Source organism: Muscardinus avellanarius, assembly GCF_963383645.1.
Source record: "Muscardinus avellanarius genome assembly, chromosome: 22".
Lineage (NCBI taxonomy): Eukaryota > Metazoa > Chordata > Mammalia > Rodentia > Gliridae > Muscardinus > Muscardinus avellanarius.
The window spans coordinates 16,465,343-16,526,290 of record NC_137808.1 but is presented as its reverse complement, the minus strand read 5'-3'; the positions used below and the strand labels follow the sequence as shown (position 1 = coordinate 16,526,290).

At 54.9% G+C, this 60,948-nt stretch overlaps 4 protein-coding genes across 4 annotated transcripts in view; 2 read left to right on the top strand and 2 right to left on the bottom strand.

The window, feature by feature from the left end:
• Window positions 1–1,062: 1,062 nt before the first annotated feature.
• On the top strand, window positions 1,063–19,597 carry ACAD9 (acyl-CoA dehydrogenase family member 9; the record flags this gene model as incomplete). Its single annotated transcript, XM_080718214.1, has 18 exons — window positions 1,063–1,212; window positions 4,345–4,438; window positions 4,993–5,094; window positions 5,271–5,377; window positions 7,726–7,826; window positions 8,270–8,348; window positions 8,939–9,113; window positions 10,344–10,417; window positions 12,957–13,032; window positions 13,430–13,500; window positions 14,479–14,598; window positions 15,935–16,063; window positions 16,490–16,569; window positions 16,967–17,093; window positions 17,175–17,252; window positions 17,493–17,621; window positions 18,952–19,024; window positions 19,497–19,597. The coding sequence occupies 18 exons, from the start codon at window positions 1,063–1,065 to the stop codon at window positions 19,595–19,597; spliced, it is 1,866 nt and encodes a 621-aa protein (XP_080574340.1).
• A 104-nt stretch (window positions 19,598–19,701) lies between these two features.
• CFAP92 (cilia and flagella associated protein 92 (putative)) lies at window positions 19,702–42,980 on the bottom strand (the record flags this gene model as incomplete). The annotated part of the gene is made up of 14 exons (XM_080718243.1): window positions 19,702–19,874; window positions 22,284–22,445; window positions 22,512–22,731; window positions 24,284–24,448; window positions 25,826–26,123; window positions 28,371–28,565; window positions 29,127–30,025; window positions 32,451–32,635; window positions 34,282–34,428; window positions 35,783–35,907; window positions 37,103–37,190; window positions 39,549–39,753; window positions 41,056–41,246; window positions 42,722–42,980. 14 exons carry the CDS (start codon window positions 42,978–42,980, stop codon window positions 19,702–19,704), a joined length of 3,312 nt encoding a protein of 1,103 aa, XP_080574369.1.
• Window positions 42,981–50,279: 7,299 nt separating this feature from the next.
• GP9 (glycoprotein IX platelet) lies at window positions 50,280–50,816 on the top strand (the record flags this gene model as incomplete). Its single annotated transcript, XM_080718183.1, has 1 exon — window positions 50,280–50,816. The coding sequence occupies one exon, from the start codon at window positions 50,280–50,282 to the stop codon at window positions 50,814–50,816; it is 537 nt and encodes a 178-aa protein (XP_080574309.1).
• Window positions 50,817–55,619: 4,803 nt separating this feature from the next.
• RAB43 (RAB43, member RAS oncogene family) overlaps window positions 55,620–60,948 on the bottom strand; it is a gene marked incomplete at both ends in the record, with an annotated part of 9,057 nt that continues 3,728 nt past the window's right edge. The window contains 2 exons of the mRNA XM_080718115.1: window positions 55,620–55,870; window positions 56,543–56,726. Coding sequence (XP_080574241.1) covers window positions 55,620–55,870; window positions 56,543–56,726 — 435 coding nt within the window. The remainder of the gene's footprint in view (window positions 55,871–56,542; window positions 56,727–60,948) is intronic.

Here is a 60,948-nt window from a genome sequence, read left to right as displayed (position 1 = left end):
AAAAAGATGGCTAAGCCGAGTGTGGTGGCACACCCTTGTCATCCCCGCGCTTGGGAGGCGGAGACAGGAGGATGGCGCAGGTTCGAAGCCAGCCGCGCTGGCTTAAGAGACCCTGTTTCCAAGTAAAAAAAATAAAAATAAAAATAGGTCTGGGAGTGTAGCCCGGAGGTAGAAGGGTTTCCAGGAACCCCAGTACCACCAAAAAAAGAAGGAAGCCAATGGCCACTTCTGTCCGCCTGGGCCAAGGAATGCTGCCAACCCTGTTTTTGTTTCTTTTGTTTTCAAACAGTGTCTCCCTAGGTAGTGAGAGTCACCCTGCTGGCTGAGGCTGGCCTTGAACCCGCAGTCCTCCTGTGTCAGCCTCCCAAATACCACCACGCCCGGCTTTTTTCCTTCCTTTTACCCCAGCCTCGACCTGAGAGTAACAGAGGGAGGCAGGCGAGTCGCCCCTTGGTCCCTGGGCACACGGAAAGAATTCCTGGGCCGGCATTTAGGTCAACTTTACTAAAACGATGCCCTCATTGCCCCTCTCCAGGCCAGATCCCTGGCAGCCACAAGAGCAAAAGCGCTCCCCTTCGGCACCTGCAAAGAGTGGCCGCGCAAGCGCAGTGGCGCCCGGCCATACAGCCGGCGAGGCCCCGCCCCTTAGGCACCTGCAGAGCGCGCGGCCGCGCAAGCGCAGTGGCGCCCGATCGCTCAGCCGGTGAGGCCCCGCCCCTTAGGCACCAGCGCGGGGCGTGGCCGCGCAAGCGCAGTGGCGCCAGGTCATCCAGCCGGCGAGGCCCCGCCCCTTGGGCTCCCGCGCGGGGCGTGGCCGCGCAAGCGCAGTGGCGCCCGGCCGTCCAGCCGGCGAGGCCCCGCCCCTTAGGCACCCGCGCGGGGCGTGGCCGCGCAAGCGCAGTGGCGCCCGGCCGTCCAGCCGGCGAGGCCCCGCCCCTTAGGCACCTGCGGGGAGCGCGGCCGCGCAAGCGCAGTGGCGCCGTCACGCCGACGCAGGCCAGCGGCGTCATCAGTGTGCGCTAAGCAGCGGGTGACTTCGCTCTGGAGGAGAAGGCGGGCGGCATGAGCGGCTGCGCGCTCTTCCTGCGCCGGGTGGCGGCGGCGCGAGCCTGCCAGGCTCTGGTGTCTGTCGCGGCGAGCCGGCGAACCCTGCGCACGAGTCCTGCAAATCGAGCTTTCGCTAAAGAGGTGTTCTTGGGCAAGATCGACGCGGTAAGGCGAGCTCCGGCCACCTTCGATCTCTGACTCCCGCCTTTATGTCAAAAAAAAAAAAAAAAGGCAAAGAGTGTGGTCGGAGCCCGGCATGGTGGCACACGCCTGTAATCCCAGTACCTGGGAGAATGAGACAGGAGGATCGCGGGCCTGAGGCCAGCCTCCGCAATTTAGCGAGACTCTCTGCAACTTACGGAGACCCTATTTCTAAATAAAAAGTTCTGAGGGTGTGGCTCAGAGGCCGAACGACCCAGGCTTGAACACTCCTAGGTTCAATCCTTGGTAACACACACACACACACACAGCACACAGTGGGGTCTAGCTTTGACTGAGTACCCAAACCTGACCATCATACAGGCCCTAGAGGCGAGGCGTCCTAAAATGACAAATTCCCGAGTTCGGTTGGAGCCCAAGACGCTTCCCAAACGTGGCCTCCAAGCCACCTTGCCCCCGGCTGTTCTGGCCAGGAAATGAGTGGGCTTCCTCTCTGATTCCTAAACACTGTTCAGTGCACGCCGCTCTTCTGGCCCCTTCTAGGGACTCCAGGGCTTCTCTCTGAAGCTGAGCCCTAGCTACCACTTCACCCCGAATTTGAGATTTCTCGAAAACTTGGCCCGAAGATTCCTGTCCCAAACTACCTTTCAGAGATCCCAGAACACAGCCCATTGGAATCAGGGGCGTGGATTTCCCATTGGCTCTCAGACTATGAACTGTAGTTCTTTCGGTCTGAAAATGGAGCGAGTGCTGGCATGGTGGCGGCAGCCTGTAATGCTAGTGCTTGGGGGCTAAGTTGCTAAGGTCGACTTGCGATCCTCCTGTCTCAGCCCGTCAGCCTTCTAGCTAATGGAGATGTGGTTTCTTTTGCCCAGCCCTGTCTCCTGAAACACTCAATTCCTCTTATTCCCACTCATGTTTTCTGTACCTTCGGGTCCTCTTTAGAATCTGACCAGTTTTAGGTACCCTCTCTGGCCCAGCTTCCCCAGGGCGGGCTGGTATCATCTGTAAATCTTTTCTGGACCTCCAGCAAGAACAGGACAGTGAAACTTAAGATCTCAGCACAGCAAGAGGCCAATAATCACCAGCCTGCCCACGGGCTGTCCCTGAGGATACGACAGGGCTTAGTGGGAGTTGGGTGCATTTTTCCCTCATGAGCAGTCGAAGTTAGAACTCCTTGATTTTTACCTGTTTTGCATATTTGGTTTCTGCACTAGGTTTACTGGAACAACGGGTTCTACTACTATGTAAGTTTGAAAACTGTAAGGGGAGGAGGATGTAGTTCAGGAGATCTTGTCTTGGGTTTGATCCTTAGCACAGGAAGGAAGGAAGAGTTACCTCTTCCTAAATATAAAAAATGTTCATTGAGATTGAACTCCCATACCTGTAATCCCAGTACTTTGGAGGCCGAGACAGGAGGATTGCAGGTTCAAGGCCAGCCTCAGAAACCTCAGCAACTTACTGAGATCCTGTTTCTAAATAAAATATGACTGAGTGTAGCTCAAAGGTAAAATGCCCCGGGTTCAATCCTTATTGCCACAAAAATAAATAAAATAAAAAGGGCTGGGAGGCCAGGCATGGTGACACACCCTTATAATCCCAGTACTGAGACTGGAGGCTTCTGCATATAGAAAGCTTTACCTTGGGTGTGTCTCCACTCTGCTTTCAGGGAACATAGACCTTTGCCTTTACTGTCATTAAATACATACTTACTTGAGCCTTAAATTTTGTGTTAATGGGGATTGAGCATAGGTCTATTCTACCTCGGAGCTATGCCCCAGCCTCTATTTACTTATTTATTTATTTATTTATTTATTTTGGTACTGGGGATTGAACCTAGAGGCATTCTACCTCCAGGCTATGCGCTCAGCCCAATTTTTTATTTTTTTATTTGGAAACAGGGTCTCACTAAATTTCTGAGACTTTGCTGTGTTGTCCAGACTGGCTTTGAACCCTCAGCCTTTTTTTTTTTTAATATGGTCCTGGGGGTGCAACCCAGGGGCTTCTCTACCTCTGGGCTATACTCCCAGACCTATTTTATACTTTATTTGGAAACAGGGTCCAAGTTGCTGAGAGCCTCACTCAGTCGCTGAGGCTGGCTTCGAACCTGTGCGATCCTCCTGTCTCAGCCTCCAAGTACTGGGATTACAAGCGTGCGCCACCACGCCCAGCTTTTTATTTTTTATTTAGAAATAGAGTCTCGCTAAGTTGTTGAGAGTCTTAAGTTCCCGAAACTGGCCTCAAACCTACTGTCTCAGCCTCCCAAGTTCTGTTTCTGCCTTGCCTTGGTTTGTTTTGTGGTACTAGGGATTGAACCCAGGGGCATTCTACCTCTGAGCTATACCCCCAGCCCTTTTACATATTTTTGTGTTGAAATAGGATTTTACACTGGGCATGGTGGCACACACTGGTAATCCCAACACTTGGGAGGCTGAGACAGGAGGATCACAATTTAAGGACTGTCTAAGCTATTTAGTGATGCCCTTGCAACTCAGTAAAACCCTGTTTCAAAATAAAGAATATGGCCAGGCGTGGTGGTGCACGTTTGTAATCCCAGAGCTTGGGAGGCTGAGACAGGAAGATCACACAGGTTCAAAGCCAGCCTCAGCTACTTAGTGAGGCTCTCAGCAACTTAGTGAGACCCTGTTTCCAAAAAATATAGGCTATATTTCTACCTATATAGGTCTGGGAATATAGCCCAGAGGTAGAAAGCTCCTGGGTTCCACCCCCAATACCACCAAAAAAAAAAAGAAAGAAAGAAAGAATAAAAAATAGGGCTAGGGGTGTAACTCAGAAGTAGAATGCCCCTGGGTTCCATCCCCATTACTGCAAAATTAATTAATTAAATAAATAAATAAAATAGGGCTTTGCTAGGTTGCTGAGGCTGGTCTTGAACCTGCAGCCTTCCTGTCTCACCCTCCCAAGCATTGGCTTCCAGATGCGCCACCACGCCGGGTTTGTCCCCTGCCTTTGCTGCATCCTGGAATTGTGCCCAGGAGTGTGGATATCAGGAAGCCACCCAGGCTAAGTGAAAGTTTCCTGACTCCCTGGAAGGAAGCGCCTCAGCCCGGCTGATGACATTATCTAGATGAGAAACTGCTTAAGATTTCACTTTTAACAAATGTTTATTGTTTTTAGAAAGGCGTTTTCCCATTTCCAGAGGTCAGCCAAGATGAGCTTAATGAAATCAATCAGTTGTTGGGACCTGTTGAAAAATTCTTCACTGAAGAAGGTATGTAAGGTTTTCTTTATTATTACTCGTTTTTATTATAAGAGTGACTGCATGGGGGGGAGGTGCTCACACGCGCTGGGAATTAAACCCAGAAGTGTCTCCTCTCCAAGCTACACACAGCTCTATTAAACTTTTTTTTTTGGGGGGGGTGGGGGTCAGGGATGGAACCCAGGGGTATTCGACCTCCAAGCTACACCCCCTGACCTATTTTTTATTCTTTATTTTGAAACTGGGTCTCACTGAGTTGCAGAGGGCCTAAGTAGCTGAGGCTGTCCGCGAACTGTGAGCCTCCTGTCTCAGCCTCCCGAATGCTGGGATGAGAAGCGTGCACCGCCACGCCCGGCTCAGCCCTATTACTTTTGAAACAGCGTCTTGCTTAGTCACCAAGGGTCTTCCTAAGTTGCTGAGGCTGGCCTCGAACCTGTAACCCTCCTGTCTCGGGCTTCCAAGTTCTGGAATTACAGGCATGCACCATTGCACTCAGCTCTGTGGACCTGTTTCTGTAAACATAGCCTACTTATATTTTGTATAATCGAGCTCTTTTCTCTTGTCAGTGGACTCTCGAAAAATTGATCGGGAGGGGAAAATCCCAGAGGATACTTTGGAGAAATTGAAAAGCCTGGGCCTGTTTGGAATGCAGGTTCCAGAAGAGTATGGTAAGTCAAGGAAATAGCCCCCAGCTGGCCCCACTCCTGAGAGGGAAATGGAGGACTGCAGAAAAGAAGAGCTCACATAATGCTCTAGCCAAATACTGCGACCTTGTTCTGTGTTTCTAATGGGCGAAGGGCACAGTGAAGTCATTTACCTTCGTGCTGTTCTCCGTCTCACTTAGGGGGCCTCGGTCTCTCCAACACCATGTATGCTCGGTTAGGTGAGGTCATCAGCCTGGACGCGTCCATCTCCGTGACCCTGGCAGCTCACCAGGCTATCGGCCTCAAGGTCAGATGTGGGGGCTTTCTAGAGGAGGCAGGAGGCTGGGGCCTGCTCGGTTTTGATAAAAAGCAAACAGCCGTAGCTCGGCACCTTGGTGCCCACCTGGAATCCCAGTGCTCAGAAAGCTGAGACGGGAGGATCACAGGTTCGAGACCAGCCTCTATAATTTAGACTCTCAGCAACCTAGCTAGTTTCTGGGGTTTGTTTTTTTTTTTTAATTGTTGTTGTTTTGTTTTGTTTTGTTTTGTGGTGCTCAGGATTGAACCCAGGGGCATTCTGCCTCTGAGCTACACCCCAGCTGACTAGTGCAGCCACCGCCCTTGGGTGCATGACGGGTTCTGTCTGTGGCCACCTCTCTGCCTTCTTGTATTGCCTCTTGAAGGAAATGAATACTGTCCTCGGAAAAAGAGGCATACCGCCCAATTAATTCTCGTGTGTGTGTGTGTGTGTGTGTGTGTGTGTGTGTGTGTCCGTGTCCCTCCCTCCCTCTCTCCCTCTCCCTCTCCCTCTCTCTCTCTCACTTTCACTCTCACTCTCACTCTCTCTCTCTAGAGAGAGATTAAACCCAGGGGCATTGTACCTCTGAGCTGTACCCCAGCCATTTTTCTATTTTGGTCGTTTTTGTTTTGCTTTAGCTGAGGCTGACTGCAAACTACAATCCTCTTGTCTCGGCCTTCCAAATGCTGAGATGAACAGGCGTGCACCACAGTACTGGGGCGTTCTACCTCTGGGCTACACCCCCAGCCCTGTTTTTCATTCTTTATTTTGAAACAGAGCCGCACTGAGTTGTAAAAGGACCTCACTAAGTAGCTGAGGCTGGCTGCAAGCCCAGATTCTCCTGTCTCAGCCTCCCAAGTACTGTGATTACAAGCAAGTTCCACCACGCCAAACTCGAGATCCTTTATTCTTTATAAATAAAGAATAAAAAAGCCAGGCATAGTGGCAAATCCTTGAGACCTTTTTCAAAATAAAAAATGCCTCTGGGTTCCATCCCCAGTACTGCAAAAAAACAAAAAAGAAGAGGAAGAAGAAGAAGCCGGGCGTGGTGGCGCATGCTTGTAATCCCAGCATTCAAGAGGCTGAGACAGGAGGGTCGGGGTTCGAGGCCAGCCTCAGCTACTTAGTGAGGCCCTCCGCAACTCAGTGAGACCCTGTTTCAGAAATAAAGAATAAAAACTAGGGCCGTGGGTGTAGATCAAAGGTAGAACGCTCCTGGGTTCCATCCCCAGTACTGCAAAAAAAGAAAGAAAGAAAGAAAGAAAGAAAGAAAGAAAGAGAGAGAGAGAGAGAGAGAGAGAGAGAGAGAAAGAAAGAAAGAAAGAAAGAAAGAAAGAAAGAAAGAAAGAAAAAAGAAAAGAAACAGGATGTCACTAAATTGTAGAGGGCCTCACTACATAGCTGATACTGGGCGTGGACTGTGATCCTCCAGTCTCAGCCTCCCAAATGCTGGGATTACAAAAGTGGGCTACCATCCCCGGGTTTTGTTGTTTTCTGTTTTGGTTTTGCAGTACTGGGGATAGAACCCAGAAGTATTGTACCTCCAAGCTACACCCCCTGCCCTATTTTATATTGTAGTCTTTTTTTAAAAATAGGGTCTCTCTTGCCGGGCGTGGTGGCGCACGCTTGTCATCCCCGCGCTTGGGAGGCAGAGACAGGAGGGTCGTAGACTCGAGGCCAGCCTCAGCCTCTTAGGGAGACCCCGCTTCAAAGGGAAAATTAAAGCCGGCTATGATGGCGCTGGCTTGTAATCCCAGTACTTAGGAGATCACAGGTTTGCGGCCAGCCTCCGCATCGTGTGATCCTCTGCCGCTTAGTGAGACTGTTACAAATTAAAAATAAGCCAGGTAGCCGGGCGTGGTGGCGCACGCTTGTCATCCCCGCGCTTGGGAGGCGGAGACAGGAGGATCGCGCAGGTTCGAAGCCAGCCGCGCGCGCTGGCTTAGGAGACCCTGTTTCCAAATAAAAATGTAAAAATAGGTCTGGGAGTGTAGCCCGGAGATAGAAGGGCTTCCGGGAACCCCAGTGCCACCAAAAAAAAAAAAAAAAAAAAATAGGGTCTCTCTCACTTGCGAAGGGCCTCGCTAAGGAGCCGAGGCTGTCCGCGAACCGCAGTCCTCCGGCCTCAGCCTCCTGAGTGCTGGGATTACGAGCGTGCGCCACCGCGCCCGGCTTAGATTTTGCTTTGCAACAGACAGGTCTTAGCGGGTTCCTGAGCGTCTTGCTAAGTTGCTGAGGCCGGCCTCTACTGTCTGTCCTTCCTCAGCCTCCCAAGCACGGGGATGACAGGCGTGCGCCACCGCACCTGGCTGCCACGCTCTTCTCCCTGGAGCTGAAATCTGTGTGTGTTTCCTTAGGGGATCATCTTGGTGGGCAACGAGGAGCAGAAAGCCAGGTACCTGCCCAGACTGGCGTCAGGGGAACACATCGCGGCCTTCTGCCTCACAGAGCCAGCCAGGTGTGCACCTCCCCGATCTACCCGCCACTTGCCTGAACTCGTCTAAGGCGTCAAGCCAGTAAAAAGGGTTGGGCGTGCAGCTTGGAGATAGAATGCCCATGGGTCCGACCTCCAGCACTAAAAACAGCTTCCATTTACTAAAACCCATTTGTATTTTGGGGGAGGGGGTACTGGGGAGAGAAACCAGGGGCATTCTTACTCCGAGCTACATTCCCAGCCCTGTTTGTTTTTCGGTGGTGGTTGTTTGCTTTTGGTTTTGTTTTTGAAACAGGGTTGCGGAGGGCCTCACTAAGTAGCTGAGGCTGTCCGCGAACCACGATCCTCCAGTCTCAGCCTCCCAAATGCTGGGATTACAAGTGTGCGCTACCACGCCAGGCTTTCTAAAACCCATTCTTAATGTTCCTGACATTATACTTTCTTGACCACACCTCTCTCCTCCACAGTGGGAGTGACGCAGCCTCTATCCGGACCAGGGCCACGCTGAGCGAAGATAAGAAACACTACGTGCTCAACGGCTCCAAGGTGCGGCAGGCCCCGCGGCCCGCAGGCCTCGGCCCGCGCCATCCCCACCTCTGCACGACCGCTTTTTTTGGTTTTTTTTAATGTCATACTTTGGAATCCAGGGGCATTCTACCCCCAAGGTATACCCCCAGCCCTATCTTATTTCCTATTTTGAAACAAGGCCTCATTAAATTTCCAGGGCTGGCCTCAGCTTGCAGTCCTCCTGTCTCAGCCTTTCAAGCCTTGTCAGGGATATACATTACCATGCCAGCTTTGTGTGTACTGGGGATGGGAGCCAGGGGCATTCTACCACTGAGCTACATTCCCAGCTCTATTTGTATTTTTCGTTTGAAACAGGGTCTCACTAAGTTGCCGAGGCTGGCCTTGAACGTGCAATTTTCCTGTGTCAACCTTCACCTGAGAAGGGGCATGCCACCACCGGGGTGCCTTAGCGGGGTGTGCCACCACACCTAGCTCCCCACCCCCTCCTCGAGCAGTGCTGGCTTTTGCAAAGCCATTGCTTCGTCTTACCTGAGGCCGGAGAGGCGGCTGGAGCATCCCAGGCTCTGTCGGCTGGGCGGCGTCTCCAGAGCACTTCGGTTTCTCCGCAGGTCTGGATCACCAATGGAGGGCTGGCCAGTGTCTTTACTGTGTTTGCAAAGACGGAGGTGGTCGACGCCGAAGGGGCCATAAAAGACAAAATCACGGCATTCATTGTAGAGAGAGACTTTGGCGGCATCACTCACGGGAAAGCCGAAGACAAATTAGGCATCCGCGGCTCCAACAGTAAGTAGATGTGCGCGTGCACATCTCGTGACAGCAGACGGCGGGTCTGGCCCTCTGCTCTGTCCAAGCAGCAAGGCCAATGTTTTTTTTTTTAATGTGGTACTGGGGATTGAACATCCTACCTCTGACCTATATCTCCAGCCCTATATATTTATTTATTGTAAGTTATTGGGGCTGGCCTCACACCTGCAATCCTACTGTCTCGGCCTCCCGAGTACTGGAATTATAAGCCTGCTCCACCATGCCCAGCAAACTGTGCTTTAAATACCTTGCATTTCAGCTAAGCGTTGTAACAAAATAAAATTAAGAATGCCACACAAAATCAAATTAAGAAAGCCTAGCACAGTGCACACACCTGTCATTTCAGTGCTTGGGAGGCGGAGGCAGGTAGCTGGCCTTCGCCCTGCGATCCTCCTATCTCAGTCTCCAAAGTACTGGGATGATACGCTTGTGCACCACAATGGGCTGGCTGGCTTGCTTTCTTTCTTTCTTTCTTTCCTTTTTTTTTTTTTTTTCTGGTCTGAGGATGGAACCCAGGGGCATTGACTTCCGAGCTACACCCCTGCCCAATTTTTTATTCTTTATTTTGAAACAGGGTCTCACTGAGTTGCAGAGGGCCTCACTAAGTAGCCGAGGCTGGCCGCGAACCGCGATCCTCCGGTCTCAGCCTCCCGAATGCTGGGATGACAAGCGTGCGCCTCCACGCCCGGCTTCTTTTTTTTTTTTTAAACCTATGGTAAACAATATCTTCAGAAAGTCTGGCCTGTTCCTTAATAAAAATATTGCCAGCCCCTCCAGCCTCCACCCCTAGCACGGCGGCATATTCATTTCACCCACAGCACTAACCATATCGTGGCGCTGTCTAGCTCAATGATTGGCCACGCTGAGTTCCACTGAGAGAGGGCCTTCGGCTTGGCCCTCCAGTCCTGAGCAAATGAACGACCTACATGTCTGCAGGTCAGGCGTGGATTGGTTACATTGTCAGTCAGCTCAAGTCTCCAGCTACAGCCTGACATGGTGGCACATGCTTGTCACCCCAGTATCTGGGAGGCTGAGACAGGAGGATGATCACAGTGTGAAGGCCAGCCTCAGCAATTAAAAGTTTCGGTAACTTATTAGACTCGGTTTCAAATGAAAAGGCTAGGGTTGGAGCTCAGAGACAGAACAGCCCTGGGGTAAATCTCCAGCACCGCACATGAATGAATAAGTCCTGAATATGGTGTCTTTCAGCCTGTGAAGTCCATTTTGAAAACACCAGGGTGCCAGTGGAAAATGTGCTCGGAGAAGTCGGGGGTGGCTTTAAGGTGAGTTGCCAGCCACGCCACGCCCATGTGAGCGTGCTCCAGCCTCACGCCTGCCATGTTGGTCCGGCTGTCTGTCCATCTGTCTGTCCTGTGGCCAGGTTAGGTGTCTGGGAACAAGTCAGCAGCGTGCAGTCTGGAAAGTCAGCTACCCGAGGAGCAGGGCGCACGACCGCCATGCCCATACACGTGAGGCTGAGACAGGAGACTCGCGGGCTGGAGAGCAGCCTCGGCAACTTAGCCAGACTCTTTCAACCAATCAAAAGGGCCGGGGTGTAACTTGGAGGTAGAACGCCCCTGGGGGCAGTCCCCAATACCAAAAAGAAAAATCCTACATGAGGGAGGGCATTTGGGTTGGGATGGGAATCGTCCTTCATGAACTCTTTGGACCCCTTTGTGTCGGGTAAGGGATGGGGTTTCCCTCCCTGGGCGCCCCAAAAATCCAGGTTCTGAGAACACACAACGCTGGGTCTTGAGTTTGTGTGTGAGTGTTTTCTGGAGGGTTTTGTTTTGTGCTGGGGATTGAACCCAGGGCCATTGGACCTCTAAGCGACACCCTCAGCTCTTTAACAGCGCCTTACTAACGTGCTACGGTCTCATTAGGTAGCCACACCTACCCTCAAACCTGTGATCCCCCTGCCTCAGCCTCCCAAGTACCAGGATTACAGGTGTGTGCCACCATGCCTAGCCCCTGCAGGTTGTTTAACAAGTAATCATAATTCATATTCTTTGATCACTGAATTAGGTCAGAAAAGAGCAGAAAACTGACAAAGCCCTGCTCGGGCTGACCAGCAGGGCTCCTCAGGACACAGGCCTGCGCGCCTGCAGCCCTGCCGGGCCTTGCGAGCCTGGTGACGCCCTGAGCCTCCGCTTCTCTGCGTCACGGCTCCTGGAGCACTGCCGGGAGCACAGGCAGCCCTCGGCATGTCTCCAGGAACAAGGGAACAACGGGTGGGACAGGATCCCGAGGACCAGTGTCCAGGGGCCTTGATTGCACTTAGGGGCAACCCAGAGGGCCTGTGAGAGCCACGGCTGTGGCTGCACCTCTGTGCTGCAGGTGTGAGAACTGCTCTCCCCACCCAAAGGTGGAGGGATGACCGACTTGGCCTTGGCACTGGCACAGAGTGCCCTGGGCCCTGGGCTTGGCTTCTTTTGTGTGTGTGTGGGGGGGGGGGTTCTGGGGATTGAACCCAGGGCATTCTAACTCCGAGCTACACCCCCAGCCCAATATTGTATTCTTTATTTATTTTTTGTTTTGTTTTTTTGGTGGTACTGGGGGCGGAACCCAGGGGCTTTCTACCTCCAGGCTATACTCCCAGACCCATTTTATATTTTATTTGGAAACAGGGTCTCACTAGGTTGCTGAGAGCCTCACTAAGTAGCTGAGGCTGGCTTCGAACCTGCGCGATCCTCCTGTCTCAGCCTCCCAAGCGCGGGGATTACAAGCATGCACCACCACGCCTGGCCGTGACTGTTTTCAAGAAACTTTTAGCCCATTATGGTGGCACACATCTGGAATCCCAACACTAGTACATAGGAGGCTGAGACAGGAGGATGGGATGACAGGTTCAAGGACAGCCTCAGCAAGTAATGATTCTCAAATCAACCTAGTGAGACCCTGTTTCAAAATGACAAATAAAATTGGCCTGGGGGTTGGGAGGCTGAGACAGGAAGAGCGCAAACAGCCTCAGCTACTTGGTTCACAACTTAGGGAGTCCTTGTTTCAAAATAAAGAATATGAAAAAGAAATAGTGGAGCTGGGCGTGGTGATGCGCGCTTGTGTCCCAGCATTCGGGAGGCTGAGACAGGAGGATCCCGGCTTGTGGACAGCCTCAGCTACTTAGGCCCTTCGCAACTCAGTGAGACCCTGTGTCAGAGAATAAAAAAGAAGGGCTGGCCGTATAGCTTGGAGATCGAATACCCCTGGTTCCATCCCCAATACTGCAAAAAAAAAAAGGAAGCTGGGCATGGTGGTGCAGCTTGAAAACTTAGCATTTGGGAGGCTGAGACAGGAGAATCCGGGTTCGTAGACAGCCTCAGCTACTTAGGCCCTTTGCAACTCAGTGAGACCCTATTTCAAAATAAAGGAAAAAAAAAAAGCCGGGCGTGGTGGCGCACACTTGTAATCCCAGCATTCCGGAGGCTGAGACAGGAGGATCACGGTTCGCGGACAGCCTCAGCTACTTAGTGAGGCCCTCTGCAACTCAGTGAGACCCAGTTTCAAAATAAAAAATAGGGCAGGGGGTGTAGCTCGGAGGTCAAATGCCCCTGGGTTCCATCCCCAGACCCACAAAAAAAAAAAAAACAAAGAATAGGGCTAGGGGGTAGCTCGGAGGTAGAATGCCCCTGGATTCCATCCCGAGTAAAACACACACACACACACACACACACACACACACACTGGGCTGGGGGTGCAGTGCCTCTGGGCTCCATCCCCAGCACCACACACACAAGAGCCCCTTTGGGAACGTGGACTTCCATGTGTGGTCTGCCTGTCCCTCTGCCGGTGCCTCTGGGCCTTTCTACCACTGTCTCTTCACAGGTGGCCATGAGCATCCTCAACAGCGGGCGCTTCAGCATGGGCAGTGCCGTGGCCGGCATGCTCAAGAAAGTAATCGGTAGGTGAGTGAGGGCCGCGAGCCCTCTGTGCCCCAGAGGCAAAAACAAAACCAAAAAAAACCCCATAACCCCCACCCCCCCCCAAAAAAAAAAAGGATGGAACGCAGGGGTATTCAACCTCTGAGCCACACCCCAACCCTATTTCTTATTCTTTTGTTGTTGTTTTTTATATGTGGGGGGGTACTGGGGTGGAACCCAGGGGCTTTTCTAACTCTAGGCTATACTCCCAGACCTATTCTTTATACTTTATTTGGAAATAGAGAGGGTCTCACTAAGTAGCCGAGGCTGGCCTTGAACCCGTGCGATCCTCCTGTCTCAGCCTCCCAAGCGCGGGGATTGCAGCGTGCGCCCCCGTGCCCGGCTCCAGTTCTTTTTAACCACTCTGCTCTTCTTCAGAATGGACGGCCGAGTATGCCTGCACCCGGAAGCAGTTCAGCAAGAATCTCAGTGAATTCGGGTTAATTCAGGTACTGAGAGCTGCGAGTTCGCGGTGTAGACACGCACAGCGAGGTCAGTCGCGGTCTCTGTCCTGGCGCCTCCTGTGCATTGTTTTGGAAAGAAGATGAGGTTGTTCGACTTACATCCTGATAGATCTCGGCTCTGACCTTTGACCGGCAAGGCACCTGCTTAATTAGCTTCTTTCCTGGTCGGCAGCTTTGGATCTCAGCATGGACAGACTCTTTTTGCACTAGAAGTTGAACCTACGGGCAGCCTATGAGCTACACCCCAGCTCTTATGTCTTTTTTATATATTTTTTTAAGAACTGCTTTTATGCCAGGCTTGGTGGCGCACGCTTGCAATCCCAGCATTGGGGAGGCTGAGACCAGAGGATCGCAGTTCATGGACAGCTTCAGCTGCTACTTAAAGAGGCCCTCTGCAACTCAGTGAGACCCTGTTTCAAAATACAGACTAAAAAATAGGGCTGGTGGTGGAGCTGGAGGTCAAATGCCCCTGGGTTCCATCCCCAGACCCGCAAAAAAAAGGGGGGGGGCTTTCATTGGTGCATTGAACCCGCACATCGCTACTTGGTTCCGAGTGATGGCGCCGTACGTGTGCACAGCGCCGGGGGAGCTTAATATGGAGCGCTGCACAGATTGTCATCCCTGCGCAAGGGCCACGCGCTGCCTCTTCGTGTCATTCCAGTTTTAGTATTTGTACTGCTGGAGTGAGGGGTGTGTGTGTGTGTGTGTGTGTGTGTGTGTGTGTGTTGCTAGGGATGGAACCCAGGGGCCTTCGACCTCCGAGCTACAGCCCCAGCCTATTTTTTATTCTTTCTTTTGAAACAGGGTCTCGCTGACTTGCAGAGGGCCTCACTAAGCAGCTGAGGCTGGCCGCAAACCACGGTCCTCCCGTCTCAGCCTCCCCAGTGCTGGGATGACCAGCGTGCGCCACCGCGCCCGGCTCTCCAAATTGCTTCCTTACTGTGTGTGTTTTGCGCCTTTCAGGAAAAGTTTGCGCTGCTCGCTCAGAAGATTTACGTAATGGAAAGCATGGCCTATCTCACGGCGGGAATGCTCGACCACCCAGAGTTCTCTGACTGTTCCATGGAGGCGGCCATGGTGAAGGTAACCCCAGCCCAGCCACGTCGGCTGCCCCTCTGCACCTCTCAGACCACACCGTCGTCTGCTTGATCGTCCCCAGGGTTTATAGATCCTGACCAGTAACTATGGTGTCTCTGCGGTGCGCAGCTCCCTAGTTTAGATAAGCCCCAGATGCGGCTGAGGAGAAGCAAAAAGAGCCGTCCTGCCGGGCCAAGAGGTGCGTACACACCTATCCAGTATCTGGGAGGCTGAGGCAGGAGGATCGCAGGTTCTAGACCAGCCTCAGCAACTCATTGAGACCCTGTTGCAAAAGAAAGAATAAAAGCCGGGCGTGGTGGCGCACGCTTGTCATCCCCGCGCTTGGGAGACTGAGACAGGAGGATCGCACAGGTTCAGAGCCAGCCTCAGCTACTGAGTGAGGCTCTCGGCAACTTAGTGAGGCCCTGTTTCCAAATAAAGTATAAAATTGGTCTGGGAGTATAGCTCAGAGGTAGAAAATCCCCTGGGTTCCAACCCCCGTACCACAGAAAGAAAGGAAGGAAGGAAGGAAGGGAGGGAGGGAGGGAGGGAGGGAGGGAGGGAGGGAGGGAAAGGAAAGAAAATAAAAAATAGGGCCGGGGTTGCCAGGTGTGGTGCCTGTAATTCCAGTACTTGGGAGGCTGAGACGGGAGGGTCACAGGTTCTTGGCCAGGCTCAGCTGCTTAGTGAGGCCTCCACAACTTAGGTGAGACCCCATTTCAAAATAAAGAATAAAATTTAGGGCTGAGGGTTTAGCTTGGAGGTAGAATGCCTCTGGGTTCAACTACCAGTATCACACAATCAGTCAATCAGTCAATCAAGGAAGCAAGCCGAAAAAAAAACCCACTAAAGGGGATAGGGGTGGAACTCAGAGAAAGATCCTGAGTTCGATCCCCAGTATAAAAAGAAAGAAAGAAAGAAAGAAAGAAAGAAAGAAAGAAAGAAAGAAAGAAAGAAAGAAAGAAAACTAGACCTTCCTGGGAAAGGGTGTCTCTTTCCCGAGTTGCTGGGCTCTTTTTTTCTTTGGTGGTACTGGGGATGGAACCCTTCTACCGCGGGGCTACGCTCCCAGACCCATTTTTATATTTTTATTTGGACATAGGGTCTCTTAAGCCAGCGCGGCTGGCTTCAGACCTGCGCGATCCTCCTGTCTCCGCCTCCCAAGCGCGAGGACGACAAGCGTGCGCCACCACGCCTGGCTGGGCTCTTCTTTCTTGCCAGTCAGTGTGGCTGCTGGGCCGAGGCTTGCCTGTGTGGCCCGGCTCGCCCTTGGGGCCAGTGTCCTCTCATGCCAGGTCCTCACATGAAGTCTCCGTCCTTTGACCCGACCCTGTGTCCACAGGTGTTCAGCTCCGAAGGGGCCTGGCAGTGTGTCAGCGAGGCGCTGCAGATCCTGGGGGGCTCGGGCTACATGAAGGACTACCCCTACGAGCGCATGCTGAGGGACTCCCGCATCCTCCTCATCTTTGAGGTGAGTGCCCCGCCCCACCTCCCCGGCGCTGCTGCTGGGGCCCAGGGCAGGCCTGCCCTCTCTGTGGACCCTCCCTACCTGCATGGGGCTCACCTGATTTGCAAGGCCAAGCAGCCCCTGCAGGTGTTCCTGGGGGGCCACCGTGGGTCTTGACCCACGTGTTGATTCCAGCCCAACACCTGCGGGAAACCTGGGTTCCAATTCCAGTTCTATACCCGTTACCTGCCCCAAGACCTAGGAGACCAAGGCAGGAGGTACACACACAGAAAGCTGGTGTACCACGGAACAAGCAGTTTGGGGACTTAGAGAAAGGGGCGGTCACAGCCTCACTCCCTAGAACCTCCAGAATGGAGGCTCCTCCGAGCAGGTGACGGCTGTGGCTTAGCGAGGACAGACCACCATTGACCCTCTCCCTGTCGGCCACAGGGAACCAATGAGATTCTCCGGATGTTCATTGCTCTGACGGGCCTCCAGCACGCCGGGCGCATCCTGACAGCCAGGATCAAGTAGGTGCCGTTCCCGAGCAGAGGGCAAGCCCAGGGGGGCCCGGGGCCCAGCAGGCTGGCGGCCAGGCAGCAAGCAGGCGGTGCGCGTGTCCCACGGCCTGGAAAGCCGGGCCTCCCGCTCGTCCCTCCCGGGAGCTCCCATTCCCCCAGGGCGGCTGGTGCCTCAGAAGCAGAGGCACGAGAGGGGGTCCTCGAGCGGGCACGAGGCCCTAGGCCCACGAGTCCAGTGTCTCTTCTCTGTCCCTGGGCCACTCCTGTTCCCCTCATCCTGGTGGTACAGCCATTAAATCCCTGCAGAGCCCACCGCAGTTCACCAACAGCCTTTCACAGACGCCCTGGGGGCTGGCTGGCGGGAGGGGCGGGCCGGGGGCTGTGTGTCACGCCGCGGGGTTTGCAGGGAGTTTAAACGGGGCAATGTGGTCACTATCATGGAGACCGTCGGCCGGAGGCTTCGGGACTCTCTGGGTCGGACCGTGGACATGGGGCTGACTGGCGACCTGGGACTGGTGCACCCCAGTCTAAAGGTGAGCAGGCTCCGCTGCCCGGGGAAGCTGGGGGCTGTCTTACGGGGCGGGGGCTGAGCCAGGCCCCATCTGGCCCCACAGGAGAGCGCCAATAAGCTTGAGGAGAACGTGTACTACTTTGGCCGGACTGTCGAGACACTGATGCTCCGCTTCGGGAAGGTAGGCAGCTGGCGAGCGGCCGTGAGGCGCCGCGACCCCGGGCACTGGCTCTGCTCGCCTGGGGTTTCTTGTAATCCATACTTCTCGGGATGAGGGGAGGGGTCTGAATCCCGGGGCACCTGCAGCCCTCTGGCACCCAGGCCCACCTCAGCGCCTGCCCGAGAAGGGCGGGGAGGGGGACCGGGGAGATGGCACAGCTGTGGGGCGGTGCAGCCTCCACTCGGGCTTCCTGTCCCCCAGACCATCGTGGAGGAGCAGCTGGTGATGAAGCGGGTGGCCGACATCCTCATCAACCTGTACGGCATGGCGGCCGTGCTGTCGCGGGCCAGCCGCTCCATCCGCATCGGGCTCCGGAACCATGACCACGAGGTGAGGCCACGGGGAGGCTCCTCACGGGAGGCTCCGGGCACCGTGACCGGGGCAGAAGGCTCGGTCGGGGCTGGGCCCAGGGCACCCAAGAGTGAGGCACGTTATGACTTTAATGGGGTCAGTTGCTGGAAAAGTGCAGGGTCGCGTGGTGCGAGCTGGACAGGCTCTCGCGGGCCGGGGGCACCTGGGGCTGGGCGCCGGGAGGCAGGGAGTCTGGCTGGCGCTCAAGGGTGCTGCCCAGGAGGCTGGGCGTGATGGTCACTGAGCGGCTATGTCCGGATCCTTCCTGCTTGGCAGACGGGGCTGGTGGCGGTGGTCTGTGACCTGAGAGAAGAGAGGGGTTACTGACACCCATGAACCCAGACGTGGTCCCTGAGTGCCTGGTGTGTGCCCAGGTCTGTACACAGTCGATTGTACACAGCCCGCACACCCCCGCAGAGGCTCTCGGGACAGCACATGTGCGTTAGGGCTGGAATCAGAACTCAGGACTAACAGGCAGGCATGGTGGCATGTGTCTATAATCCCACTACTTGGGAGGCTGAGACGGGAGGATTGCAGGTTCAAAGTAAGCTTCAGCAACTTAGCAAGACCCTGTTTGAAAATAAAAATGGAGCCGGGCGTGGTGGTACACACTTGTAATCCCAGCATTCGGGAGGCTGAGACAAGAGGATGGCGGTTCGCAGGCACCTCAGCTCCTACTTAGCGAGGCCCGCTGCGACTCAGTGAGACCCTGTTTCAAAAATAAAGAGTAAAAAAAAGGGCAGGGGGAGTAGCTCAGAGGTAGAATGCCCCTGGGTTCCATCCCCAGTACCACAAAAAAATCAATTAGTAAGTAAATAAAAAAGGTGGGGGTATGGCCTGGAGGTGGAACATCCCTGGGTTTAATGCCCAACATCCCCAAAAGAAAAAAATAGAACCAAAGACTGGGTGCTTCTGAGCAGGCCCTTGACCCCAGCCCACCGCCGAGTTTGGGCCTGTTTTAGACTGCCTTTCCTGTGGTTTTGACCAAAATACCGTACAAGAACAGATGCAAACTCCATTAAGATGTGTGACTGCAGTGCAATAAAATAATGACCAGCTGAGAAGGGGCAAGGTGTATTTGCTGCCAGTTGTGGGCGTCTCCGTCCATGTTAGGCCAGCTCCCCCTGGCCCTGGGGCACAGGGCCTCGGGACAGTGGGGGGTAGCGGGGATAGGGCTGTGGCCCGGTCCCCATGCTGAACGGGGGACTTGCTCCCAACACGCGAGCCTTCTGGCCACACTCCAGATGGCGCGGCACAGGGCTGGGCTCCTGGGGTTCGGCAGCACCCTTTCTGACCCCGGTCCTCACAGGTTATGTTGGCCCACATGTTCTGCACGGAAGCTTACATCCAGAACATCCTCAGCCTGACACAGCTGGACAAATGTAAGTGGACCGCCTCGCCGGGGAAGAGGGAGCCCCCGGCACACACAGTGTCCACACTTACAATCCCAGCGCTTGGGAGGCTGAGACAGGAGGATCGCGGTTCACAGGCAGCCTCGGCTATCTAGGCCCTTGGCAACTCAGTGAGACCCTGTTTCCAAATAAAATATAAAACAGGTCTGGTAGCGTAGCCCAGAGGTAGAAAAGCCCCTGGATTCCATCCCCAGTACCACAAAAAATAAAACATAAATGAAATGTGGATGGGAACATAGCTCAGAGTTAGAACACCGCTGGGTTCAACCCCAGCACCCAAAGAGAAAGCTTTTCTCTTATCCCACCCCTGCGACCCAGAATCACACGTGGGCTCTGGAGGAAGGCTGGCTCGGGGAGGGGCTGACCACCCACAGCCCCCTTCAGCCCTGCCTCGTTATCACAGTGCAGAAAGGTCACCCGCTTCTCATCTCTTCTCTCCCAGATTCTCCAGAAAACCTAGACGAGCACGTAAAGAAAGTGTCCAAGCAGATCCTGGAGAAGCGAACCTACATCTGTGCCCACCCTCTGGACAGGACATCCTGAGAAGGGACCATGTCGCGGCCGCCCGCTGCCCAGCCCAGTGCCGGGCTGACACGAGATACGCCTCTCTGGAGAAGGTGGAGGCCTCCAGGCCACCACGGGGCAGATCATTTGTGCCCAGTTCCTAGGCCTTTCTCCTGCCCAGCTCTGGTGAACCTCGGCTTTGACGAGCAGGCCTTGTGTCTGGCCAGACCACAGCTCTGAACGGAGACTCGCCACCTGGCGTTGCAGCTGTGCAAAGACTCCTGGAAGATGGGTGGTGGCCCGAGGCGTAGGGAACCTGTTTGGGGCAGAGACGGCAGCTTCTGCTAGAGCCCACGCTCGGGACACAGCTCGGAGGCTGTGTCTGTCACAGCTAGGAGCAGAAGGTACTCACATTGCCTGTCTGGGGCGTTTAGCTAAAAAAATATGGAATCTCACAACTCGTGTGCTTGCGTGTCTCCTAGCCTCACGACCCTCGTTCCACCGCTGAGGTTGGCCTTTACTGGACGTGAGCGCGACCCTGCGAGAACCACCCCTTAGCGATGGCCTCTGGGCCCTCCATCTTCAGCCTGAGAAGAGAGAGGGCCTGACACTGAGGTCAGTGCAGCCTCCGCCACGGGGCTCTGAAGGCTCAAGGCAGACACTGCTTTTTTTTTTTTTTTTTTTTTTTTTTTGGTGGTACTGCAGGTGGAACCCAGAAGCTTTCTACCTTCGGCCTATCCTCCCAGACCAGACCTATTTTATTTGGAAACAGAGTCTCACTAAGCTGCTGAGAGCCTCACTAAGTAGCTGAAGCTGGCTTTGAGCCTGTGCGATCCTCCTGTCTTGGCCTTCCAAGTGCTGGGATTACAAGCGTGCACCATCACGCCTGGCTTATTTATTTTATATGTGTGGTACTGGGGATGGAACCCAGGGGCTTTCTACCTCTGGGCTATCCTCCTATTTTATATTTTATTTGGAACAGGGTCTCACTAAGTTGCTGAGAGCCTCACTCAGTAGCTGAGGCTGGCTTTGAACCTGTACGATCCTCCTGTCTCAGCCTCCCAAGTGCAGGGATTACAAGCGTGCGCCACCACGCCTGGCCTTTTTTTTTTTTTTTTAAATAAGGTTTCACTGGGGATGATATGGTTCAACGGTAGAGCACAAAGGTCCTGGGTTCAAACCCCAATTACTGCCCAAAACTAAAATCGGGTGTTGGTAAACAGGTCTCATTAAGTTACTGCACGTGAGGAACCTGCCGTCCTGTCTCACCAACCCAGGTCCTGGGATGACAGGTACCTGCCCCGCACCTGGCTGGCCTCTTGAACAAAGGGTGTGAGTCGTCTGGAGGGGCACGCAGCCTTTTCAAAAAAGCTCCCCGGGAAGGACCTACTGGTCCTGTTGTGTGGGAACCTGTTTCCAAGCAGAAAATAAAAGGGGCTGGGATTTGTAGCAAGGAGGTAGAATGCCTCTGGATTTGGTCCCCAGCACCAAAAAAAAAAAAACCCTCTTGTGACTGTTACCTCAAAAATACCTACCGTGGTTCCCTGTCCTGACCTGCTGAGCCAGCCGGTGGCAGCAGCCCGCCATCTCCCAGGGCCTGGGGACTTCCTACCAAAGGGAACGTTCACCAGATCCTCCCAGGGTCTTGTCTTGTTGATGATATTAAAAGGAGTCATTGTGCGCTAAGCGGAAAACGTGCGGTGCCAGGGGCAGGCAGGGAAGCTTGCAGGGACTGAGATCCTGCCTCTCTCCTGGGCAGTCCTCTGCAAGGGGTTGCTGGGCCTGGGGGCACCAGCGGTTGTGGCCCAGCCTCTCCACCATTCAGGTGGCCTCAGAGGCCTGGCCTCCAGTTCAAGACTCCTCAGACTCGTTTTTCGGGGGTGGGGGGGAGTGTGGCACTGGGGATTAAACCCTGGGCATTCTACCTCTGAGCTATATCTTAGAAGCTGGGCGTGGTGTCGCACACTTGTAAGGCTAGTACTTGGCAGGCTGAGACAGGAGGATTGCAGGTTTGAGGCCAGCCTCAGCTTAGTGAGACCCTGTTTCAAAAATAAAGAATAGCCGGGCGTGGTGGCGCACACTTGTCATCCCCATGCTTGGGAGGCGGAGACAGGAGGATCGCACAGGTTCAAAGCCAGCCTCACTGGCGTAAGACACCCTGTTTCCAAATTTTTAAAAATATATAAAAAATAGGTCTGGGAGTGTAGCCCAGAGGTAGAAGGGTTTCCAGGAACCCCAGTACCATCAAAAAAATAAATTAAAAATAAAGAATAGTCGGGCATGGTGGCGCTTCTAATCCCAGCACTTAGGAGGCTGAGACAGGAGGATCACACACATTCGAAGCCAGCCTCAGCTACTTAGTGAGGCTCCCAGGAGAAAGCCTCTCGGTTCCACACGCAGTACCACCAAAAGTAAATAAATAAATAAATAAAATAAAGACTAAAAAATTGGGCAGGGGGTGTACTTAGGAGGTGGAATGCCCCTGGGTTCCATCCCCAGCGTCTGAGGTTGCCTCAAGCCTGCTGACAACCTGTGTGCTAACAAGCCAGCCAACTCCTCCATCTTGTAACTGAGCTGCGAGGCTGGCTGGAGATTTCCCCAGAGCAGCACCGTCTCGCCACAGGGCGAGCCCCAGGGTCCGCAGCGCACGGCCCCGCTTCCCTCGCTGGCAGTCTAATGGAGGCACCGACAGGAGGAGGCTCCGCCTGCAGAGGCCTGGTCTCACCTCTGACAGGCTTGGGCTTCTTGGGAGCTGGAGTCTGGGGCAGCTCTAGGAACCGCGGCGGCTGCTTGTACAGGTCAAAATCCAGGCGGCGTAGGTTCCAGCTCCATCTCTCCCGGTCCAGCGCGGGCTTCAGCACGTCCGCAGCCGGGGTGTTTTTCTTCCATTTCAAATTGGTACGGCAAGTAAGTTAGGAGGAAAGAAGGCCCGCGGCACCCGCCCCACGCCCACCTCTCCTCCTCGGAACCTCGGTCAGCTCCGTGATGGACGGCAGCGTGAAGCCCTGCTGGCTGTCCATGCTGCCGCGGAGGCCCGTCACCTGGAAGCCCCTGGCCGTGAGCCAGGCCTGGCGGGACTTCTCCCGGGCTTTCTTCTCCTCCTCCTCGGAGTCCTGGGGCGCCACCGTGGCCGAGAGGTACTTCTGTGAGTAGGTGAATCTCTTTCCAGGCTCCTAGAAACAAGACAAAGATCTGATGGGGCAGTCTTGGACAGGGTGGAGCGGCCATCGGGACGCCACACAGGTATTAAAACGGCCCCGGGGAGCCAGACCTGGCGGCACCCCTGTAATCTCAGTGCTTGAGAGGCTGAGGCGGAAGATCACACCTCAAGGCCAGTCTCAGTCACCTAGGGATGCCCTGTTTGAAAATAAAAAATCAGCCAGGCATAGTGGTGCACGCTTGTAAGCCTAGCACTTGGAAAGCTGGGACAGGAGGATCACAGGCTCGTGGCCAGTGGTAAGTGAGGCCTTCTGCAACTTAGACCCTGTTTCCAAAAAATAAAATTTAAAATAACAAGGATGTGGTTAGCGTGTGTGTGTGTGTGTGTGTGTGTGTGTGTGTGTAATAAGTAATAATGAATAGGAAAAATTTTTAAAAATAGGGCTGGGAATGTAGCTGGGAGGTAGACCAACACCTGAGCGTCATATCTCCTTCATTAGAAGTTTTCTACACAGAATGAGGGCCGAGAACCTAAACCAAGCCCGGTCATGACGGCGCGCGCTTATAATCCAGTACTTGGGAGGCTGAGACGGGAGAATGGCAGGTTCACAGCCAGCCTCGGCTACTGAGTGAGGCTCTCTGCAACTTAGACTGCTTCAAAATAAAGGATAAAAAACAAGTCTGAGAGCCGGGCGTGGTGACGCAGGCTTGGAATCCCAGCATTCAGGAGGCTGAGATTAGAGGATCACAGTTCGCGGCCAGCCTCAGCTACTTAGGCCCTCTGCAACTCAGTGAGACCCTGCTTCAAAATAAAGAATAAAAAAATAGGACAGGGGGTATAGCTCAGAGGTCAAATGTCTCTGGGTTCCATCCCCAGACCCACAAAAGAATAATAAATAAAAATATAAAAAATTAAAAATAGGGCTGGGATTTGGGAGGCTGAGATTGGAAGATCGCGGTTCGCGGACAGCCTCAGCTACTTAGGCCCTCTGCAACTCAGTGAGACCCTGTTTCAAAATAATAAAAAAATTGGGCAAGGGTAGTGTAGCGCAGAGGTCAAATGCCTCTGGGTTCCATCCCCAGACCTGCAAAAAGAAAAAAATGGGGCTTGGGGTGTAGCTTTGAATGCCCCTGGGTTCCATCCCCAGTACCACACAAAAAAAAAAGTATGGTGGGGAGGTTCTACCTCCAAGCTACACCCCCAGCCCTATTTGGTTTTTTATTCTTTTTTTTTTTTTTTTGGTGGTGGTACTGGGAGTGAGACCCAGGGGCTTTCTACCTCTGGGCTACACTCCCAGACCTATTTTTACATTTTTATTTGGAAACAGGGTCTCCTAAGCCAGCGAGCACGGCTGGCTTCGAACCTGCGCGATCCTCCTGTCTCTGCCTCCCAAGCGCGGGGATGACAAGCGTGCGCCACCACGCCCGGCTTTATTCTTTCTTTTGAAACAGGGTCTCACTGAGTTGCAGAGGGCCTCACTAAGTGTTAGCTGAGGCTGGTCTCCAACCGCGATCCTCACATCACACGAGGGGAAGGAGCCGGTGGGTAGGCCGGCCGGCGCTCACCTTGGCCATCTCTCGATACAGCTCCTTCTTGGCAAGTTCTGCGGAGTTCAGGGTCTGGATGCTGTAGTTGTGAACAGCCTTGTTGGCAGGAGCTGGAATTCTCATCATCTTCACCGTGGGCCTGGAAGGCGTCTTGGGAACGAGGCAGGCTTCCGTGATGTTTTTCTGGAGGCAGAGACGCCAGTCTTACCCACAGCAGGCCGCTCGCCGCCATGCCAGCTCATGTGTGTCACAATATGGCAGGGATATGTAAGCTCCCCTGACCCTGCAACGCCAGTGCTGCTTTTCTTAGGTACTGGGGATGGAACCCAGGGCATTCTACCTCTGAGCTACACCCCAGCCCTATTTTTTATTCTTTATTTTGAAACAGGGTCTCATTGAGTTGCAGAGGGCCTCACTGAGTAATTGAGGCTGGTCATGAACCGCGATCCTCCTGCCTCAGCCTCCCAAATGCTGGGATTACAAGCGTGCACCAGCACACCCAGCTTTTTATTTATTTTGAAGCAGTCTCACTAAGTTGCAGAGGGCCTCACTAAGTAGCTGTGGCTGACCATAAACCTGCCATCCTCCTGTCTCAGCCTCCCAAATACTAGGATTACAAACCTGCGTCACCACACCCAACCCAACCCTTTTTTGAAATGTAAAATACAGCCAGGCGTGGTGACATAGGCTTGTAATCCCAGTGCTTGGGAGGCTGGAACAGGAATTTTGCACAGGTTCGAAGCCAGCCTCAGCTACTTAGTGAGGCTCTGAGCAATTTAGTGAGACCCTGTTTCCAAATAAAATAGAAAATAGGTCTGGGAGTATAGCCCGGAGGTAGAAAAGCCCCTGGGTTCCACCCCCAGTACCACCAAATAAATAAGATGGGCGTGGTGATGTAAGCTTGTAATTCCAGTACTTGGGAGACTGAGACAGGAGGATGGCACAGGTTTTTGGCCAGGCTCGGCTACTTAGTGTGGCTCTCAGCAATTTAGTGAGATCCTTTTTCCAATAAAAATAATAAAAATAGGTCTGTGAGTATAGCCCAGAGGTAGAAAGCCCCTGGGTTCCATCCCCAGTACCACAATAAATAAATAAATAAATAAATAAATAAATAAATAAATAAATCAGCTGGAGGAGGTGGTGCATGCTTGTAATCCCAGCATTCGGGAGGCTGAGACCAAAGGATCGCGGTTCGCGGACAGCCTCAGCTACTTAGGCCCTTTGCAACTCAGTGAGACCCGGTTTCAAAATAAAGAATAAAAAAATAGGGCAGGGGGTGGAGCTCAGAGGTCAAATGCCCCTGGGTTCCATCCCTAGACCTGCAAAAAATAAAAAATAAAAAAAATAACAAATGGGGCTGGGGGTGTAGCTTGGAGGTAGAACGCCCCTGGGTTCCATCCCCAGTGCTGCAATTAATTAATTAATTAAAAAATACAAAATACATGGTGCTGTGGCTGGCCTCCAACCTGAGACCCGCCTGTCTCAGCCTGTTGGGACCTAGGATTCCAGGGCGTGGCTGTGCCTGGCCTCCGGCCGCCCGGTGGCCTGGGCCTCGCCCACCTGGATCAGGCTGTCCTTCTTGGCTCTGCTCTTCCAGAGCATGGCGTTGCGCCACTGCAGGTACTTCTCCTGGTGGGCCAGGACCTCGGAGGTGAGGGTGGAGGCGCGGCTGCGGAAGTCGTCCAGGTGGGGGGCCGGCTGCGGCGGGATGGCCAGCAGCTGGCCCTCTGTGAGGTCTTCCTGCGCGATGGGCATCCCGAACTCCTGGCTCAGCTCTCTGATCATGGCGGAGGAGGGCAGCAGGTCCCTCGCGACCACCTCCCTGAGCCTCATGCTGCCGCGGCAGATGTCATGGATCCTGGAAGCAGGCAGCACCGCTCAGCCCCGTGCCTACCCCACGGGTGAGGCGCGAGCATCCCTGCCCACTGGGGAATGAAAGCAAGCCTGCTCGGGGCATTGTGCCTGACCTCCCGGCACGTGGGAGGCTAAGACAAGAGGACCGCAGGCTCAAGGCCAGCTCCAGAATTTAGTGAGCCCCCATAACCTAGTAAAACACCTTTTCTTTTTTTCAGAACTCGGGGTTGAATCCAGGGGCATTCTACCTCCAAGCTACATCCCCAGCCTTATTTTTTTATCCTTTATTTATTTTGTTTTGTTTTGTTTTTGTGGTACTGGTGTTCCTGGAAGCCCTTCTACCTCCGGGCTACATTCCCAGACCTATTTTTTTATTTGGAAACAGGGTCCTTAAGCCAGTGAGGCTGGCTCCGAACCAGCGCAATCTTCCTGTCTCAGCTTCTTAAGCGCGGGGATGACAAGTGTGCGCCACCACGCCAGGCTTTATCCTTTATTTTGTTTTGTTTTGTTTAATTTTTTTTTTTTTTTTTTTTTTTTTTTTTTGGTGGTACTGGGGTTCCTGGAAGCCCTTCTCCCTCCGGGCTACACTCCCAGACCTATTTTATATTTTTGAAATAGGGTCTCTTACGCCAGCGCGGCTGGCTCCAAACCAGCACGATCCTCCTGTCTCATCCTCCTAAGCACGGGGATTACAAGCGTGCGCCACCACGCCAGGCTTTATCCTTTATTTTGAAACAAGGTCTCACTAAGTTGCTGAGCGCCTCACTAAGTAGCTGAGGCTGGCTTCAAACCTGTGATCCTCCTGTCTCAGCCTCCCAAGTACTAGAATTATATGTGTATTATCACATCCAGCTAAAACCCTGTTTCAAAAATTTATAAAAGCCAGGCGTGGTGGCACATGCTTCTAATCCCAGCACTTGGGAGGCTGAGACAGGAGGACTGCGCAGGTTCGAAGCCAGCCTCAGCCTCACTAAGTAGTGAGGCTCTCAGCAACTATGTGAGACCCTAGGATTTTTTTTTAATTCTGAAACAGGGTCTTGCTACACTGCTGAAGACCTTGCTAGGTTACTGAGACTGACCTCACAGAACCTGCAATCCTCCTGTCTCAGCCAAGTCCTGAGATTTACTTTTGTTTTATTTTAAAACAAGGTCTTGTTAGGTTGCTGAAGCTGGCCTCCAAACTGCAATCCTCCTGGTGCAGCCTCCTGGTGCAGCCTCCCGTGTATTGGGATCAGAGGCACGTGCCGCCTCCTGGCTTGGCCACTGGCTCCGGAGGACTGCGAGGAGAGAAGGATGCTTTCCCGGGGAAGGGTAAGCTGCCATGGCCAGTCGGCCTAAAATTTCCGGGATTCTCATGGGAGAACGGATATTCCCAGCCACGCCCTCCCTGGGCCCTTCATGGACACTCCTGCTGGGCCCTCCCCCAGCCGCCCTGACCAGACACACCTTGGAATCACCGTGCAGAGCTGGTGCCTAGCCCCGCCCCGCCCCGCAAGGCCACGCCCTGTGGGCTCAGCCCCGCCCTGCAGGGCCACACCCCGGCCACGCCCTGCAAGGCCCCACCTCACATGCACAGGCCACGCCCCGCAAGGCCCACCTCACACGCACAGGCCCCGCCCCGCAAGGCCCACCTCACACGCACAGGCCACGCCCCGCAAGGCCCACCTCACACGCACAGGCCACGCCCCGCAAGGCCCACCTCACACGCACAGGCCCCGCCCCGCTAGGCCCACCTCACACGCACAGGCCCCGCCCCGCTAGGCCCACCTCACATACACAGGCCACGCCCCACAAGGCCCACCTCACACGCACAGGCCACGCCCCACCCTGGCCACGCCCCACAAGGCCCACCTCACACGCACAGGCCACGCCCCGCAAGGCCCACCTCACACGCACAGGCCCCGCCCCGCTAGGCCCACCTCACATACACAGGCCACGCCCCACAAGGCCCACCTCACACGCACAGGCCACGCCCCGCAAGGCCCACCTCACACGCACAGGCCACGCCCCGCAAGGCCCACCTCACACGCACAGGCCCCGCCCCGCTAGGCCCACCTCACATACACAGGCCACGCCCCGCAAGGCCCACCTCACACGTACAGGCCCCGCCCCGCTAGGCCCGCCTCACACGCACAGGCCCCGCCCCACCCCGGCCACGCCCCACAAGGCCCACCTCACACGTACAGGCCCCGCCCCGCTAGGCCCGCCTCACACGCACAGGCCCCGCCCACCGCGCGCAGGCCCCGCCCACCTGGCCAGCGCCTGGAAGGCCCTGCGGGGCACGGCGTCGCGCACGTAGAGCGCCGGCTGCCGCATGAGCAGCGCCACGGGCCTGAAGAGGTGCACGTGGAGCAGGGTGGTCTCCAGGTCGGCGTAGCGGCGGCGGCCGAAGAGCAGCCGCGAGTTGTACAGCGCCTTGTACCCGCCGCGCTGCTCCCGGCTCAGGCTGCGGGCGGGGCGGCAGACTGCCATTAGCAGGGCCTCGCATTGAAACCACAAGGCATGCCGTCCCGTCTGCGAACCTCGTCCTCGGGGGCCAAGACAGGAGGATCTCGGGTTCGAGGCCAGCCTCAGCAACCTGGCGAGACCCTGTTTCAAAATAAAAACTAAGCCGGGCGCGGTCGGGAGGCTGAGGCTGGGGGATCGCGGTTGGCAGACAGCCTCAGCTACTTAGTGAGGCCCTCCGCAACTCATGAGACTCTGTTTAAAAATAAAAAATAAAAAATAGGGCAGGGGGTGTAGCTGGGAGGTAGAACGCCCCTGGGTCCCATCCCCAGACCCACACACACACACAAAAAAAAAAAAAAGAATAAAAAGAATAAAAAATAGGGCAGAGGTAGAATGCCCCTGGGTTCCATCCCCAATTCTGCAAAAAATAAGGGGTGTAGCTTGGAGTTAGAATGCCCATGAGTTCAATTCTAATAACCACAAAAATAAAATAGGACTGGGCATGTAGAAGGGCGCTGGGTCCCACCCCCCGCGCCTCCCCGCGCGGCCGGCCGCCCACCGGCTCTGCTGGCTCTCCCACAGCTGCCTCAAGCCCTGGCTGGCCAGGCCCTCCAGGGCGAGGAAGTGGATCTTGCCGTCGACCAGGTGGAAGCCAGTGAGGACGTCCAGCTCCTGCCGGGCCTGGACCTTCACCCGCATCTTGAAGGCCGACAGGATCTGCTGGACGCTCCTGGTGGGGTAGGCGTCCAGCTCCAGGGCCCTGGCGTTGATGGCGGTCACGTCCTGCAGCAGCCCGTGCAGGAGGGGCAGCTTCTTAAAGTCGAACACGAAGATGATGAGCCCAAACTGCGGCCGGCCTGGGTCGGGCTCGGCCGCCCGCGCACCCAGGGGCACGGCGACGTCCACGCGCAGCGTGAGCTGGGAGCTGGCCTCCAGGTAGCTGCCCGTGGGCATCGGGCTGTGCTGCAGCGCCTCGCCGGGGCCCCGGAGGCCCACGCCCCTCCTGCTCCGGCCGGCCGCGCCGCGCTCCGAGGCCCCGGGCTCGCAGCTGAGGACGGGGACCACCAGGTTCAGGTACTTGCGCCCCAGCAGGAGGTCCGCGAAGCTGACGTGGGCGACGCCATGCGGGTCCCACGTCTTTTTCTGGGACTCGAACGGGTTGGCCTCCGTGTCTCGGGGAGAGATGAGAGACTGAAGGTTGAGGTAGGCGTCCAGGGGGTCCTCGCCAAACAGCGTGGGCTTCCGGGCAAACGCCTCCGACTTGCGATCCCGGTCGTGTACCTCCACCAGCATCGGGGGGCCCTCCAGGTACTCCCGGAGGTCACTGGGGTGCATGGCCCCCAGGAAGATGACGTTGATGTCCTCAAAGGACACGTGGGTTCCGTGAGGCTTCCCTTCCGTCTTGTGGACCGGTGTTTTGTGGAACTGGTATCTGCAGTACACAGGTGTGCACAGCTTCTACGACAGAACGGGTGGCCATGGCGCCGCTGCGGCCGCCCTGCGCCCAGGAGGGGCCCCCAGCTCCACGACCCAGCGCCAGGTCCATGGCCGCGGCCCCAGGAGCCCGGGCGTCCTCCCCAGAACAGACCCAGGACAAGCCAAGTGCCCCGTGCTGGGGAGGCCGAAGCAGGAGGCCCACAGATTAGAGGGTCAGCCTCGGAAATTTAACAAAAGGCTCGGCAAGCCGGGGTGGGGGCGCAGGCTTGTCATCCCAGCATTGGGGAGGCTGAGACAGGAAAATCGCAGCTCGACGACAGCCTCAGCTACTTAGCGAGGCCCTTTACAACTCAGTGAGACCCTGTTTCCAAATAAGAAGAAATGGGGCTGGGGGTGTAGCTTGGAGGTAGAAGGCCCTGGGTTCCATCCCCAGTATCGCAAAAAAAAAAAAAAAAAAAAAAAAAGGACACTCAGCAACTTAGTGAGACCCTGTTTCAAAATATAAAAATATAAAGGATCACGAGTGTCCCACAGAAGTAGAGCACCCCTGGCCTCAACCTGCAGCACCACACACAAAATAAACAAGACAAAAAAGCCTGTGCCAGTACTGGCAAATGGCTTCAGAATGTATCCGAAAATGTATTTGAAAATGGCTTTGGATACTAGATGTCAACTACTAAGCCAAGCATGGGAGGGAGGGATAGGGAGAGAATGGGGTGGGGATTGGGTGGGGGCTGACTGGGAAAAGTGTGCATGTATGTCTACAAAAGTATGTATCCTACTATGATGTATGAATACAGTGCACCAATAAAAAAAAAAATTAAAAAAAAAAAAAGAAAATGGCTTTGGTATTAATGTGCCGGTATTGGAAAATGACTTTGGAAAAAGAATTTGGTAGTAATGTATTGAAAATTGGTTTCAAAATATAAGAGGCAGTGAGGGCCTGGTTACTGCCGGGCACTCGGGCAGCTGTTATAATGTAGAGTCCCCTCACTAAAAGTAATTAGCAAGTAGGTAGAAGAGTTGGGACTTGGGGCTTTAATATTCTAAAAACAGGTTTACATAATAAATGACCTCTAGTGGTAAAGCTAGGAACTTCCCAAGAGTGTGGAAGGAGGGTGCAGGGTGTGGGAGGAGGGCGCAGACCTGGGGAGGAGGGCGCAGGCCTGGGGAGGAGGGCGCAGGCCTGGGGAGGAGGGTGCAGGCCTCTGTCAAAGGGGAGCAGATACCTTGTTAATCATTCTGGTCCTAACAAGGAAACTCAGGCGTATACCTGCGGCAGGGCAGGAAGGTGTTTTGGGGGCGGAGCTAGAAATCCCATAATCATAACAAGGGGCCTGCAGGGCGTGAGTGGGCGGATTGCACCTAGGTAGAAGATCACTTGGTGGAAGACGCAAGGCCTGTACGCATGAAATCTATTCTGCACCTACAGCTCCTGACGGACTCTCAAGTCACTGCGGCGCTTGTTCCTCTAAGGCAGTGCTTCAGCTGCTTCCATCTTTCTGTCTTGTAGTAATAAAATCGCTTAAGCTTCCAGCAAGAGTCGGGCTGTTGTTTTCTACACAAAGCTCAGAACAAGAACCCGGGCTCCGTCTCTCACTGCCACAGAGCCGCGCTGAGAGGCGCCACAGCAGGCCGCGGTGCCCAGAGCCCCGGGGCGGGGCCTCGTAGCACACAAGGGCTGGGGACTGGTGTCCTATCCTTCCCGGGACTGGTGTCCTATCCTTCCCGGGAATGGTGTCCTATCCTTCCCGGGACTGGTGTCCTATCCTTCCCGGGAATGGTGTCCTATCCTTCCCGGGACTGGTGTCCTATCCTTCCCGGGAATGGTGTCCTATCCTTCCCGGGACTGGTGTCCTATCCTTCCCGGGAATGGTGTCCTATCCTTCCCAAGCCGGCCACAGGGCAGCCACAAGCCTTGGTTTGCGCCTGTGTTTCTAGTTCCTCTCCTGAAGCTGGACATAGAAAACGTAGCCAGGGTTTTAACTCTCTTTTTTTTTCCTTTTTGGTACTGGGGATTGAACTCTGGGGCATTCTACCTCCAAGCTACACCCAGCCCAGGACTCAGGAGCCTGAATCTCTCTGGCGTCTCCCCGCAGCATCCTCGGCGGGTTGGTTAAAAGTAAATGAAGAGCCGGGCGTGGTGGGCGCCCTTGTCATCCCCGCGCTCGGGAGGCTGAGACAGGAGGATCGCGCAGGTTCGAGGCCAGCCTCAGCTACCGAGTGAGGCTCTCGGCAACTTAGTGAGACCCTGTTTCCAAATAAAGTATAAAATGGGTCTGGGAGTATAGCCCGGAGGTAGAAAAGCCCCTGGGTTCTACCCCTTGTACCACGAAAAAATTTTTCTTAATTTAAAAAAATAAAAGTGAATGAAGTGGCCTTTCCCGCGGGGCCGGGAGAGGCCGGGCTGGCGCGGTGGGCGAGCCTGGGGTTGGCGCCTTCTTACCTCCAGCTCGCAGATGGGCACGGGCTGCGTCGGCAGGCACGAGGCGCACTTGATCCGGATGATCAGGGGGTTCAAGTCCTGCTTCTGCTCCTCCGTCATGATCGGGGCGTCTATCTCCAGGCTCAGGAGGCAGTCCAGGATGCTGGCTGACTTCTCCCCGCCACGACTCACCACGCTGTGCTGGCCTGGGGCAAGATGGCACCGGGTGAGCTCACAGGCATCCCAGGCAGGCACAGAGGGAGCGGCACCCCGAGACCGCGTGCGTGGGGTGCCGGGGGGACCCGGGACGGCCCACCTCCGAGCGACACCCGCAGCCCTCTGGCTTACTTCTATTTTGAGACAGGGTGTCACTAAGTTGCTGAGGGCCGCACTGAGTTCCCAGGCCTGGCCTGAGGTGCGATCCTCCCATCTCAGACGCCCAAGTACTGGCATGTTCAGCTTCCTTCAATTCTTTACTAGATATTTTTTTAAAAACTTGTAGTGAAGTCGGGCGTGGTGGCGCACGCTTGTCATCCCAGCATTTGGGAGGCTGAGACGGGAGGATCGCACAGGTTCGAAGCCAGCCTAGGCTACTTAGTGAGGCTCTTGGCAATTTAGTGAGCCCCTGTTTCCAAATAAAATATAAAATAGGTCTGGGAGTATAGCTCAGAGATAAAAAGCCCCTGGGGTTCCATCCCCAGTACCACAAAAATAAAATTAAAAAATTGTAGCAAAGCCGGGCATGGTGGCGCACGCTTGTAATCCCAGCATTCAGGGGGCTAAAACCAGAGGATCACGGTTCGTGGACAGCCTCAGCTACTACTTAGTGAGGCCCTCCGCAACTTAGTGAGACCCTGTTTTAAAATAAAGAATAAAAAAATAGGGCAGGGGTATAGCTAGGAGGTCAAATGTCCCTGGGTTCCATCCCCAGACCCGGAAAAAAAAAAAAAAAAACACTTGTAATGAACCGGGCGTGGTGGTGCATGCCTGTAATCGCAGCACTTGGGAGGCTGAGGCCGGAGGATTGTGGTTTGTGGAGGACGCCTCAGCTACTGACTGAGGCCAAAAAAAACAGGGCTGGGGGTGTAGCTCAGACGTAGAATGCCACTGGGCTCAATCCCCGTACTGCAAAAACAACAACAAAAAAAATTGTAGTAAAGAGTAAAGTGATTATGAAGAGCATCTTTCTGGGCGGGTGTGGGAGGGTCAGAATCACAAAACAGGAAGTAAAAACCCATGCCTAAAATTACACGCTGTAATCCCAGGATTTGGGAGGCTGAGACAGAACTGCAGGTTCAAGGCCAGCCTTAGCAACTTAGGCCCTGCAATTTGGTGAGACCCTGTTTCAAAATAAAAATAATAAGCCTGGCGTGGCGGCGCACGCTTGTCATCCCAGCATTCGGGAGGCTGAGACGGGAGGATCGCGGTTCGCGGACAGCTACTTAGTGAGGCCCTCTGCAACTCAGTGAGACCTGGTTTCAAAATTTAAAAAAATAGGGCAGGGGGTGTAGCTCAGAGGTCGAATGCCCCTGGGTTCCATCCCCAGACCCACACACACACACACACACACACAAGAAAAATAATAATAATAATAAAATAAGGCTGGAGGCCTGATGTGGTGGCGCACGCTTGTCATCCCCGCGCTTGGGAGGCGGAGTCAGGAGGATCATGCAGGTTCGAGGCCAGCCTCAGCTACTGAGTGAGGCGCTCAGCAACCTAGTGAGACCCTGTTTCCAAACGCTAACACTCTCAGCCCTCGTCTTCTCCACTGGGCAGTGGAGACAGCCCCCCTTGCTGGGGTGGCCGCGAGCACCCTGCGGCCATCCCAGCGGCACGGTCAGCTGCCACCTACCGGCCAGGAGCGGCATGATGGACAGCTGGATGGAGAAGGCTCCCTGGCTCCAGTACCCCGCCAGTCTGAGGTCGCCTTCCTCATCGGCTCGGGGTCTCTTCTGTCTCTTCTGGATTTTTTTTTTCCCCTCGGAATCTCTCGCTTTAACTGTGAAATCAAAGGAAGAAAATAGCCGGGCGTGGTAGCACGGGCTTGTCATCCCAGTACTTGGGAGGCTGAGACAGGAGGACTGCAGGTTTGAGGCCGGCCTCAGCAACTCAGCAAAACCCTCAGCAACCTAGTGAGACCCTGTTTCCAAATAAGAAATAAAAATGGAAGCCAGGCGTGGTGGGCACGCTTGTCATCCCAGCATTCGGGAGGCTGAGACCGGAGGATCCGGGTTCACAGACAGCCTCAGCTACTTAGTGAGGCCCTCTGCAACTCAGTGAGACCCTGTTTCAAAATAAAGAATAAAAAATAGGGCTGAGAGTGTAGCTCGGAGGTCGAGTGCCGCTGGGTTCCATCCCCAGACCCAGAAAAAGAAAAGCAAATAGGGCTAGGGGTGTAGCTCAATGATAGAATGCCCCTGGGTTCAATCCTCAACACCATAAAAAATTTAAATATTAGATATCAAAGAATCCTACTGAAGCATCCTGAATTTGAAACATTTCAAAATTCCAAGTGTAGCCGGGCGCGGTGGCGCACGCTCGTCATCCAGCACTCGGGAGGCTGAGGCCGGAGGATCGCGGTTCGCGGCCAGCCTCAGCTACCTAGTGAAGCCCTCCAAAACTCAGTGAGACCCTGTTTCAAAATAAAGAAAAAAAAATAGGGCAGGGGGTGGAGCTCGGAGGCCAAATGCCCCTGGGTTCCATCCCCAAACACACACACAGACACACACAAAATAAATCCAAGTCTATTTAGTAATAAAACTTCAGCCAGGCATGTGGGCGCACACTTAAGATCCCAGCACTTGGGAGGCCGAAACCGGAGGATCACAGTTTGCCACCAGCCTCAGCTACTTAGTGAGGCCCTCCGCAACTCAGTGAGACCCTGTTTCAAAATAAAGACTAAAAAATAGGGCAGGGGGTCGAGCTCGGAGGTCGAATGGCCCTGGGTCCCATCCCCACACCCACATAAATAAATAAATAAATAAATAAATAAATAAATAGAATAAAATATTGGGCTGGGGGTGTAGCTCGGAGGTCAAATGCCCCTGGGTTCCATCCCCAGTACTGCAAAAACTAAAATAAAATTATATTAAAATAAATAAGTAGCCGGGCGTGGTGGCGCACGCTTGTCATCCCCGCGCTTGGGAGGCGGAGACAGGAGGATCGCGCAGGTTCGAAGCCAGCCGCGCTGGCGTAAGAGACCCTGTTTCAGAAATATAAAATAGGTCTGGGAGTGTAGCCCGGAGGAAGGAGGGCTTCCAGGAACCCCAGTACCACCAAAAAAAATAAAAATAAAAATAAAAAAAATAAAATAAAATAAATAAGTAACACTCGGAGCGCCCGTCCTCACTCACTCTGGGACTTCTGCCTCTCCAGCAGATCTGTCAGGCTTCCTAGCGACGTCCTCTCAATCAGCTCCTTGATCTCCATCAAGGAGGCCCCAGCCAAGGGGGCCGCTGCTGTTCTGGATGCGCTCCGTCTAGAAAACCACAAAGGGAAATGCAACATCCCCCGCTCAGGAGGCCGCGCAGGAGGGCCGCGGGCTCAAGGCCAGGCTCAGCAACCTGGAGAGACCTTTATCAAAATACAAAATGAGCCGGGCGTGGTGGCGCGCACCTGTCATCCCAGCACTCGGGAGGCTGAGACAGGAGGATCGCGGTTCGCGGCCAGCCTCGGCTACTTAGCGAGGCCCTCGGCAACTCAGCGAGACCCGGTTTCATAATAAAGAATAAAAAATAGGGCTGGGGGTGGAGCTTGGAGGTCGAATGTCCCCGGGTTCCATCCCCAGACCCGCAAAAAAATAAAATAAAATAAATGGTGAAATAGTGCTGGGGTGTAGCTCAGAGGTAGAACGTCTCTGAGTTCAACCCCTAGTACCACAAGAAAAGAAAAAGGAAAAGAACATAAGGGCGGCGTGTAGCTCAGAGGTAACACCTGCTCGGTCCCTAGTACCTAACTGTCCATCAGGGAGAAAACGCTGCAGACACCTTCTGCTGGGATCTCTGAACTCCACCTGGCTACGTTCATTTTATTTATTTATTTATCATTTATGTATTTATGTATTTATTTATGTATTTATTTATTATTTATTTATTATTTATTTATTTATTATTTATTTATTTATTTTTGCAGGTCTGAGGATGGAACCCAGGGGCATTCGACCTCCGAGCTCCACCCCCTGCCCTATTTTTTATTCTTTATTTTGAAACCGGGCCTCACTGAGTTGCGGAGGGCCTCACTAAGTAGCTGAGGCTGTTCACGAACCGCGATCCTCCGGTCTCGGCCTCCCAAACGCTGGGATGACAAGCGTGCGCCGCCGCGCCCGGCTTGACCACGTTTATTGACTGCACCAAAGGTCGTGGTGCGCACCTATAAAAATCTCAGCACTTGGGAGGCCGAGAAAGGAGGATCGCAGGTTCAAGGCCAGCCTCAGCAGCTTAGCAAGCTGCTGTTTCCAAATTAAAAAAAAAAAAAAAAAAAAAAAAGCAGGGCTAGGAGTGTAGCTCAGAGGTAAAACACATCCCTAGTACAAAAAAATAAAAAATTAAGAAAGAAAGAAAGAAAGAAAGAAAGAAAGAAAGAAAGAAAGAAAATAAAAAACTACCACGAGTCACAATCAGGCTGCGCAAGGGGGGCCCTGCTCCCCCACCCTCCAATAACCGGGTCCACCTCACCGAAATGTAGAGAGGTCGTCCACTTTCAAGGACTTTTCATTGTCCTCGCTGCTTCTGCAAGAATTTTCGGGATCCGCTGGCTGAGAACCTGTTGATATTGGCAAATGTCAAACGTCTGGTCCCACGCTAGTTCACAAAGAAACGAGGGCCCTCGGAAATTTCGGGGGGGGGGGGACTGGGACCGGAACCCAGGGGCATTCCTCCTCCAGGCCACACCCCCCAGCCCTATTTTTTTAATTCTTTACTTTGAAACAAGTTCTCCCTAAGTTGCAAAGGGCCTCACTAAGTAGCCGAGGCTGGCCGCGAACCTGCGATCCTCCTGTCTCAGCCTCCCAGGTACTGGGATGGCAAGCGTGCGCCCCTACGCCCGGCTGCCCCTCACACATTTCTGTGGCACCAGGATCCTGGAGGATCCTAAGCATTCAAAAAAGTTTATTAAGTTAGGCGTGGGGGAGCCGGGCGTGGTGGCGCACGCTTGTCATCCCCGCGCTCGGGAGGCGGAGACAGGAGGATGGCGCAGGTTCGAAGCCAGCCTCGGCTACTGAGTGAGGCTCTCAGCAACTCAGTGAGACCCTGTTTCCAAATAAAGTATAAAAATAGGTCTGGGAGGATAGCCCGGAGGTAGAAAGCCTCTGGGTTCCACCCTCAGGACCACCAAAATAAAGAAATTTAAAAAAAAAAGTTAGGCGTGGTGGTGAAGGCCTGCAATCTAAGTTCTTGGGAGGTAGAGACAGTAGGATCACAGGTTCCAGGACAGCCTCAGCAACTCCCTGAGACCCTGTTTCAAAATAAAATAGCCGGGCGTGGCGGCGCACGCTTGTAATCCCCGCCCTTGGGAGGCTGAGACAGGAGGATCGCGCTGGTTCGAACCCAGCCTCAGCTACTCAGTGAGACCCTGTTTCCAAATAAAATATGAAAAAGGTCTGGGAGTATAGCCCGGAGGTAGAAAGCCTCTGGGTTCCACCCCCAGGACCACAAAAAAAAAAAAAAAAAAAAAATAGCCGGGCGTGGTGGCACATACTTATAATCCCAGTGCTTGGGAGGCTGAGACAGGAGGATCGCACAGGTTCGAAGCCAGCCTCAGCTACTTAGTGAGGCTCTCAGAAACTTAGTGAGACCCTGTTTGCAAATAAAGTATAAAATAGGTCTGGGAGTGTAGCCCGGAGGTAGAAAAGCCCCTGGGTCCCACCCTCAGTACCACAAAAAATAAAATAAATAAAAGAAAGTAGCCCGATGTGGTGGCGCACGCTTGTAATCCCAGCATTCAGGAGGCTGAGGCCGGAGGATCATGGTTCGCAGACAGCCTCAGCTACCTAGTGAGGCCCTGTTTCAAGATAAAGAATAATAAATAGGGCAGGGTTTTTATCTTGGAGGTCGATGCCGCTGGGTTCCATCCCCAGACACGCCAAAAAAAAATAATAATAATAAAGCAACAGGGCCGCAGCCTAGGCACCACGCAGCTCCATCCCGCACAGCCCGCGCGGCCTCGCCAGCCTCTCCCTTCTCACATGTCGGAGGCCTCCCATGTCTTTCTTCTTTGTCTTGTTTTCCTGAGAGATGTTCTTTGTTCCGGTCCTCTCCGTAGATGGTGCTGGCTTCCTCAGGGCCCAGTTGAGACAACCTTTTCTGACTTAAAACCAAATTTCTTACTTCCTCTAGAACGCGAGAGAGAAATGGTCACTGAACCAATCGATTAGAAATACACACCAAGCCGGGCGTGGTGGGCGCGCTCCTCATCCCAGCATTCGGGAGGCCGAGACGGGAGGATCGCGGCTCGTGGCCGGCCTCGGCTACTTATGAGGCCCTCCGCAACCCAGTGAGACCCGGTTTCAAAATAAAGAATAAAAAATAGGGCCAGGGGAGGGTAACTTGGAGGTAGAATGCCCCTGGGTTCCATCCCCAGTACCACACACACAAAAAAAATTAAGAAATACATATCAGGCCAGGCGTGGTGGAGCACACCTGTAATCCCAGAACTTGGGAGGCTGGACCGGAGGATTGTGATTTGAGGCCAGCCTCAGGTCGTTAGCGAGGCCCTTTGCAACTCAGGGAGACCCTGTTTAAAAATAAAAAATAAAAAATAGGGCTGGGAGCCGAGTGTGGCGGCGCGCGCTTGTCATCCCCGCGCTCGGGAGGCTGAGACAGGAGGATGGCGCAGGTTCGAAGCCAGCCTCGGCTACTTAGCGAGGCTCTCGGCAACTCAGTGAGACCCTGTTTCCAAATAAAATGTAAAATAGGTCTGGGAGTATAGCCCGGAGGGAGAAAGCCCCTGGGTTCCACCCCCAGGACCACACACACACACAAAAAAAAAATAGGGCTGGGGGCACAGCTCAAAGGTAGAATGCCCGAGTTCCAACCCTAGTACCGCAAAAATAAATAAATAAATAAACAAATAAATCACAAGCCTCCAGAAACATTTCAAAGAAAACTGCAATGTCTAACTTACCAAAAGAGCCTCCATCATCAGAAAAATTGGCAGCCTTCAGTCGGTAATACCTGACTTTTTTCGAGATCTTGTCCTTGGTGTCCCAAAGCCTCAAGGTTATTTTGTGGAAATTGATTTTCTTTAGTAACTCCTTTGTCATGTTTATGTTGAAAGTCTGGCTCCACGACACCCACATTTTGCCACCGTCCTGCCAGGGTTTCACAGTCTGCGAGACAAAGATATTGCTGGGATTGCAATAGTCTTTATTTTTATTTTATGTATTTATTTATTTATTATTATTATTATTTATTTTTTTTTGGTGGTCCTGGGGTTCCTGGAAGCCCTTCTCCCTCCGGGCTACACTCCCAGACCTATTTTTTTATTTGGCAACAGGGTCTCTTAAACCAGCGAGGCTGGCTCCGAAACAGCTTGATCCTCCTGTCTCCGCCTCCCAGGCGTGGAGATTACAAGCGTGCACCACCACGCCCGGCCTAGTTTTTATTCTTTAATTTAAAACAGGACCTCGCTAAGTTGCTGAGAGCCTCACTAAGTAGTTGAGGCTGGCTTCGAACCTATAGCGATCCTCCTGTCACAGCCTCCCAAGCGCGGGGATTACAAGTGTGTGCTACCACGCCCGGCTTATTCTTTATTTTAATTTCTTTTTTTTTTCTTTTTGGTGGTGCTGGGGTTCCTGGAAGCCCTTCTACCTCCGGGCTACACTCCCAGACCTATTTTTACATTTTTATTTGGAAACAGGGTCTCCTAAGCCAGCGCGCGCGGCCGGCTTCGAACCTGCGCGATCCTCCTGTCTCCGCCTCCCAGCGCGGGATGACGAGTGCGCCCACCGCGCCCGGCCTCTTTATTTTTGAGACAGGGCCTCACCGAGTTGCAGAGGGCCTCCCTAAGTAGCTGAGGCTGGCCGCGAACCCGGATCCGCCCATCTCAGCCTCCCGAGTGCTGGGGTGACAAATGTGCACCAGCAGCCCGGCCCGATTAATAATTTCCTATGATGTTTTGGTTATAACCTTCAATAAAAGCAAGATGCTGTTGGAAGGACGCGGGAGTGGAGACATCTCTCCTCCCCGGCCTCCCCAGCGGCCACACTGACTCCGTTGTTACCCAGGTGCGATTCTACTTTTCAGCAGTCAATCAATCAATCAGAGCCATCTGCTGTGTGTGTGTGTGTGTGTGTGTGTGTGTGTGTGTGTGTGTGTGCGTGAGAGAGAGAGAGAGAGAGAGAGAGGGAGAGAGAGAGAGAAGAGAAGAACGAACCCAGGGGTGTTGTTCTACCTCTGAGATAGACTCTTTTTATTTTTTCTTTTGAAACAAGGTCTTGTTAGGTTGCTGAGAGTTTCACTAAGTTGCTGAGGCTGGCCTCCAGCCTGCAATCCTCCTGCCTCGGCCTCCAGGGTTCCGCATTTCCAGCAAGCTCCCAGCGAATACATTTTTCTGTAGCGAGTATCACATCACACGCAAGCCGACACAGGCTCCCCCTCACCCGCCCAGGACCCCCTCATGTGTCGCGCACCTTTACCCCCGACTCCAGGAACACCTTGGCCACGCCTGGGAACACCAGTATGTCAACTTTTTCAGGTTCTCCGTCATCCGGAAGGAGCAAGTACTCGATGTGGTAGAAACGCCGAACCTTTATGACGTGGCTGTCCTGCTTCGGCTGTTTCCTGTATTTATCCATGAAGCTTGAAAGTTTTCCTTTGTTACCTAGAGGGAGAGACTGAATGAGCCTTGTTCTAGCCTCGTGTGGAAACGCAGATGCGCTCCTGCAGCTCCTGGCACGAGAACAGAGCTCCGTTAGGAGTGTCTGCCAGCCGGGCGTGGCGTGGTGGCGCTCGCTGGCAGTCCCAGCATCTGGGAGGCCGGGACAGGAGGATCGCGGTTCGCGGCCAGCCTCAGCTACTCAGTGAGGCCCTTTGCAGCTCAGTGAGACCCGGTTTCAAAATAAAGAATAAAAAATAGGGCTGGGGGTGGAGCTGGGAGGGCGAATGGCCCCTGGGTTCCAGCCCCAGACCCACAATAAATAAACAGTCTACTAGCCGGGCATGGTGGCGCACACTTGTAATCCCAGCATTTGGGAGGCTGAGACGGGAGAACTGCCGTTTGCGGACGGCCTCAGCTGACTGGCGAGGTTCTTCACAACGCGGTGAGACCCGTTTTCAAAAAATAATAATACTAAAAAAATGAGACTGGGGGGTGTGGCGTGGCTCAGAGGTACGACGTCCCTGGGCTCTGATAAGCCGGGTCCCTCCCGCACTTGATCTCAGCAGCAGGAACGGGAGGCGGAACCCCGGCAGCTAGAAGCGGAGATATCGCCAGACTCCAAACATCGCGAGACTACAGATGTCCGGGAGAATCCCATGCCTATAAAACACGGGCCTCCACCCACCACGAGACGCAGCCCGGGCCAGGACCATGCCGGCCATCCCTTCCCCAAGGCCGCTGACTCCCCAGAGGGTCCGAATAAAGCAACAGCGGTCTCTGATAACCCACCTGGTGTTTTTACCTCCTCCTAATCCCCCGACTCTATTTTCAACCGAACAGGTGCCGTTACCCAGTACGGAAAAACAAAAAAAAACAATGTGGCCGGGCGCGGTGGGCACGCTCGTCATCCCCGCGCTTGGGAGGCAGAGACAGGAGGATGGCGCGGGTTCGAAGCCAGCTGCGCTGGCTTACGAGACCCTGTTTCCAAATATTAAAAAAAAAAAAAAAATAGGTCTGGGAGTGTAGCCCGGAGGTAGATGGGCTTCCAAAAAAAAAAAAACAAACAAACAAACAAAACAAAACAAAACAAAAGACGATGTGTCAGCTATGGTAGTTTCCACTCTGGAAAGGCTGTTGGGGAATTACAAGCCTGTCTCACCACTCCTAACTTGGTCCTATTTTTATCTTTATTTTCCTTTGAAAGAGGTTCTAAGCTTTCTTTCTTTTTTTTTTTTTTTTTTTGGTGGTACTGGGGATGAAAGCCAGGGGCATTCTCCCTCTCAGCTACACTTCCAGCCCTATATTTGATTATCTGGAAACAGGGTCTCACTAAGTTGCAGAGGGCCTCTCTAAGTGGCTGGGGCTGGCTTCGAACCTGCGATCCTCCTGTCTCGGCCTCCCAAGCGCTGGATTCCAGGCTGCGCCACCCCCTGGGTCCCCGACCCTTTGGACAGCGGGGTGGCCCCCTCCGCACACACCTAGGTTCGCGGGCAGGGCCAGCGAGATGGCCAGTTTGCAGGGCACCACCTGCGGCACGTCGGCGTCCAGGGCGCCGGCCTGCTCCTCCAGGGACGCGGCGCTGCTGGACGGCGGCTCCGAGTCCGAGTCCTGCGGCCGGGCCGGCGGGTGGCCGTCCAGGTCGCACTCGTTCAGGGACGGGTACAGGCTGTGCAGCGAGGAGACCGGCTCCACGCTCGCCCCGTCCTCATCCTCCCACTCCCAGCGGCGCAGAGACATGCTGCCGACCTGGAGGAGAGGACAGGGCTGGACCCCCGGCCAGGGCGGGCGACCCCAGCCCGGGACCACGAGGACAGGGAGGGGCGACCCCAGCCCGGGACCACGAGGACAGGGAGGGGAGACCCCAGCCCGGGACCACGAGGACAGGGAGGGGCGACCCCAGCCCAGGACCACGAGGACAGGGAGGGGCGACCCCAGCCCGGGACCCCCAAGACAGGGAGGGGCGACCCCAGCCCAGGACCCCCAAGAAGGGAGGGGAGACCCCAGCCCAGGACCCCCAAGTAAGGGAGGGGAGACCCCAGCCCGGGACCACGAGGACAGGGAGGGGAGACCCCAGCCCAGGACCCCCAAGACAGGGAGGGGAGACCTCAGCCTGGGACCCCCAAGACAGGGAGGGGCGACCCCAGCCCGGGACCCCCAAGACAGGGAGGGGAGACCTCAGCCTGGGACCCCCAAGACAGGGAGGGGAGACCCCAGCCCGGGACCCCCAAGACAGGGAGGGGCGACCCCAGCCCAGGACCCCCAAGAAGGGAGGGGAGACCCCAGCCCAGGACCACGAGGACAGGGAGGGGAGACCCCAGCCCGGGACCACGAGGACAGGGAGGGGAGACCCCAGCCCAGGACCCCCAAGACAGGGAGGGGAGACCCCAGCCTGGGACCCCCAAGACAGGGAGGGGAGACCCCAGCCCGGGACCCCCAAGACAGGGAGGGGAGACCCCAGCCCGGGACCCCCAAGACAGGGAGGGGAGACCTCAGCCCGGGACCCCCAAGACAGGGAGGGGCGACCCCAGCCCGGGACCCCCAAGACAGGGAGGGGCGACCCCAGCCCGGGACCCCCAAGACAGGGAGGGGAGACCCCAGCCCGGGACCCCCAAGACAGGGAGGGGAGACCCCAGCCCGGGACCCCCAAGACAGGGAGGGGCGACCCCAGCCCGGGACCCCCAAGACAGGGAGGGGCGACCCCAGCCCGGGACCCCCAAGACAGGGAGGGGAGACCTCAGCCCGGGACCCCCAAGACAGGGAGGGGCGACCCTAGCCCGGGACCCCCAAGACAGGGAGGGGCGACCCCAGCCCAGGACCCCCAAGACAGGGAGGGGAGACCCCAGCCTGGAACCAGGAGGACAGGGAGGGGAGACCCCAGCCCAGGACCCCCAAGACAGGGAGGGGCGACCCCAGCCCGGGACCCCCAAGACAGGGAGGGGCGACCCCAGCCCAGGACCACGAGGACAGGGAGGGGAGACCCCAGCCTGGAACCACGAGGACAGGGAGGGGAGACCCAGCCCAGGACCCCCAAGACAGGGAGCGGCGACCCCAGCCCGGGACCAGGAGAACAGGGAGGGTCTGGAGACCCCAGCCTGGAACCAGGAGGACAGGGAGGGGCGACCCCAGCCCAGGACCCCCAAGACAGGGACGGGAGACCCCAGCCCAGGACCACGAGGACAGGGAGGGGCGACCCCAGCCCAGGACCCCCAAGACAGGGAGGGGCGACCCCAGCCTGGAACCAGGAGAACAGGGAGGGGAGACCCAGCCCAGGACCCCCAAGACAGGGAGGGGCGACCCCAGCCCAGGACCACGAGGACAGGGAGGGGAGACCCAGCCCGGGACCCCCAAGACAGGGAGGGGAGACCCCAGCCCAGGACCCCCAAGTAAGGGAGGGGAGACCCCAGCCCAGGACCCCCAAGACAGGGAGGGGCGACCCAGCCCAGGACCCCCAAGACAGGGAGGGGCGACCCAGCCCAGGACCCCCAAGACAGGGAGGGGCGACCCCAGCCCGGGACCAGGAGAACAGGGAGGGGAGACCCCAGCCCAGGACCCCCAAGACAGGGAGGGGAGACTCCAGCCTGGAACCAGGAGGACAGGGAGGGGAGACCCCAGCCCGGGACCCCCAAGACAGGGAGGGGCGACCCCAGCCCGGGACCAGGAGAACAGGGAGGGGAGACCCCAGCCCAGGACCCCCAAGACAGGGAGGGGAGACTCCAGCCTGGAACCAGGAGAACAGGGAGGGGAGACCCCAGCCCGGGACCAGTAGGACAGGGAGGGGAGACCCCAGCCCAGGACCCCCAAGACAGGGAGGGGAGACCCCAGCCCGGGACCAGTAGGACAGGGAGGGAAGACCCCAGCCCGGGACCAGTAGGACAGGGAGGGGAGACCCCAGCCCAGGACCCCCAAGACAGGGAGGGGAGACCTCAGCCCAGGAACCCCAAGACAGGGAGGGGAGACCCCAGCCCAGGACCCCCAAGTAAGGGAGGGGAGACCCCAGCCCAGGACCCCCAAGTAAGGGAGGGGAGACCTCAGCCCAGGACCCCCAAGACAGGGAGGGGAGACCTCAGCCCAGGACCCCCAAGACAGGGAGGGGCGACCCCAGCCCGGGACCCCCAAGACAGGGAGGGGCGACCCCAGCCCGGGACCCCCAAGACAGGGAGGGGCGACCCCAGCCCGGGACCAGGAGAACAGGGAGGGAAGACCCAGCCCAGGACCCCCAAGACAGGGAGGGGAGACCCCAGCCTGGAACCAGGAGGACAGGGAGGGGCGACCCCAGCCCGGGACCCCCAAGAAGGGAGGGGCGACCCCAGCCCAGGACCCCCAAGACAGGGAGGGGCGACCCCAGCCCGGGACCCCCAAAACAGGGAGGGGCGACCCCAGCCCAGGACCCCCAAGACAGGGAGCGGCGACCCCAGCCCGGGACCCCCAAGACAGGGAGCGGCGACCCCAGCCCGGGACCCCCAAGACAGGGAGCGGCGACCCCAGCCCGGGACCCCAGCCCGGCGGGAGGCCCGGGCCGAGCCGGTCCACGGAGCCCCGGGCGGACCTCGGAGCCGGCGGCCCAGGCTGCGCCGCCGCGGCCCGGAAGCTCCCACGCGGGCTCGGCCGCTTTGCGTTGCTAGGAGACGGGAGGGCGGGGCGGGCCTCCTGGGCGGGGCCTGGGTTCGTGGGCGGGGCCTGGCCTTGTGGGCGGGGCTCCGGGCGCCCGGCAGGGCCGAGCCGCGGCTGGGCCTCCCGGTCCACGACAGTGGTCAGGAGCCGGCCATCCCCGTACTCGCGAGGCCGAGTTTGAGAACAGTCTCAGCAAGTGCGGAGATTCATCGGCCTAGCGAGGTCCTGTTTCAAAATAAAAATAAAAACCGGCTCAGTCTCCAATACCAAAAAAAAAAAAGCAAACTCAGAAACCGGTTGCCTTCACTCACTTTGTCTACACCCAAGCTACATCCCGGCCCTGTTTTGTTTATTATTTATTCATTTATTTATTTATTATTTATTTATTATTTATTTTTGTGGTACTGGGAATGGCACCCGGCGGCCTTCTACCTCCGAGCTGCATTCTCAGCCCTATTTATTTTTATTATTATTTATTTCCAAACGGGGCCTCACTAAATTGCAGAGGGCCTCACTAAGTAGCTGAGGCTGTTCTTAAACCTGTGATTCTCTTCTTGAACTTGTGATCCTGCTGTCTCAGCCTCCCGAATGCAAGGATTACAAGCGTGCGCCACCACGCCCGGTTTTTATTTATTTTTATTTATTTATTTTATTTTATTCTTGGTGGTACTGGGGTTCCTGGAAACTCTTCTACCTCCGGGCTACACTCTCAGACCTACATATATATTATATATACATATATAATTATATATACATTATACATATATACATATATATACATATATAATTATATAATTTGTTTTTAATTTGGAAACAGGGTCTGCGCGATCCTCCTGTCTCTGCCTCCCAAGCACGGGGATGACAAGCGTGCGTCACCACGTCCGGCTTATTTGTTTTTGAAACAAGATCTCACTGATTTGCCCGAGGCTAGCCTTGAACTTGGGATCCTCCTACCTCGGCCTCCGTAGCGTCTGGGATAGCAGGCATGCACCACTACGCCTGGCCGTTGCCCTTTTTTGTAGAAAGGCTCCTGTGGGATTCTTCACATGTCCTGAAACTCATTAAAAGTGTTTTCTGGGAAATTCTAACTAACGTCCTCTCTCTCACCTTCTGGCAAAAATATTCTACTGACCTTAAAGTGCCCCACGGCCGTCAAAAACATTCTGTAATTCCACGCGATGGCCACTAGGGGGAGGAAGCGTCCTCTGGCTGGAGGTGGGTGGGTGAAGGTGTCCGGAGGACGCCCAAACCTGGGCAGCAGGTTCAACTCCCGAACGTGTCGTCCTTGGGTGTCCGCCATAACCTCAGTTATCTGAGCTATCATCCACCTACTTAACATTTCTCTTAGAATAAACTCTCGAAAAACTCTCTCTGGCTCTCTCTCTCTCTCTCTCTTTTTTTTTCTTTTTTTTTTTGTGGCCACTCCTGACCTACACCCCCCGCCCATTGATTTTCAATTTTTTATTGGTAAGCCGGGCGTGGCGGGTTCGGAGCCAGCCTCGCGCGCTGGCTTAGGAGACCCTGTTTCCAAAATATAAAATAGGTCTGGGAGTGTAGCCCGGAGGTAGAAGGGCTTCCAGGAACCCCAGCACCACCAAAAAATAAAAATAAAAATAAATTTTATTGATACATGTAGTCATACACCTTAGTGGAGCGCAGGATGGTATGGGCATACGTGCTCACACATATCACCCAATTAGCCTTTACCCAATTCCTGCCCCACCCTCAGCTGATTTTTTTTTTTTCCCCCCGCAGTACTGTGGCTGGAACTCAGGGGCCTTCTACCTCCGAGCTACACTCCCAGCCCTAGATTTTATTCTTTATTTTGAAACAGGTCTCAATGCGTTGCAAAGGGCCTCACTAAGTAGCTGAGGCCGTCTGCAAACCGCCATTCTCCCTCTCAGCCTCCAAAATGCTGGGATTGCAAGCGTGCCTGGCTTCCCCAGCCCAATTTAGAAATTTTTTTTTTTGTTTAGCTGGGAGTGGTGGCACATGCTTACGATCCCAGTACTTGGGAGGCTGAGACAGGGGGATTGTAGGTTTGTGGCTAGCTTCGGCTACTTAGCGAGGCCCTCTGCAACGTTGTGAGACCCTGCTTCAAAATAAAGAATAAAAAATAGGGTCGGGGATGTAGCTCGGAGGTAGAATGCCCCTGAGGTCCATCTCCAATACTACTACCAAAAAAAAAAAAAAAAAAAAAAAAATAGGGCTGGGGCCGTAGCTCAGAGGTAGAATGCCCCTGAGTTCAAGTCCTAGTCTCACATGCACACAAAAAAAGAATAAAAAATAAGGCCGGGATGTAGCTCAGAATATCTCTGGATTCAACTCCAATACAATCAAAAATTGAAACGGTCTCAGCAGGGCCTGTTGGCACACACCTATAATCTTAGTAACAGAGAGGCTGGTATAGGAGGATCACGGGTTCAAGGCCAGCTTGGCAACTCAGCAAGGCCCTGTTTCTTTTTTTTTTTTTTTTTTTTTGCAGGTCTGGGGATGGAACCCAGTGGCATTTGACCTTCAAGCTACAGCCCCCGCCCCATTTTTATTCTTTATTTTTTGAAACAGGGTCTCACTAAGTTACAGGCCTCCCTAAGTAGCTGAGGCTGCCCGCGAACTGCGATCCTCCGGTCTCAGCCTCCCGAATGCTGACATGTGGGGTGTATCTCCGAGGCAAAAATGTCCCTGGGTTTAACCCCCGATACAGAGAAAGGGAGGAGAGAGAACAGCGGGGAGGAAGGAGGGAAGGGAGGAGTTACTGAGGGCTTTGCCAGCTTGCTGACGCTGGCCTCGACTGGAATCCTCCTTTCTCAGCCTCCCAAGTACCGGAACTATGACCGCGAGCCACCATACCTGGCTAGAACCAGCTCTCTGTTCAATCCCCGGTACCGCAAAAAAAAGTGAAAAAAAGAAGAAGAAATCCAATATACCCACACACAATGCAGTTTTACTCAGCCACAAAGAAGAACAAAAGGGTGTCATTTGCAGGGAAAAAAAAATGGAGGTTTTGTGTAAGGCTGGGCCGGAACACCGCGGCCTCCGCCGGGGGAGATAGGCCCCGGCCATCTGTGCAGGATAAGCGGGCTATTTTCGTTGTTCCTTCCTCGCGCGCAGGCAGCAGCGGGGCCTGGAGCCGCCAGCGAGCCTGGGGCAGGAGAGTGAGGGTCTCCAGGTGAGTGGCCTCCCCGCGGCTGGCGCGGGGAGGGAGCCCCGGCCTTCCCAAGGACATACCCCACTCAAATGCCGCCCCACCGCTCGGGTGCAGTGAGGGCGGCCAGGTCACCCTCCGTCCGCTTCCCCATGTCTTCTCTTTCTTTTGGTGGTGGAGGTTGAGCTCAGAGGCATCCCACCTCCAAGCTACACGCTCAGCCTTTCTTATTTTTTTAATTAATTAATTAATTTTTTGCGGGTCTGGGGATGGAACCCAGGGGCACTCGACCTCCGAGCTCCACCCCCAGCCCTATTTTTTATTCTTTAGTTTGAAACCGGGTCTCACTGAGTTGCCGAGGGCCTCGCTAAGTAGCTGAGGCTGGCCGCGAACCGCGATCCTCCGGTCTCAGCCTCCCGAATGCTGGGATGACGAGCGTGTGCCACCACGCCCGGCTATTTTTTATTTTATTTTATTTTATTTTATTTTTATTTTGCGAGTCTGGGGATGGAACCCAGGGGCATTCGACCTCCGAGCTACACCCCCTGCCCTATTTTTTATTCTTTAGTTTGAAACCGGGTCTCACTGAGTTGCCGAGGGCCTCGCTAAGTAGCTGAGGCTGTCCGCGAACCGCGATCCTCCGGGTCTCAGCCTCCCGAACGCTGGGATTACAAGCGTGCGCCACCACGCCCGGCATTTATTTTTTAAAAATTTCTTGTAGTACTGGAGATAGAACCCAGGGACATTCTACCTTTGAGCTACACCCCATCCCTATTTTATATTATTTATTTATTTATTTTGCGGTACTAGGGATGGAACCCAGGGATATTCTACCTCTGACCTATACCCCCAGCCCTATTTTTTTTTTATTTTATATTTTGAAACCGGGTCTCACTGAGTTGCAGAGGGCCTCACTAAGTAGCCGAGGCTGTCTGCGAACCGCGATCCTCCTGTCTCAGCCTCCCGAATGCTGGGATGACAAGGGTGCGCCACCGCGCCCGGCTTTTCTTTTTTTTCTTTTTGAATCGGCCTCACTAAGTTGCTGAGGGCCTTGCTAGATTGCTGAGGCTGGCCTCCAACCTGCAATCCTCCTTCCTCAGCCTCCCGAGTACAGCACTTCCAGGTGTGCACCGCCGCATCCAGCCAGCCACCCCATCTCACAGACCAGAGGGCCGAGTCCTGAGGAAGGTGAGGTCCCCCTGCGGGGGTGCAGGGCTCTGGCGGTCCCCGTGGGGCCCGGCCGCCCTCACGCCGCTGCTTTCCCGCAGCCCGCCTCCCGGATGCCTGCCTGGGGGCTCTGGATCCTGCTCTGGGCGGTGGCCGAGGCCGGCAGCCAAGGCTGCCCCGCCCCATGCACCTGCCAGGTCTTGGAAACCATGGGCCTAAGGGTGGACTGTGAGGGCCGGGGGCTCACAGCCCTGCCCGCCCTGCCCGTCCACACCCGCCAGCTCCTCCTCACCAACAACAGCCTCCGCACGGTGCCCCCGGGCGCCTTCGACCACCTGCCCCAGCTGCAGGCCCTCGCCCTGGCACAGAACCCCTGGCACTGCGACTGCAGCCTCACCTACCTGCGCCTCTGGCTGGAAGACCGCATGCCCGAGGCCCTGCCAGGCGTGCGCTGCGCCAGTCCAGGCCTGGCCGCCCACCGCCGCCTGGGCCAGCTCACCGGCTACCAGCTGGGCAACTGTGGCTGGCAGCTGCCAGCGCCCTGGGCCCACCCCAGGGTGTGGTGGGACGTGGCTCTGGTGGCCGTGCTCATCCTGGGCCTGGCCCTCCTGGCCAGCCTGCTCTGGACCTCTGCGAAGCCCCTGGACTGACCCAGAGTCGGCCCAGGCCGGAGCCGCTCCACACCCCCCCGACCTGACCGCTGAGAGCCGGCAGCCCAAAATAAACCGGCTGCTTCGTTCGTTGTCTGTAAGCTCAGAGGTCCAGATCCTTCTAGAACTTGTTTTTCCGTCTAGATTCTTCTAGAAGCTGGACCCTGTTTGCTGTCACGGGGTCAGTTGGGGGGGGGGGGTCAAGAGCTAGAGGCCAGACTCTGCAACTGAGACCTGTTTCAAGACAAAACAAAACAAAGGGCTGAGGTTTTAGCTTGGTGATAGAACACCCTGGGTTTGACCCCCAGCTCCAAAAACAGGGAGAGAAACCTTTATGAGTTTGTTTTTGTTTTTTCGAGTCTGGGGATGGAATCCAGGGGCCTTCTACCTCCGAGCTCCACCCCTGCCCTATTTTTTATTGTTTATTTTGAAACAGGGTCTCAGTGAGTTGCAGAGGCCCTCACTAAGTAGCTGAGGCTGTCAGCGAACTGCGATCCTCTGGTCTCAGCCTCCCGAATGCCGGGCTTGTTTTTGTTTTGAAACAGAGTCTCACTAGGTTGCTGAGGCTGGCCTCGAACCTGCAATCCTTCTGTCTCAACCTCCCGAGTACTGAGCTTACAGTCTAGCAGCCCATGTTTGAGGAAGCTGGGGCCCGGAGGAAAGAAATGACTGGCCCCAGCTGGACATGGTGGCCCATGCCTGTCATCCCGGTCCTTGGGAGGCTGAGACAGGAGGATCACAGGTTCAAGGCCAACTGCAGCAAGTTAGTGAGGCCATGTTTCAAAATAAACAAAAAAAGGGGTTGGGGTGCAGATCAGAGGTGGAACGCCACTGGGGTCCCTGTCTAGTCTCACACACACACACACACACACACACACACTGGCGTACTCCAAGCCACACCAGTCAGGGTGGGCCTGGGCGACTTGCAGAGCGGGTGGGCTTGACGGGAGGGCTGCGGTCCCTCCTGGCCCCTCAGCTCGCGCGGAGCCAGCTGGAGCCCTGTCGGGGATGCTGCGGGGCCCGGAGTCGGTGCGTGATAACGTGTGGCTTCCTGTCCCCAGACCCCAAGTCAGGACCCAAATAGGGCTGCGTGGCTAGGTGGGCCCGAAGCTGCCCCCCCCCCCCAGCTGCAGAACTCCAGAGGGGCTGAACACCGAGCTCTCGGCCCTGGGGAGTCAGCCGGTCCTGGGGAGGCTAGTAGTTTTGAGGCCAGCCTTAGGAACTTAGGGCTACCCTGTTTCAGAATAGAAAATATGGCCGAGAGGTAGAAGGCCCCTGGGTTTAAACCCCAGAACCAAAAATAGAAGAAAAAAAAAGAAGCGAACCAATGTTGGCAACGTGGGCTTGTTACGGAAATCTGTTTAATGGTTGAAGAATGTATACACTCTGCTCTGAGAAGTTTCCAGAAAGGCAACTTTTCCATGTTTTCAAAAATAGATTTGTATTAAAGATTTTCATATTCATAAATAGGTATGAGGGAAGTCTCCAGATGCAAAAGGCATCCTCGGTTGACTGCGGTCCCCCTTCCCCAGAGGCCAGCCCTGCACAGGGACAGGGCTCCTGCTGGAGGCCCCAACGCTGGCGGCCCTGGGGAGGGAAAAGCCCAATTCGGCGTGAGTCAAAAGCATCCTCCTGCTTGGCTGGGGCCAGGGCCCTTCCCTTCTGGGAAGCCAAGAACCACCCCGGCCTCCTGGAGGCCTCGCAGACCTTCCCTGCTCCACTTTCTTCTGTGAGAAAATCATCCCAGTACTTGGGAGGCTGAGACAGGAGGATGACAGGTTGGAGACCAGCCTCAACAGTTCAGCAAGCCCCTCGCCAAGGCAGCCAGAGGTTTCCAAATAAAAAGGGCCGGGAGTGCAGCTCGCGGGCAGGCTGCCCTGGGTTCAGTCCTAGCACAGTAAAAAGGCCTGCGGGCCACCCTCTCCCTCCCCCTTCTCCTCTGCAACCAAGTCCCTTTCCCACCTCCCCGGCCTGCGCTTGGGTAATTTGTAAACAAAGAGATTAAGCCTTTCTCTTGCCCCGAGGCCCTGGGGGCTGGGAGCCAGCCAAAGCCTGTCATGGGACTGAATCAGGCAGGCTTCCTTTTCTGTCTCCCACACTTTTACGAATCTAGGTGTCAGTGGTTTTTAAATTTGGGTGCTGGGGAATCGAACCCAGGGGTGCTCTATCTCTGAGCTACACGGCCAGCGTTTCCTTTGGAAACACGGTCTCGCCAGGTTGACGTGAGCCGCTGAGGCTGCCCTCCAACCTGCGGTCCTCCAGCCTCAGCCTCTGTTACTGGGGCTGCGGCGTGCACCACCGAACCCCACGTCAAGTGGTTTTTGTTGTTTAGGTGCTAGGAATTGAACCCAGGGGTGCTCTTCCTCTAAGCGACACCCCAGTCCTATTCTTTATTCTTTATTTTCAAACAGGGCCTAAGTAGCTGAGGCTGCCTGTGAACTGTGATCCTGTCAGCCTCCCAAATGCTGGGATTACACGTGTGCACCGCCACGCCCGGCTGCCCGGCTTTACTTTATTTACTTATGTGGTACTAGGGATAGCATCCAGGGGCATTCTACCTGAGTTACAACCCCAGCCCGATTTCTTCTTGTGTTTGTAATACTAAGGATGAAACTCAGGGACATTCTACCTCCAAGAGTCACCCCCAGCCCTACCTTTTATTCTTAATTTTGGAACAGGGCCTCACTAAATAGCTGAGGCTTGCCTTGAACCTGTGACCTTCCCGTCTCAGCCTCTCAATACTGGGATTACAAGTGTGTGTCCGGCTCCAGCCTTTTTACTCTTTATTTTAAACAGGTCTCACCAAGTTGCTGAAGCTGGCCTTGAACCTGTGACCCTCCCGTCTCAGCCTCCCAAATGCTGGAATCACAAGCTTGCGCCACCACGCCGGCTCCTTTTCGCGTTCTGACGCGGGGTCCTGCTGTGCTGCTGAGGCTGGCCTCAAGCCTGCGGCCTTCCTCCCCACATGGCTTTCCAGGGTCTTCTCCAGCCTGGGCCTGGGCTGGAAGTGGGGCTCTCCCCCTCCGGGCAGTGTGACCCGTGAAGGGCACAGGGCCGGATGGGGCGCTGCTCCCGGGGCTTCAGGCTCCTGGTGGCGGGCAGGGGTGGGCACCAGTTCTCCTTGGACACGCTGGGCCGAAGGAGGAAGCAGCGTGGTTGCCCCTGGGTTCCAGCCTGCAAGTCTAGGGCCAGCCCTCCAGGCAGGCCTGGCTCGGCAGCCCGATCAGGGCGCCTTCCTCCCCTGCAGAACCTCGCTCCACTGCCCCGGCCCGGCGCTTGGCAGACAGGGGCCCGGCCTCCAGCGTCAAGCCGCTTGCCGGGCCTGGGCTGGGATCTGAGCGGCCAGCACGGCGGCCTCGCTCCTTGCTCACGCAATCAGCATTTTATTTCTTGGGGGAGGGCACTGGGGATTGGACCCAGGGGCGTCTGCCTGAGCTGTATCCCAGCCCCCCTTTATTTTGAAGCACGGTCTCACTGCTACTGTATGGGGCCTCGAACCTGTGATCCTCTAGTCTCAGCTTCTCAAGTGTTGGGACTGTACGTGCGTGCCGCCCGAGGGCTGGCACGAAGGGTTTCTGCACCCCGGGTAAGACCAGGCTGGCCCGCAGGGTCCCCTCAGCCCTGTCTCTGGAATGTAATGCAAACCGCTCCTTGCTTTCTCTGGGTAGCGTAGGCCTCGTGCAGGCCACGCTGCACTGCACCTGTTCTGCCGTGCGTGTGGGGTACCAGGTACTGAGCCCCGGGGTGCTCTACTTCTGAGCTATACCCCCAGCCTTTTTCACTTTGAAACATGATCTCCCGGCGGCACTGAACTCGCAACCCTCCCAAGCGTGGATGACAGCCTGTACCACCAGACCAACTCCCCGTCTGGTTCTCAGTGTTTACCTTGCCATCTCACCCCAGCCCTCAGCCTCCTCACAGCCGGTGCCCAGGGAGTGGCTGGCTCTGCAGCCTGAGCAGCAGGCAGGCCCCGGCCCGAGGCCGCAAACCCACACCTGTGCGCCGAAAAGGAAAAAGCTGCGTGGACGCTCCAGCCAGAGACACTCCCGCGTGTTGAGAAGGCAGCCAGCCGGCCCGGGAGGGGTCTGGGCCTGGGTCCGCAGGCAGTGAGGCGGCTGCCCAGGCTGGGAAGGGGCTGGGCTCCCGGTGGAGGCCCCAGGACACCCAAGAATCTGGGGTGTTGGCCACAGCCCCAAGCCACAGCAAAGTCAAGGCTGGAGACGAGGGAGAATGGAGGAACCCCCCCCCCCTGCACCTCCCACTGCAGGCCTGCGGCAGGGCTCAGTCCAGTTTTGGAATGTGAAGAAAACCTGGACAGCCAGGGCCGGCGGCCACACCTGTCACCCCAGGGCTTGGGAGCCTGAAACAGGAGTGTCAGGGTAGAGGCCAGCCTCAGAACTTAGAACTTTGTTTCTAAACCAAAAGGTGAAACAGAGCCGGGCATGGCAGTGCACACCTGTCAGCCCACTACGTGGGGGCTGAGGCAGGAGGATGGCGGATTGGAGGCCAGCCTCTGCAACTGAGCCAGGTTCACAACAACCTCGGAAAACCTGGTTTCAAAACAAAACAAAACAAAACAAAAACGGGCCGGGGTGGAGCGCAGAGGTAGAAGGCCCCTGGGCTCCATCCCAGCACCACAAAAGGGAAAAAAGAGAAGCAGGCAAGCGGAGGGACCCCGCCGCTGGCGGAGGGCATGGTCCCCACGCTGCTGCGGCCAAGGGTCCCTGCAGCCGCGTGGCCAGCGCGCGCACGAGCCCAGGGCTCTGGGATGGCGCCGGAGCCCTGCGCCGGGCAGCCAGGCCGTCAGCACCCGCAGCCCCAGCCCTCGCCGACGCCCCTGCTGTCCAGCTGGATGTGGTCTGTGCTCTTCTCCCGGAACAGGTGGCCGCCGTGGCGCAGGATGAGCTCGCTGGCCACCCGCAGGAAGGCCTCGTCCACGTTGCTGGAGTCCTTGGCGGACGTCTCTAAAGCACACAGGATGTCATAGTGCTCGGCCAGGCTCTGGGCCTCTGCCAGCGGCACCTCCCGCAGCTCGTCCAGGTCCGACTTGTTTCCTGGAGACAGAGAAAGTCCAGAGCAGGGTGGTGAGCCAGCCAGCCCGGCAGGACTCAGCCCAGAGCAAGGCGCCGGCACCAGGGCGGAGCCATACACTCGCGCACGGGGAGGCTGAGGCAGGAGGCGCAGGTTGGAGACGAGCCTCAGTAACTTAAAGAGAACACAGCAACTGTGAGACCCTACTTCAGGATAAAAATGCTGAGCCGGGCGTGGGGGCGCACGCCTGTCATCCCCGCGCTCGGGAGGCGGAGACAGGAGGATCGCACAGGTTCGAAGCCAGCCTCGGCTACTTAGTGAGGCTCTCGGCAACTTAGTGAGACCCTGTTTCCAAATAAAGTATAAAATGGGTCTGGGAGTAGAGCCTGGAGGTAGGAAAGCCCTTGGAATAAATAAATAAATAAATAAAATGTTATAAAGAAAAAGGGCTGGGGGGAGCCGGGCGCGGTGGCGCACGCTTGTAATCCCAGCATTCGGGAGGCTGAGACCTGGAGGATCACAGGTTCGTGGACAGCCTCAGCTACTCAGTGAGACCGTTTCAAAATAAAGGAAAGAAAAAAAAGGGCAGGAGGTGTAGCTTGGAGGTAGAATCAAGTCCCCACTACCAAAAAATAAATAAAATACCGAAGAGGCAACAAGAGGAGAGAGGAGAGCCCGTGGTCCCGCCTGCTCACCAATCAGCAGCTGGACGATGTTGGCGCCTGCGTACTTCCGCACGTCCTCAATCCAGTGAGGCACCGACAGGAAGGAGCTCCTTTTGGTGATGTCGTACGCCAGGATGGCCCCGTTGGCACTGCGGTAGTAGCTCTGGGTGATGGTTCGGAACCGCTCCTGGCCGGCCGTGTCCCAGATCTGCAGCTAAAGAAAGAACCGTGCGCCACTACACCCGGCTCCTTTTTTTTTTTGCGGGTCTGGGGATGGAACCCAGGGTCATTCTACCGAGCTCCACCCCCTGCCCTATTTTTGATTCTTTATTTTGAAACCGGGTCTCACTGAGTTGTGGAGGGCCTAAGTAGCTGAGGCTGTCCGTGAACTGAGATCCTCCGGTCTCAGCCTCTCGAATGCTGGGATGACAAGTGTGCGCCGCCAAGCCTGGCTTCTGGCTCCCTTTTATTTTTATTTTTTAAATTTATTATTCTTTTTTTTTTGCAGTACTGGGCATGGAACTCAGGGGCATTCTACCTCCGAGCTACACCCCTAGTCTATTTTTGTATTCTTTATTTTGAAACAAGGTCTCACTAAGTAGTAGCTGAGGCCTTCTGCGAACCGCAATCCTCCTGTTTCAGCCTCCTGAACGCTGGGATTACAAGCATGCAACATCATGCCTGGCTTGATTTTTTATTTTGAAAGGTCTCGCTTAAGTTGCTGAGGCTGGCCTCAATTTTGGGATCTTCCTTTCTCAGCCTCCTTAGTACTGGGATTATAAGCATATGCTATCATGCCTGGCTTCCTGGCTTTTATTTTGGTTAAATTTTTTTTTTTTTTTTTTTTTTTTGGTGGTACTGGGGAGGAACCCAGGGGCTTTCTACCTCCGGGCTATACTCCCAGACCTATTTTATACTTTATTTGGAAACAGGGTCTCACCAAGTTGCTGAGAGCCTCACTAAGTAGCTGAGGCTGGCTTCGAACCTGCGCGATCCTCCTGTCTCCGCCTCCCAAGCGCGGGGATTACAAGCGTGCACCACCACGCCCGGTTCCTGGCTTTTATTTTTGCAAGTCTGGGAATGGAACCCAGGGGCATGCGACCTCCCAGCTACACACCCCCTGCCTATTTTTTATTCTCTATTTTGAAACAGGGTCTCACTAAGTTGCAGAGGGCCTAAGTAGCTGAGGCTGTCTGCGAACCGTGATCCTCCGGTCTCAGCCTCCTGGCTTCTTAAAATTAGAAAAGAACACTGGAAAAGTTAGCTGTCAGAACAAAAGCAGAAAGCCAGCGTGGTGGCGCACGCTCGTCATCCCAGCACTCGGGAGGCTGAGGCCGGAGGATCGCGGTTGGCGGACAGCCTCGGCTACTTAGTGAGGCCCTCCCCAACTCAGTCAGACCTGGTTTCAAAATAAGAGAATAAAATATAGGGCAGGGGGTGTAGATCGGAGGTCGAATGCCCCTGGGTTCCATTCCCAGACCTGCAAAAGAAAAAATAATAAATAAATAAATAAACAAATAAATAAATAAACGAACAATAGCAGAAATGGCCAGGCTAAGCCAAGTCCATTCCTGGGCGACTTTTCATGGCGCTTGGGGATGCAGCGGGTATGGACAAGACGTCTCATTAAGTAGCTGAGGCTGGTGCGAACTTGCAATTCTCCTGTCTCAGCCTCCCAAGCACTGAGATTACATGCGTGCACATTACACGGGGCCACTAAGTTTTTTTGGTTTTTTGCTCTACTGGGGATTGAACCAGGGGCATTCTACCTCCAGCTACATCCCCATCACTATTTTTTTTCTCTTTCTGTGGTATTGGGGACGGAATCCTGGGGCATTCTACCTCCGAATTACACCCTCAGCACTATTTTTTATTCTTTGTTTTGTTTTGTGGTACTGCAGATGGAACCTAGGGGTTTTCTACCTCCAGGCTACACTCCCAGACCTATTTCATATTTTATTTGAAAACAGGGTCTCACCAAGCTGCGGAGAGCCTCACTAAATAGCTGGGGCTGGCTTCGAACCTGCGCGATCCTCCTGTCTCAGTCTTCTGAGTACTGGGATTACAAGCGTGCGCCACCACGCCTGGCTCTTTATTCTTTATTTTGAAACAGGACCTCACTAAGTTGCAGAGGGGCTTCACTAAGTAGCTAAGGCTGGCCTTGAACCTTTGAGCCTCCTATTTCAGCCTCCCAAGTACTGGGATTACATACGTGCACCACCACACGCAGCTTAGGAATGTTTTTATACATTCTTTTACCCAAACATAGGTGAGCCCCCAGAGAACACAGACTCCCTCATCTGCCTCTTTATCCTGGTACTGAGCAGTGAACCCGAAATGTTGTACCTTTGAGCATCCCCAGCCCTTTGTATGTATTTATTTCTGTAGGGGTTACTGGGGGTGGAACCCAGGGATCTCCTACCCCTGGGCTATGCCCTCAGTTCTATTTTATTTATTTTTCAATTGTAAACAGGGTCTAAGTTGCTGAGGTGGACTGTGAGCCTGCGATCCTGCTGTATCAGCCTCCCTAGTACTGGGATGACAGGCGTGTGCCACCATACCTGGCTAGTTCTTCCTTTCCTTTATTTTCATTTTGAAGCAGGGTTCCCAACGTTAACGAGCACCTGTTTGCTGAGACTGTCCTCGAACCTGTGATCCTCCTGCCTCAGCCTTCCTTCCGAGGACTGGGCTCACAGGCCTGCGCCAGCCACCACACTCGGCAAGCTCCCCCTTCCCGTAAGTGCCTTCAGCTTGCTCTCCGCTCGAACGTAAAGATCAGCTCAAGGCCATGGCTCTTTTTTTTCTTTTTCTCCAGCTGCTGAAAATGGAAACTAGGCCTGAGCACGCTCAGCGAACTCTCTCTGAGATATACAACCAGCACCTTGAGGCAAAATACTCTGTGTATGGGGGGAGCAAGTGCTGGGGACTGAACGCAGGGCCACGAACATGCTAAACACAATCAACTAAGCTACCTCCCAACCCCAAGATCATGGCTCTTGAAACTCCGAAAACTAGCCGGGCGTGGTGGCGCACGCCTGTCATCCCCGCGCTTGGGAGGCTGAGACAGGAGGATCGCGCGGGTTCGAAGCCAGCCTCAGCTACTGAGTGAAGCTTTCAGCAACTTAGTGAGACCCTGTTTCCAAATAAAGGCCCTTGGGTTCCATCCTCAGTACCAAAAAATAAAATAAAATAAAATAAAATAAAATAAAATAAAATAAAATAAAAAATAGAGCTGGGGGTGTAGCTAGGGGGTAGAGTGCCCCTGGGTTCCATCCCCATTACCACACACATAAAAAAGGTAAAATTTCCATGCTTCAACCTCCAGTATCAAAAGTAAATAAATGCAAAGGAACCAATGGACAGGTGTGTATTGACACCATGTACCTGCCGCTGGATTTTTTGTGTTCCCCCCCCCCCCCAGTACTGGGGATTGAACCCAGGGGCATTCTACCACCGAGCTACACCTTCAGCCCAATTTTTTATTCTTTCTCCTTCCTTCCTTCCTTCCTTCCTTCCTTCCTTCCTTCCTTCTACCTACCTACCTACCTTTCTTTCTTGCAGTACTAGGGATGGACTCTAAGGGCATTCTACCTCCGAGCTACACCCCCAAGCACTATATTTTATTATTTATTTATTTATTGCAGTACTAGGGATGGAACCTAGGGGGCATTCTACCTCTGAGCTACACCCCCAGCAGATTTTTTATTCTTAATTTTGAAACCGGGTCTCACTGAGTTGCCGAGGGCCTCACTGAGTAGCTGAGGCTGGCCGTGAACCCCGATCCTCCGGTCTCAGCCTCCCGAATGCTGGGATGACAAGTGTGCGCCGCCAGCCCTGGCACCACCTTAACCTTTATTTTGAAACAAGGTCTCCCTAAGTTGTGGCGGGCCTCACTAAGTAGCTGAGGCTGCCTGTGAACTACAAGCCTCCTGTCTCAGCCTCCCAAGTACTAGGATCACAGTGTGCCCCACCACACCCGGCCGGGCCTCTGTGCCTTGAGGGAACTTAACTTCTGCAGGAACAGAAAAACAAAACAAGTAATTGTACATCCACCAGAGGTCACTGGAAGGATGGTCTGGGAGGCACAAAAGGGCTCTCTGGGGAGGTGGCACCCCCAGACCCCCATGATGACACAGCAGTTACAGGAGGACTGAGATGGGAGGTGGAACAGGTGCAAAGGTCCTGAGGCAGGAACAATCTTAGCATGTTTAAAGGACAGAGGGCAGCCAGACTGGTGGCGCACACCTATAAACCCTGTACTCCGGAGGCTGAGACAGGAGGATCACAGCTCTGAGGCCAGCTTCAGCAACTTAGCCAGACCCTCGGCAACCTAGCGAGAACTTGTTTCCAAATAAAACATGAAATAGTAGCTGGGTGTGGCGGCGTATCCTTGTAATCCCAGTACCTGGGTGGCAGAGACAGAAAGATCTCAGGTT